General features: G+C 45.4%; 3 protein-coding genes and 1 long non-coding RNA gene across 7 annotated transcripts; 3 read left to right on the top strand and 1 right to left on the bottom strand.

Moving 5' to 3' along the window:
- The first annotated feature begins 9,578 nt into the window (after positions 1-9,578).
- Positions 9,579-14,146, top strand: LOC125398314 (alpha-1,3-mannosyl-glycoprotein 4-beta-N-acetylglucosaminyltransferase-like protein MGAT4E). Of its 2 annotated transcripts, XM_048431111.3 has the most exons (4): positions 9,579-9,860; positions 11,220-11,339; positions 12,064-12,220; positions 12,947-14,146. In XM_048431111.3, the coding sequence occupies exons 2-4, from the start codon at positions 11,232-11,234 to the stop codon at positions 14,074-14,076; spliced, it is 1,395 nt and encodes a 464-aa protein (XP_048287068.3). In that variant the 5' UTR covers positions 9,579-9,860; positions 11,220-11,231; the 3' UTR covers positions 14,077-14,146. The 2 variants fall into 2 exon arrangements, with proteins under 2 accessions (XP_048287068.3, XP_048287069.3); XM_048431112.3 differs by lacking the exons at positions 9,579-9,860; positions 11,220-11,339 and having other exon boundaries at positions 12,108-12,220; positions 12,952-14,146.
- Positions 14,147-22,520: 8,374 nt separating this feature from the next.
- Cyb5r1 (cytochrome b5 reductase 1) lies at positions 22,521-28,853 on the top strand. Its single transcript, XM_048430807.3, has 9 exons — positions 22,521-22,675; positions 22,937-23,086; positions 23,231-23,303; positions 23,758-23,864; positions 24,273-24,402; positions 25,078-25,161; positions 26,888-26,973; positions 27,620-27,719; positions 28,050-28,853. The coding sequence occupies exons 1-9, from the start codon at positions 22,661-22,663 to the stop codon at positions 28,220-28,222; spliced, it is 918 nt and encodes a 305-aa protein (XP_048286764.2). The 5' UTR covers positions 22,521-22,660; the 3' UTR covers positions 28,223-28,853.
- Positions 28,854-31,429: 2,576 nt separating this feature from the next.
- Adipor1 (adiponectin receptor 1) lies at positions 31,430-52,521 on the top strand. Of its 3 annotated transcripts, none has more exons than XM_048430809.3 (8): positions 31,430-31,586; positions 38,826-39,060; positions 41,926-42,042; positions 42,783-42,954; positions 45,022-45,208; positions 47,321-47,508; positions 51,201-51,394; positions 51,688-52,521. In XM_048430809.3, exons 2-8 carry the CDS (start codon positions 38,920-38,922, stop codon positions 51,814-51,816), a joined length of 1,128 nt encoding a protein of 375 aa, XP_048286766.1. In that variant the 5' UTR covers positions 31,430-31,586; positions 38,826-38,919; the 3' UTR covers positions 51,817-52,521. The 3 variants fall into 3 exon arrangements, with proteins under 3 accessions (XP_048286766.1, XP_048286767.1, XP_048286765.1); XM_048430810.3 differs by lacking the exon at positions 31,430-31,586 and adding an exon at positions 31,722-31,860; XM_048430808.3 differs by lacking the exon at positions 31,430-31,586 and adding an exon at positions 31,848-31,988.
- Positions 32,533-33,738, bottom strand: LOC146894983 (uncharacterized). Its single transcript, XR_015001422.1, has 2 exons — positions 33,566-33,738; positions 32,533-32,728 (listed from the first exon to the last, which is right to left on the bottom strand). It is a non-coding gene; the product is annotated as an uncharacterized LOC146894983 (long non-coding RNA).
- Positions 52,522-53,635: the final 1,114 nt, after the last annotated feature.

The following is a 53,635-nucleotide window of genomic DNA, read 5'->3' as shown; positions in this document are numbered from 1 at the left end:
GAATTCAAGACCAGCCTGGTCTACAGAGTGAGTTCTAGGACAGCCAGGGCTACACAGAGAAATCCTGTCTCACAAAAACAAAACAGTCCTTTTGACTCAGGCATCCAACTGGCTAGATCCGTCAAGAAAGCGTCCTCTAAGACACTTCAAAGAGGATTCCATTTTAATCTAATTAAATAGTACTGCACACAGAAGTTCATTAAGAGCAAATCACTGGCTTCTTAACAAAATTATGAAACAGACTACCACCAGGAATCGTGTATTAATGCTTGGATCAATTAGAAATGATAATTGAAACAAAATAATTGGTTATTATTATAATATACTCTATCTAAAATTCTAACAGAAAGCAAGGGTATAATAGACTAAAGTTGTTTCAAATAATTTTCCCTGTATACATTATTCATGCCTGTAGTTGAGTTCAAAATGCAGCTGGTCAGTACTGAGCCTTCTCTTCTCACATTACCGGTTAAAAATTAATGACGCTTTCATGTGTGTAGATCTCTTCTCATGTGACTCTCCTGAAGACTCACATCCAGCAGTCTGGAGGGAATCAAAGATGCAAGAGACTCAGGTCTTATTAGTATACCTTCACTGCTTTAAAACAAAATTTTAGCTGAAATGTTCCAATGTTCTCTCATTTTAATACTTCGGAATGAAAGAATTTCTAACTCCCCTCAAATTTTCTTAAACAAGGTTCCTCAGGCTCTTTTAACCACTTTAGAGAAACAAAGGCTCCCTGGGTCTTCTATTCCTCCTTTCACTAAAACGCAACAACTGGTGCTGGGGAAATGGCTTGCCATGAGAGATGCTTGGCAGGAACTTTACCAACTGAGCCACCTCTGCAACCCCCCATGTAAAAAGCAGCGGTGGTTGTGGTTATGGTGGTGGCTATGGGGGCTCATTGGAGAGGCGGAGACAGAGGTTTCCTGGCCAACCCCCATCACACACACACACACACACACACACACACACACACACACATATTTGAGCAACAAACCTTGATTATTAGTATTAATTGTCAGACTCAAATTTACAGGTTCTTTCTAGAAAGATAAACTGTAAAGTTACTCAAGAAGCTATTTAAAGGAAGTTGTTTAAACTAGCTTTTAGGGGAAGAGTGGGTCTTTCTCAACCAGACAGGAAACGTAAGGACAATATGTGAATAGATAAAGTATTAATATGTACTATATTCCTAGATTATGTCCACAATACTCCTGGCATTACATTGTACTTTATTTTGTGTTAATAGTAAATAGTGATGTGGGTACCTTTAAGGCCCTTTCTTCCTTCCTTCTTTCCTTCTGTCCTTCCTTCCTTCCTTTCTTTTTTTCTTTCTTTCTTATTTTCTTTTTTCAGTTTTTTGAGGCAGGGTTTCTCTGTAGCTTTGGAGCCTGTCCTGGAACTAGCTCTTGTAGACCAGGCTGGCCTCAAATTCACAGAGATCCGCCTGCTTCTGCCTCCCAAGTGCTGGAATTAAAGGCGTGTGCCACCACTACCCGGCCCTACAACTGTTCTTGAAGACATCCACCAAAGTGCAACTTCTATTGGAGGCACATCAGTAACATGAAAATGTAAAGAAATACAGATTGTTTTCTCCAATGTCCTACTTTTCAGAAGGAAGAATATATTGAGGAGTGGTGGCACACGTCTTCAATCCTAGCACTCAACAGGCAGAGGCAAGGGATCTCTGTGAGTTCTAGGAACCTGTTCTACATAGCAAGTTCCAGGCTAGAACTTAACAAGACCCTTCTCAAAAATAAAAATAAGTTTAAACAGAGTGTCGATCATGAAGTTAGACTTGCTTGCGTCACAAATCTGCAGGTGTAGTACACACCTGTAAGCCCAGCATTTCTGAGGCAGAAGGTCATGAACTTAAGGCTAGCCTGGATGGGACCTTGTCTCAAAAAGCCAAGGGCTGGAGCTGGGACTCAGTGACAGAACACTTGCTTAACATATGACCCTGGGTTTGATCTTCAGGGCTGAAAAAAAAAAGCCTCTGCCACTTGTTATACATGTAAGTTTATCCCTACACAGTGCGGGTAATATCACCTGCTTGACAGAATTATAAAATGATTACATTAACTCACAAAGAAGCATTTAAAATAGCATACAGCAAGGGCCCAATAAACATCAGCTATTGCTATTATGGTAGTGGTAATGACAGTTGAGTTGTGGCTGCTGTTATTTAACGACACCTAATGGGCTGAGATGTCTCCGTGGGTGCTTTCCATCCTGCCTGATGACTCTTTGCCTCGGCTTCATGAAGACCGACCACAAAGCGGAGTCACAGTTGAGACAGTCCGTTCCAGCAGATTAAAATGCTAACAGACTAGCTGGTGTTTGTTGGGTCCTAGCCTGCAAGTGGCAAGATTAAGTTTCAAACAGAAGACTATGTCCCAAGCCCATATCTAAAACCAGTATGCTATGTCACCTTGACAATGAACATTAATAACCTAAAAATTCAATTTACCATGCAGATATAGAGCCAGATGGTGGCATCACTGAGAGAATCCATAAGACAGAAAGCAAATGGCAAGGTCACTTAAAACACATTCCCATTATATGTCAAATGGACAAAGTCTAAGAAGAACTCAGTTCTGAGTAAGAGTTCGGTGACTTCAGCGAAAGTTTATTAATTAAGTCTAGCTAAAAGTGCTTGTGCCTAGCTTTGTAAGCCTTATTTAAACTTTATAGTTTTTAGAAATAGTTCATATTGTTAAGTTTAGATGCTGAAGTGTTTTCCAGTTTAAAAAAAGAAAAGAGTAGCTGAATGAAGGGGCCTTAGGGCTATTTTCTGGGTTTGAACTGTAGCACAAATAATAAAAACCCAGAGACAGATACTGGGATTCAACCTAAAGATCAGAAAAGCAAAGCAGTCAAGTCACTAGAGAGTTCTTGCCTCTACTAGGATTCAGACAAACAAAGGGACGATCCTGTCCTCAGTGTGACTCATGCAGACCGCATTGCTCCCCACGAAAGCTCAAACTGCAGACTGAGACCCCGAGCTCCTGTCTCCTCCCATCTTACATTCCTCTCTAGTGCTGGGATTAAAGGCCTGCACCACCACCACCCGACCTCTATGGCTAACTAGTGTGGCTGCTGGGATTAAAGGTGTGAGTCACCACTGCTAGCCCGTATGGCTGACTAGTGTGGCTAGTTTTACACTCTGATGTTGAGGCAAGCATTATTTATTAAAACACAAATAATTTACCATGATATTGAACCATTGTCCTTCCTAATAACGTGATTTATCATAATTAAATTTCATCATTTCACCCTCTAAATATGTAAAATGGGCAGAATCATGGTACCTAGTTCATAGATTTGTAAACGTTAAATGAGAAAGTATACAGGAAGCTCTTAGCTTAGTTTATTATAGAGTATGTACTCAATGCATGTCAACTACAATTATAAACAGAGACACAGTATTTGAATTAACACTCTCACAATAGACTCCTTGGTGAAGTTTTATAACAGACAAATGATCTACCCCACACCAAAGATTCTAGGCACCTAGAAATTTAAAATCTCATCTCTGGGGGATGAAGAGATAGTCAGATACTTAAGAACAGATTCAGTTCCCAGCACCCACATGGTAATCACAACTATCCATAATTCCAGTTTCAGGGTGTCTGACAGCCTCTAAGACCACCACCAGGCACCGAGAATGCACATGGTGAACAGACACACAAGAAGGCAAAACATTTACACACTTAAAGTAAAGCATTTTGTAAGTGGAAGTTTCTGTCCTGCCCAGCCCTGCAACTGTTCAGTCCCAAATAAACACACAGAACCTTATATCAATTATAAACTGGTTGACCTATAGCTCTTACAACTTAAATTATCCCATAATTCTTATCTATGTTTAGCCATGTGGCTTAGGACCTTTTCTCAATAAGGCATTCTCATCTTGCTTCCTCTGTGTCTTGCTGGTGACTGCATCTCTGCCTTTCCTCTCCCAGAATTCTCCTAATCTGGTTGCTCTGCTTATACTTCCTGCCTAGCTACTGGCCAATCCGTGTTTTATTAATCAGTGTTTTATTAACCAGTGACAAATCTTTACAGGGTACAAGAGCATTGTCCCACAGCCTCATTCCTTTCATTTAAAATCTCATCTCCAGGTCAGCAAAACAAGGAAAATCTGACCCCTAACTGCATAAAGTTTTATTGGAACACATCTGTTTGATCTATGTTTACTTTCTCCCTTTGTAATTAACTCAGAGAGACAGTGTCAGAACTGCTGGTTACTTCTCTAGTTCTCATGTGGGTCATCTTGTATTCTCCCAAGTCATTGAACCTTCATCCCAAGGAGTTTCTCTCAAGGAGCCATAGATCTTTATTGGATCCACAGTGTTCCTTTCACTTGACCTCTAATGTAATCAGCACACATCCCTGTCCGTGGCTTTCCCTGTGACTGCTCAGGGTGACCCTAATTCTAAGACTTTGCTGAGTCTACTTCCCCTGCTGTCTTTCCACTCTTCTTAAAACCACACCTACGAATGTGCAGAAGCTGACAGACAGACCAGAACTCCGCTGCAGCTGTAACCACACTTTCCTCAATGAATCATCTGTGGCTACTTTCACTCTACAAGAGCACTAAGAACCTCAAGCCCTAGAAGTCTAAAATATACCGTTTATCCCCTTACAGAGGTGTTTGGGCAGTCTGCACCACATGGGGGCAGTAGAGCCTCATTAGAGGATCGAAGCGTTAGGCCTTCGTGAAATCTGACTGCAAAACTAAGCATACCAATTACAGAACTCAGAGATCTGCTTGCCGCTGCCTCTCTTGTGCTGAAATTAAAAGTGAGCACCACCACAGACAGCTAAGTAGACATTATTATTGTCTTTATTTTACACCTATTCTACTCTGTATTCCATGTGTGTCTGTCTATGAATATTTAAATCTAAAATTTATTTGTGGTATAGCAATTTCCTCTGAATTAAAGATTGATTCATCTTGGAAAGCAGCCCAGTAAGACTCAAGAAGTTCTAAAGGGAGGGACTTAAACCCCAAGAAATTAACAACTCAGAACTCTTTGGATGTCCCTGAAACTGATCAAATGTTCTAGGTCCTTCCCTTCCCAAGGCTTTATAAACAGTAAGGACTGAGAGACTGCTGAGAGACATCAGCCAGGCAGCCAGGAAGACCGTGACCAGCCCAGCTGCGTGGAAAAGGCGCAGATAAACGGAGCTGCTGAAAGAGCTCTCTGGGCTGTCAAGGTGCTGGTAAATTGTGCAATGAGCTTTTGTGGTTTCCAGCTGTCCTGGGATGTCACCCCTGCTGCGGTGGTCTTTCAGTGCTGCCGCTGCTTTCAAGTCATCCCTGCTCCTACAATTAGCCCCAACCCCAATAAAAACCGATAGAGTCATGCTCATAGCCTTTGGTGGTATCCTTATTTTGGTCTGCCATTGAGGGGAACAGACATTTCTTCACATCTCCCCAAGAATAAAGTCACATAATATTGGAACTTCATCCACTAAAAAAAAAAAAATCTGAAAATATAAGTTTTCTTTCTTTCTTTCTTTCTTTTTTTAAATTTGTTTGCTTGCTTTTTAGACAGAGTATCCCTCTACATATCCCTGACTGTGCTGGAACTTGCTATCTAGACATGGTTGGCCTAGAACTCACAGAGACCAGCTTGCCTCTACCTCCTGAGTGCTAGGATTAGAGGTGTGCACTTGATCTGGCAGCAAACCCTGGTGTCATTCACCACACTGAGTTTGCAGACAAACAGAATACAAGAGTTACAGATCATGGAGGCTTGCACCAAGAGTTCAAAGCCTGGGAGATCAGCTCATGTGTAGCATGGTCAGGATTTCTGCAGGGAGCTGCGAAAAGGATTTTTTTTTCTTTCTTTTTAAGATTTGTTTACTTTCATAGGTACAAGTATTTTGCCTATATGTATGTTTACTATGTGAATGCAGTACCTGAGAAAACCAGAAGGGGCATTAGATCTCCTGAAACTGGAATTACAGATGGTTGTAAGCCACCATTAAGGTCCTGGGAATTGAACTGGATCCTCTGGAAGAGCAACTAGTGCTCATAACCACTGAGTCATCATCTCTCCAGCCCCTAAAAGGGAGATTTTTGAAGCTAAGACGGTAAAGTGTAAGCTTCAATGGTATCTCCAGGATGTTGGAAATGCCAGGTATGTGGGACATAAGCTGAAGAGAGTCCCCGGTCACCAGGCTGTGAACACAGCAAGACCTACGGGATCTCATGCTTGTTCTGATGGGTTTCCTTGCTTTGGTCCCAGTCTTCCTTTCTTCAATGCCCCTTTAGAATAGGACTATTTCCTCTGTACCACTGGAGTTATATAACTTATTTCTTGTTTTTGTTTTGTTTTGTTTTTTATTTGTTTGTTTGTTTTTTGGTTTGTTGAGACAAGGTTTCTCTGTGTAGCCCCAGCTGTCCTGAAACTCACTCTGTCAACCAGCCTGAACTCAAACTCAGAGATCCGCCTGCCTCTACCTCTCAAGAGCTGGGTTAAAAGCATGTATCCCACAGTGTCTAGCTGCTTTGTGATACAAAGAAATGTTGTACTTACAATTTTGAATAATGTTGGAACTGTTTAAGACTTCAGAGACTCTTGGAGATAAACTAAAGTTTTTTTTATTCCATTTTAAGATAGCCATGAGCATTTCGGGGACAAATGCAGAATGTTTTGATTTGGAATATGAAATGTCCCTACAGGTTCATGTATTCAAGGTTTAGTTGTCAGAGAATGGGCTTTGAGGGGGAGGTGACTGAATCCTGAGGATCTGACTGGTCTAGACAGTAGCATAGCCACTTGTTGGATTAATAAATATGTTATTGCTAGGAAGTGGTGAAAAATAAGAGGGACCTCCCTGGTGGAATTAGGTCACTGCGAGATTGTCCTGGGGATCCGGCTTTGCTCTGGCCGCTTCCTGTAGTCCCTCTCTCTGCTTGCTGTCAGCTGTGCTGTGTGTACCCACTATCACACTCACGCACAGCATGAGGCTCTGCCTCCTCATAGGCCCAGAGTGACAGGGATGACTGCCGCAACCAGACTCTCTGATTGCACAGCCCCCCAATTTTACTTCCTTTAAGTTCTTCATGTCAGGTATGTGGTAACAGCAAATACATCGTGCGACACATCATTGGATGAATATCATATTTGTTTATAAATTTATCAGTTGGTAGATATTTGAATTGTTTCTATTTTGGACTATTTTGTTATCAGTAGTTTTCTGAGACTAGTCTCACATAGCCCAGGCTAACCTCAAATTTACTATGTACCTTAGTGTGGTCTTGAACTCCTGATCCTCCTGCCTCCACTTCCCAAATATAGGGATTACAGATCTGCATTACCATAGCGGGCTGGGCATTGAGCTATTTTGCACAATGCTTCTGGAACATTCATGGGAAAATTTGGGGTGAGCCTATGCTTCAGTTCTCTTGGGCACATACCAAAAGTAAAATTGATGTGATAATGCTAGCATTTGCTTATGTTTGTTTTTGAAATGGTCTCCTATGAGTCCTGACTGATAGCCAGCTCACAGATACATCCTGCCTCAGCTTCCCAAGTGCTGGAATTGAAGGTGTGTGCCGCCTGGCCTTTGGTTTACATTTTCCCCCCAGATAACCGAAGATGCTCAGCTCTGGATGATGTAGCCCACCATGTGAAGTCCAAGACGCTTCCAACAGCTGTTTCTCCATATATTGTTCTACCACAGAAATACATTCTGTTTAATGTATTGAACAATATGTGGGCTGGAAAGATGACTCAGTGGTTAAGAGCATTTTCTACTCTTTTATTACAAAGACCCTGATTTTGTTTCTAGCACCCACATCAAGTGGTCCACAACCACCTGCAGCTTCAGTTCCGGAGGATTCAACACCCTTTGTCTAGTCTCCACAGGTACCAGGCACACTCATGATGCACACACACATAAAGTAAAGGCAAACAATTCTTTAAAAGAAAACAGTCTGTGTACGGCCAGCAAGATGCCTTAGTGAGTACACGCCCTTGCTGCCAACCCTATGGCACGGGTTCTCTCCCTGGAATCCACAGGCTTGTCCTCTGATCTGCAAACGCAGCTTGGCTGTTGGAGCACAGGATTGTAGCGTGGCCATTGCAGTGGTGCCTGGAAGCCTCTGGGAGCCGTTTACTAGGCCCCTCTGAATGCGCCCTAAGATCTTTGTGACTTAGGTAATCCCTAGGCATATAAAGAGACTCCTGGCTTCCACCAATCAAAACGCTAGAACGCTGTCAGAAAGCACTTGAGACTAGGGCTGAGACGGCCCTGCTTTGCTGTAACCTTCCTACCTGATGTTTCCACTCACATATTTTGGGGTTTTTTATTTTGTTTTGTTTTTTAAGGCAGGGTTTCTTTGTGTAGTTTTGACTGTCCTAGAACTCAATTTGTAGACCAGGCTGGCCTTGAACTCACAGAGCTCAACCTGTCTCTGCCTCCCAAGTGCTTGGATTAAAGGTGTGCACTACCACCACCTAGGTCCACCTATCAAAGTATTGAAGTTCAATGTTGTGGGATATTTTTACACTCTGTGAAGGTGCAGATACATGCAGCAAACCCAGTTCAAAGGGGTCACTGGCAAAGATTCAGACTCTTTGGGATATAGGCTTGGATCATATCACCAGACATGATACCAAAACCTGCTGAGGTTATAGAAAAAGGAACTTAAAATGGGAATCAAGTGGTAGCCCAGGTACCAGCTATAGCAATGAGGACATACCTGATCCTCATACTTTCCTGTAGACAGAAGGACAATGGGGACAAAAAAAAGAAGGGGGAGAAGGAGGAACACCTTTGTTACTTTTCTATTGCTGTCATAAGACACGATGACCAAAGCACCTTATACAAGAAAGGGGTTATTTGGGGCTTAGCATTTCAGAGGGTCAGAGTCCATGCCCATCATGGTGGGGAGCACATCAGTAGGTATCCAGGCATGGGACTAGAGCTGGGACTCAGCTCTCACATCTTGAGACATAACCACGAGGTAGAGAGACAAGGAGAGTGGCACCAGGCTTTTGAAACCTCAAAGCCCACCTCCAGTGACCCACCTCCTCCATCAAGGCCACACCTTTTTCCTTCCCAAAGAGTTCCACCAACTGGGGACCAAGTATTCAAACATGAACCTGCGAGGGTTAATCTCATTCAGACCTTCACGGGGGTGGGGGGTCAGTCCCAACAGTGAAAAAGAACAGATAAGAAGAAATAAAAGGAAACTTCAGAGGGCCACTGAACGCTTCTAAGTCCAAAGGACGCTTCTAAGTCCAAAGGAGAGCTAGATATTTGGGAACAGTTGTGTGGTAATCCACCAGCTAGCACAGCCAGCAATTGAGAACATGAGTGATACTGACCGGCCCATGGGGCCCTCTGATAAGAAAGGAATAACTCAGAATCTACACTTGTTGACTCAAACTAGCAAGTAACATTCCAATTTCAAGTTGCAAGACTGAAAAGCTGGTTTTAAAACTATGTCCCTACCTCACCTGATGGCACCTGATGTAAGGCCAGATTGACACACAGCACCCATTCAGGCTGAACAATGGTTGTCAGGTGGGGTTTCCTGGCAGGGGTGACTAGCTCCAGCGACCTCAGGGAAGCTGAGCTTTATTTTTCTTCTTGGTTTCGGAGAAAATCCTGATCCAGCTAACCCTCAAGCAGCATTTCCTGCTGGCAGAAAGACTTCAATGGTTATCGCGCCCAAACTTGGCGGAGATGTGGTCCTGGGTGGGAATTTCTGGTTTCTTCCAGGTTTGTATGGATCCCTGCAGTCCACTATGGAGTAGATACACCAAGTCCTACTGACTTCACGCAAAACCTTGTCTGTCTGCTTGACATAATCCTGGAAAGGATCAGGTCCAAAAGTAAGTATGGAATTGAGAGATGAGATCTAATGTATTTGTCACTAATCCCTACTGGAAGATGTTGGTTTGAATTTGATACTTGGGCGGGAATATAATTAACACTTAACCCTAAATTTCCTCTTCATTTAAATTTTGTTTTGTTTTTGTTTTCTTCCGAGACAGGATTTCTCTGTGTAGCTCTGGCTGTCCTGGAACTCACACTGTTAGACCAGGCTAGGCTTGAACTCAGAGATCCACCTGCCTCTGCCTCCCAAGTTCTGGGATTAATGGTGTGCGCCACCACCACCCCATCCATTTAGAAAATTATTATGGGGGCTAGACTCAGTGGTCATGAGCTATGAACAGCTTTGGCTGTTTTTCCAAAGAACGCAGGTTCCCAGCACCCACACAGTCACTCACATCCATCTGTAACTCCAGTTCCAGGGGATTCAACACCCTCTTCTGGCCCCTGCATGCACCAAATACACATATGGTACACAGACATACTTACAGGTGAAACCACCTATATACATTTTTTTTTTAAAAAAAAAGTGTATTACTATCACAACCTGCCAGTGACCATTGCCAAGGAATTGAAGTAGAATTTGAAACTGAATAAACCAGAGGACTCTAGGCTAGTGCCTTTACCAGGATTCTGTGAAACTTTTATCCCGGCAAGCTCACAGAGAAACAGCGATAAACATACTAAGTGGTTCTCATCACCGTCGGCAGATGTGCTTAGGATACAGACGGTCTCATGGTGAAATGGGGCTGCGTACACAACGCCTAGAACACACTAAGCTGCACTGCTGAGCAGGAGAGAGGAAACACCTTGCGCAGGGCATTCCTCCCAAGGGAGTAAACAAAGTTATGGGAACAGAGTTCACACGGTAGGATAGTGTCAGGAAGCCAAGTATTTACTTGATTTAAGTGTATGTACACATATGTAGGCATATTCACATGATAGCATCCATGTGGAGGTCAGAGGACAATTTCCAGGAGTCGGTCCTCTCTTTCCATCATGTAGATCCCAGGGTAGAACTCAGATCATCAGGCTTAATAGTAAGCGCCCTTAGCTATGGAGCCATCTCTGCAGCCTCCACTTCCCCTTCCTGGCAACATGCCCTCTGCAGTTCACCTAGGAGCATAGAGAAGGCAGGAGCTCCACAGAATGAAGCCTTTGTTTGTTGATTTTCTTGAAATGACTAAAAGCAGGGGCAAGAGAAAATTTGGACGAAAAAGGTTAAGACAATAAGCAGGCATTGGGAAAGCTCAGTCCAGGAAGGGTGGGCTCAGGACATGACTTGCCAGGCGGCAGGGCATCCCTGTTCTCTGAATAGGAGGCCCTCGGGATCTACTCTGTTCACCTTCCTCCCGCAGCCTCTCCGCACCATGCAAGGTTGCCTGTGGAGATGCATCGGAGTCCTGGCATCCTTAGTCATGCTGGGGTTCTTCAGTCGGGAGAATAAAGCAGCTCGTGTGGTGTCCAACACATCACTGGTGAGTACCAAGTCTAGAAGCTTCTCCCTTCACAGGAGAGAGTTAAAGCCTCTAGGCTCATCATGGGCACGCTAAAGGGGAGCATCTGAGGCATCCAGACAGTGCCAGAGAGGAGGTTGCCTTGGAATTGGACTCGAGACAAATAGGGTTGGGGGAGGGCAGGAAGAAGATCAGGCATTCCAGACATAAGGTGAAGCACAGCCACCGTAGAAGGTGGAGGTACTGACCAGCACCCATGGAGGAGGAGGTGGCAACAGACCCGCCACGGCAGATGCTAGTCTTCCCCTTTCTCCTATGAGAAATGGGAAGTGATGTCCCGCAGTGTAGGCCTCAGTGCACACACATGGCAGCTAAGGTTTTGGGCAGCAGAGCTGTGTGAGGTGAGACTAAGCAAGTAAAGGGCTTTCAGGCTGGGGCAGCGTGGGGTGGACGTTAAAGACGGCCAGGCTCTGTCTTTCAGAACCCAGCAGAGGCCTGAGCCAAGTTAGACCAATTAGACCATGTTTGCCCACAATGACACATGGGCAGTGGCTTGGCGGGCAGGTTCTCATTCTATAGGATTCCAAGGCCACATGGCTGTGGTTGAAAAGTTCTGTGGGGGGCTCATGACTAGGTGGGGATGGCAGAAAGCTGTAATGGATCCTGGGAGAGGCCGTGTGCCAGTTGTCTCCAGAGGATCCTAAGACTCGCCCTTGGGACTGATAATATACCATCTTGTATTCAGAATGAAAAGAAAAAAATAATACAGCAGATCGCTCAGGAACAGATCAGCTCTGAAGCCAAGAGACATCTGAAATACTTCGCCAAGATGCAGGAAAATTCCCAAGTACTCCAGCATGCCAACTACACACTTCTGGCTGGAACCTCTCCCCAGGGAAAGCGTGAGTCTGTGGGAAGAGCCATTAGACTTGGAGACGGCCAGGCAAAGTCTTTCATCCAGAAAAGGAGAGTGGGGTCTGAAGGACCGAGCTAGCAGTTAGTGGGAAGCAAGTACTCTGAGTGAGGACAGGCTAGGACAGGTTTCCACTTAGGTTCATTTGCCTCCCCCCGATCCTCCTTGAATGCCCAGTAGGACCTCTCTGTGAGGGAGCCTGTGGTGACATTTATTCATGCCAGGCTTCCAGGAAAGGGACTATGGATGGAAGAGGAACCAGGGGAACTTGGGACGTTGGTGGAGGAAGTGGGTAGTCAAAAAAGAAGGGAGTGTGAACTTATGGTCCACTGAACTGCACAGCCCAGTGAACTAGACTGGCCAGCTATGCGGATTCAAAGGGGCCTGAGGATGCTCTAGTCCAGGACTGGGTAAACCATAGTAGTTGAGATAACTCTGAAGGTCAAGGTCAGGCCAAGATCATTTGCTTACATGGCAATAGCTACATAGTTTCATACCAAAGAAAGCCTTATCCTCTGTGAAGCTTCTCCCAAGAGCCTTTCAAAGTATTGAACAAGCAAGTGAGACTTTATAGCGTTGAGCAGGTATTCACCTCCCACAGACCTATACTCCCGGGAGAAGAAGATGTGAGCTTGGCTTAGGTGAGGGGTTGGGAAGAAAGTCCTGGAAACCACCTACCTTGCTGAAGTACTGAGGGTATCCCTGTGTTTCTCAGGGCAGCTGACGGTGGGGATCTCCTCAGTGCAGCGAACCCATGGGAGTTACCTCTTGGACACCCTGAAGTCTGTTTTCCAAGCTTCCTCGGAACAGGACCTGAAATACATGCTGGTATTGGTCCTCCTGACAGACACTGACCCCACATGGCTCAACCAAACAGTTGCCAACATTTCAGGTCTCTTCATGCCACACATTGAATCCGGGAGCCTGGCGGTGATCCACGGTCTTCTTGGTGACTCCCTAGCAAAGAGCAGAAATCACACCTCACCCTGTGGAGAACTTTTTGCTAGGCAGAAAACAAGTTCTGTCCTCCTCATGAATTTTGCCAGCAACCTCTCTGACTACTTCCTGTTGCTAGGAGATAACGTGAGGTGTGCCCCCAGGTTTGTGTCTAACATCTACTGGGCAGTGTCGGCCTGGAAAGAGCTCCCTTGGGTGATCCTGGACTTCTCAGGCATGAAGATCTCTGGGAAGGTCTTCCACACCAGAGACCTCCCCCGCCTGACCTCCTTCCTGCTCCTCTTCCCCAAGGACATTTCCACTCACTTGCTTCTCTCTGAATTCAGTCTTCTCTTGTCTCAAAATGTTCCAATTCGCTTCAGTTCCTCCATCTTCTACCACATGGGCAGTTACTCTGAGTTTGAAGACACGTGCTTTCCTGAGGAGCAGGACAAGGACTTGGGGGAACCAGACAACCCTGCCGCTACTGTCTTCACAGACATGCTCTGGCTTTGGAATGCCAGCCCACAATATGCCTACATTCTCAACGATGACTGCTTATGGGTCGTGAACCCTCTGGAAGGCAACTACTTGCTGGTGGTTCTGGATAAGCCACAAAAAGTCATCCGGGTAGCAGTACTGACAGGCTCTGCTCATAGTAAGTTGAACTACTTACAACAGGGACAGATACTGCTGGGCTATAGCCTCATGGACTACCCCAAACACTGCGCTCACTATACCTTGGTAGGACCTGTGGTGAGAGGGCAGTTGGACCAGATGGTATTTTATGAGGAAGATGCTGTGAAGGAGATTAGCTGTATAAAACTTCTGGTGACAGCATCTCATGACTTCACCATCAAGATCCTACAGATCAGGGTCTGGACAGAGGTCGAGGAAGAGGAGACTTAGAGACTACTGTGAGATTTCTGCAAGTACTGGCTCTAGAAAGAGAGAAATAAATGCATCAATTGACCAAGAATTTCTCCTCCTCGTGAATACAGTGATAATGCAATTTATTCTCTAAAGTGGGATCCTATGCTGGTTGGTTCTTATAAACTTGACACAAACCTAGACACATCTGAGAGAAAGTGCTTCTATAATGCTGGGCCGTGGGCAAACCTGTGGGGCATTTTCTGAATTAGTGTTTGATGTCAGCTCCTCAAGAACATCACAGCAGGTCACTCTCTGGCCTCCTGCGCACGTACACACACACACACACACACACACACACACACACACACACAAGCTCTACTGGGAAGTCAGATGTCATGGCCCATACCTAGAATCACAGCAATTAGGGTGTGGAGGCTCAAAAATTCTCAGTTACCTCAATACTAGCAAGGGCTATTACATGAAACCCTCTCTTTAAAAAAAGGGGGGGGGAGCTAGATGTTGTGGCACAGGCCTTTAATCCCAGCATGGAGAGACAGAGGCAGGAAGATCTCTGTGAGTTCAAGGTCAGCCTGATCTACAGAGCTAGTTTCAAGATAACCAGAGTTACATAGAGAGACTATTTCAAAAAAAGAAAGGAAGGAAGGAAGGAACAAACAAGCAAACAAACAAAGAAGGGGGGAAAGATAACATAGATGTTGATTCTCTAATGGAGAAAAGATGGATTTCAATAAAAATACAAATGAGAGTGTTTTTACATTGTCTACTTTTCCATTTAAAGTATTTTTTCATACAGAATATTCTGATCATGGTTTTCTTCCCCTCATCTCCTTCTAGATCTTTCCACTTCTCTATGAAACCCCAGCAGTCCAACTCCATGCCTTCTTCCTCTCTCTCGTTAGAAAACAAGGAGCCAAAGAAACAAACAACCAGAATAAAACAGACAAAAAGGAAAAGTGCAAGAAACACATGGACATGCAGATACACACACAAAACCCATAAAAACACAAAAGCAGAGACCATAATCTAGAAGCAAAACACAAGTATGGTGAACAATGACCAAACAGCAGGGTAGTAGTGGCACAAGCCTTTAATCCCAACACTAGGGAAGCAGAGGTGGGCAAATCTCTGTTGCAGAATATTTATATGCTGTGAAGATGTATCTTTGCCAAGATACATCTAATTGGTTTAATGAAGATCTGAATGACAGGCAAGAATAGTCAGGATTTCCAGGGAGAGAGGGACAGAGAGACACCAGCAAGATGGGGAGCAAGTGCTGCACTGAGGAAAAGAAAAAGCCACGTGGCAGAATGTAGATTAATATAAACAAGCTAATTAAGTTATAAGAACTAGTTGGGGATAAGCCTAAACTAAAGGCCAAGTTTTCATAATTAATAATAAGTCTCTGTGGGCTGCTGGTCCAACTGGTCCAAGAAAGCTTGCAACAGATCTGTGAGTTCAAGGCCAGCCTAGTCTACAGAGCGAGTTCCAGGACAGCCAGAGAAACACAGAAAAACCCGTCTCAAAAAAAAAAAAAAAACTAACCAAAGAAACAAAAAGATCAAACAAAGCCATTATGAAACAAAACATCTCCAAAAGTGCCCTTAAGTTTGTCTTATGTTGGCCATCTGTGCTGGGCATGGGGCCTCCATTTGGTGTGGTTTGTATATCCAGTGAGACTGCATTGAAGAGAACTAATTTTTTTCCTTTTTGAGTAGTTGTCAAATGGAGACGGCTTCTGGGCTAGGGAAGGAAATGCCTACCCACTTCCCCTCTCAGCGCAAGGGCCCGGTCTGTCTTAGACCTGTGCAGGTCCTGTGCGTGCTGCCAGAGCCTCTGAGTTCATGTGTGTGTCAGTCCTGCTGTCCGAAGGCTGCTTCCCTGGTGCCCTCCATGCCCTCTGGCAGTCTTGGCGATCTTCCCACCACTTTGTCTACTGGTTTTCACACTTTTCCAAAAGCTAGAGAAATGATGACTCCATGCAGCCAATTGCTTTTCACTGCAATACTTATTCTCCTTTGCAGTAGAAAAAGAATGTTGGGCCAAATTCGGTGGCACACGCCTTTAATCCCAGCACTCAGGAGACAGAGGCAGATTGATTTCTGAGTTCGAGGCTACCCTGGTCTACAGTGTGAGTCCCAGAACAGCCAGGATTACTCAGAGAAACCCTGTGTAGTCCATGAAAAGAAAAAGAAGAAGAGGAAGAGGAAGAGGGAGAGGGAGAGGGAGAGGAAGAGGAAGGAAAGAAGGAAGAAAGGAAGGAAGGAGGGAGGGAGGGAGGGAGAGAGGAGGAAGGAAGGAAGGAAAGAAGGAGATGTTGGGCCAGCAGGGTGGGTAAAGCTTGCTACCAAGCCTGTTGACCTGAGTTCAATTCCTGGAACCCTCACGGTGAGAGAAGAGAACTAATTCCTGCAAGTTGTCCTTTGCCACACACACACACACACACACACACACACACACGCACGCACATGCACAAACACTTGCATATTCTCTGTTTTTCTCCTTTTCAAAACAAATGCACAAACAAAAACAGAATGTCATGAGAGACCATGTGCACATCTTTAAAAAAGAACATAATTCAGTCACGCTTGGTAGCACACACCTTATACTTCAAGCACTTCGGAGGCAGAGGCACAAGGATCTGTGTAAGCTCAAAGCTGGTCTGGTCTACATCGTGAGTTGCAGAGTTCCAGGCTAGCCAGTGTTACATAGTTCCTGTCTCAAAATTAAATAATAAACAACACACTTACATTACTTTTTTTTTTTGAGACGTGTCTGACTGTGTACCCCAGGAAGGCTATGGAAACTCAACTGACCTTGAGCTCACAGAGATCCACCTGCCTCTGTCTCCCATAACAGCCCTCCAGTGATAATATTAAAGTCATGTACCACCTTACTGGATTATTACTTTTGTCTACATGTATGTCTGTGAACTACATGCAGGCACAGTGCCCACAGGGCCAGAAAAAGGCATCCATCCCCTGGAACTGAAGTCACAGGTGATTATGAGCCACTAGGAATTAACTCAGGTACTCTGGAAGGGCATCCATCTTTCACACCCTCTGGGGTTTTTTAAATTTTACTTTTTTTTTTAATTTAGATTTTGTGGGTGGAGAGAGGGAGGTTCAAGACAGGGATTCTCTGTATAGCTCTGGTTGTTCTGGAACTCTCTGTACCAGGCTGACTTTGAACTCACAGAGATCCTCCAGCCTCTACCTCCTAGTGCAGGAATTAAAAGTGTGCACTACCACCATCCTACCCCAGCTTTTTATTTAGATTTTAAAAAGTCCTTTTTAATCATGTGTCTGTACGTATGTGTCTGTGTATTGGTGTCAGTAAGTTCACACGAGCGCATGCCCTGAAGAGGCCAGAGGCATCAGATCCCCCTGGCGCTGTGTTATAGGCATTAATGAGTCAGCTGACAAGGGTGCTAGGAACCAGATCTTCAACTTGGATCCTCTACAAGAGCAAGTCACACTCTTAACCACTGAGCCATCCCCAGTCCCCCCCCCCCTTTTTTTTTAACACAGGCTAAAAACAGCCCTAGAAGTTAATGTCTTCCTCCAGGGCACAGGGCAAGTTTGTTTATAAAGACAGTGACTCCCTGTGCAGAGATTTAGAGGCTGCCTCTCCTGTGATGTGAAAGCTCTGAGACTTCTCCTTCCTCCCTGGAGAAGATGTGTTTGTCCCCTAAGCAGAATAATAAGGGTAATGTCTCCCCATGCGTCGAGTTTGACAGTGGTCCTTCTCCGTACAAAATCAGACCTTTCCCTAGGTTAGCACGTCTCAGCCATGGTGCAGACCCTCCATGTGAACAGTATCCGAGCAAACCTCAGTGAATCATCCCTCACTAGGTTCCCCCTGGAACTGGAGGGCAAGGGGAATTGTGGCCACATGAAGCCTATAGTGTCTGCATCACCAGGAGAGTCTGGCATGTCTCTGGGAAAGCTATCTTCCTGGTGTTCAGGGCGTTCATGACTTCTTCACTTAACTGCAGCGGTGGTTACATTTTTTTCTTTTTTAAAGATTTATTTATTTATAATATATATAGCACTCCTCCTGCATGTACACCTACATGACAGAAGAGGGCACCAGATCTCATTTTAGATGGTTGTGAGCCACCATATAGTTGCTGGGAATTGAACTCAGGACCTCTGGAAGAGAAGCCAGTGCTCTTAACCGCTGAACCATCTCTCCAGTTCCCTGATTACATTTGATTACATTTTTTTGTGTGTGTTTTTCCTAGAGCCCTTTCTTAATTTATTATTCATACTGTTCAAGGTACTTAGTAAACAGAGACTGTTTCCCCCAAGGGCCTGTGAATGGAAGAGAGCAGAAACATTAGATAGATATATGAGTGTGTTCCAGAGGAGCTGTGGAGGTTTTCTCTCAGTGGAGTGTCACAGTATGCTAAAGTGATAGAAGGAAGCCAGCCAGAGCACTGCAGGAAGAAGCAGGCAGATTTCTGTGAGTTCAAGGCCAGCCTGGTCTATATAGTGAGTTCCAGGACAGCCAGGACTACATAGTGACATCCACTCTAAAAAAGTGAATTAATTTAATACATTAATTACAGTTAAAGTAGATGCAGGAGGAAAGAGGTGGAGATGACACTAAGTAAGATACAGCTACAGCGATCCACAGAAAAGATGGTGGTGCTTCAGCCAAAGCAACAGCAGGTGGTGAGACTTAGTTAGATGTTGAACATGTTTAAGATTGACCAAAATTAGTGAAGATTGGTTGAGGGTTTGAGAAAAGGAGCAAGCAGCAAAATGGATTGTTCTGTAATTTTTAATTGACAGAGAAAATAAAGTCATATACAATGTAATATATATTTATATACATATATGCCCGAATAGCTCTCACTAACATGTACTTCACCTTACAAGGTTTCTATTTTTGTTTGATAAACAAAGAATTGAGACTGTAAAATAAAATAGCACAAGGGAGTTTTGGAGGTAAAAATTATCCTATATCTTGATTGGGGCGTTTACACAAATCTCTACATGTTCTAAAATTCATAGAACAATACACCAGAAGCCTATTTCAATGTATAACAGTTTGTAATTATTGTATTGTAACAGTAGCATTATGATTCTTCTTAAGGCCTTATCTTTTCAAGGTATATGCTAAAAATATTTAAGAGCAAATTACATGAAACATGAGGTGTTATTGAATATTAGTTTAGGATTTGTTACATTTGTGTTTATGCTGTGGAATATTTGTTTAATGATGCAAAGATGTGTTTCATTTTTTATGTTTGCTATATTTGTTTACCTCTGTGAAGCTGTGTTACTTTGCCTATCTAAAACACCTGATTGATCTGATAAAGAAATGAATGGCCAATAGCTAGGCAGGAGAAAGGATAGGCGGGGCTGGCAGGCAGCGACAATAAAAAAGAGAGGAGCTAAGAGCAAGAAAAAGAGAAGAGGATGCCAGGGGGCAGCCCCCTAACCACACAGCCAGTCATGGAGCAAGAAGGAAAGAAAGATATATAGAATAAATAAAGATATATTGACTAAAGAAAGGTTAAAAAAAGCCCAGAGGCTTTTAAAAAGAGAAACAGGATAATTTAAGTTAGAAAAACTGACTAGGAACAAGCGAAGCTAAGGCCAGGCATTCATAAGCAAGAATAAGTCTTCATGCTGGGTGATGGGGTCCCAAAGAGTGAAGGAAAAAAAAACAAATACAGTAAGATTTGCTTCAAAATAATACTGGAAGGGATGAGCAAATTGAATTGCCCAGTGAGCGAAGAGCCTGGCGTGCAGGCATGAGAACTTGTGTTTTTCACCAGTGCCCACAAGAAAAGATAGATGTGGTTGGTAGTGTGTAACTCTAATCCCAGGTCTAAGCAATAGAGATGAGAGGGTCCTGGGGTTTACAGGCCAGACGGTGGGTACAGGCGATCAAAGAGCTCCAGGTTCAGTGACTGACCTTGTCTCAAAAGATATGGTAGCAGTTGGGTATAATGGTGAACACTCTAATCCCAGCACTTGAAAATCAGAGGTGCATGGATTTCTATGTAGACCAGGCTGGTCTCGAATTCACAGAGATCCACCTGCCTCTGTTTCCCTACTACTAGGATTGAAGGCGTGCGCCACCATTGCCCAGCCTCCAGTTATTTATTTGTTTTTGGGTTTTTCAGGGAGAAGGGGTTCATGAGGTGCTGAGTCAAATCCTTGTTTAAGCCAATAAGGTGATGTTGGGGGTGGACTTGAAGTAAAGCTTTAGTTCCCCCTTCCATACAAAACAAGGTCTCTTTTTTTAAGGCTCCTTGAGAGGAGGTAGAAAAGGGGAGTGGTGTTCCACCGACAGAGTAATGAGCCTGGTTAATATGTGACCTGTGGACTGGCCTGTGAAGCATACAGGGCTGTTAATATGTGACACTGTGAGGCTGCTACTACTGAAAGGCCTGGAGGCTGGGCATGGTCTTATCAGCCCCTTGTGGCCCCAGCCTCCTTACCTGAAACGCCTGTTCCCCTGCCTGTGCAACATGACGGTTGAGAGCACACAGTACCCAGGAGAAGCCATCTCACCTGATCCGGTGGTTCCCAGAAATGCACTCTAGTTGTGTGCCCCTTTGGCTGTCAGGATGCTCTCCTCTTGTTCTGTACCTCTCCCTCCCTGCCACATCCCACCCAGGAAAAGGAGGAGGACCTGGAACCGAACCAGGCAGTCAAAAGGTCAGCGGTGGTGATCTCTGAGCATTAGCAAGTCAGAAGCTCCAGAACATAATCCCATGGGTCTCCCAGAACAAAAAAGAAAGAAAGGGCTGGTTATGGTGGTACATGCCAATAGGATACGCTAAAGAGGCAGAAGCAGGAGGATCACAGAATCGAGGCCCAGTGGTTCACAATCATCTGCAATACCAGTCAGTTTTCCTGACTTATTTGGGCACAAGGCACACACACACATACATAATACATGCATACAGGCAAAATATTCACACACACACAAGATAAAAGGAGGAATTATTTTTAAAAATTAGAAAGTACGGCTCCATCTTCTCCCCCTTTCAAATTCCTACACTGGTGGGCACTTTACCAGACCCCGGCACACTTTCCTTTAGTTGGTGTTTCTGAACGGTGTTTAAACAATGTTTCAGAGCAGACATTCTAGCTGCACTGAAAATTCTGAGTGACGTTTTCAGCCAGCCCAGAGAAAAAAAGCCAAAACCTTTCTTGGGTCACTCAGAGTTGACTGAAAACCAAGGCTTCATTGTCCCTCATGTCCCGAAGGTATTCATTTCTGATGTCGCTAGTGTCACATATGGACCGTTTCGTTCATCCATCACTGTAGCTCAAATAGCAAGTGCCACTTTGGGAAATATGTCTGAGAAAGCATGATCATGGTAAATGTGCAGTCCCAGCAGCTTCTGGCGTCTCTTTCTAATTTCTGTTCCATGCTTATACTGTCAATAGAGCTGAGTCCCAAGCCCTAAGGGAGTCTTGGGGCCGTCTTCTGAGGTATAGTATAGTATGGTATAGTATGGTATAGTATAGTATAGTATAGTATAGTATATAGTATAGTATAATATAGTATTGTAGTAGAGTAAATGAGCTGCTATCCATTTAGCATTTTGTCCTCTGACAAACATTACATTAAAAACAAGCACATCTCAGTTGGCCTCAGAATAGTCTATGAGCCAATTACCCAAAGATCATTAAGTATATTCATTTATTGATGAAGAAATACAGAGAAATGGAGTAAGTTGTCCAAGGTCACAGGGCCGCTGAGAGCTAAAGTCGTCATTCTTGTGTAGTCTGAGGACCCATACTTGGTGGGGAGCTTGACTTGAACCAAAAGGAAGCCCTTGATTTTTAAAAGATATTGATTTATTATTTATTTTTGTTTTGCATATGAGTGTTTGCCTCTATGTATGTATGTTTGAATGTATATACAAACCCGGTATATATACTGTGCATATAATGCCTGAGGATGTCAGAGGAAGGCACCAGAACCTCTAGAATTAGAGTGACAGATGGTTGTTTCAACATGGGTGCTGGAAACGCAGGCAGGGTCCTCCACAAGAGTGGTGAGCTCTTAACTACGAAGCCCTCTCCAGCCCCTCCTGACTGATACTGATGAACTGATATTGTGAGCAAAATCAGTTGTTTTGTTTGAAGGACTAGGAAATGAAGTTGCCTGGTCACTCTTCCTGAAACAGACATCAGCCAGTCAATACAATTGTCTGGCAAGGCAACCTGTTGGGGAAAAAAAAAAACCCAACAACAAGAATTGTCATCTGATGACTTCCTGTTCTACTTTAAGCCTGTCTCTGGCTCAACACTCCACTTTCCATGAGGCTTTCAAACCGACAAGAAGATATTTATCACGCGAATCAGCCTGGCTCCATGTTAGACGGAATTGTCATCCCTTCCCTTTGGGATACTTGTAAGTGGCGGAGACCCGAAAGCTAGAAGGAAGTGGGCTGAAACTGCCTAGGAGCTGCCCGCATCCTTGGACCATCCAGTCCATAGGGAAGAGGCTAGCCACGCGGGCCCTCCTCCCTAGACCACGCCCTGGAGAGCTCCGCCCCCGGACCCGCCCCGCGGCGCATTGTGGGATCTGTCAGCCCCACTGGAGCGGGACGCGGCGCTAGGTCATGGGGATCCAGCCGGTAAGACTCTCTCGTTCGGTGCCCTGGGCCCGGGGTCCCCGCCCCAGCTGATTCTGGGCAGTTGGTACCGCGGGACTGGACTGTGCCAGCTCTGGATGCCGGGGTTTCGCTGCACCAGCTGTGGGCTGGGGACGCTACTCCGCTCACTCCTGCGGCTTTGGCATTCTCTCTCACTGGAGCTCGGGATCACCTCCCCTGGTCCCCCACCCACCTCCTGGTTCTTCTTCAACGTGGCGATCACACTTCCTCCTCTGCCCGTAGAACCCGGTCCTGCTAGCCTCTCTGGGGGTGGGGCTGCTTACTCTGTTTGGACTGGCTGTGGGTGCCTATCTGGTTCGAAGATCCCGCCGGCCGCAGGTCACTCTCCAGAACCCGGATGAGAAGTACTTGCTGCGATTGCTAGACAAGACGGTAAGTTGTGAAGAAGGGGGTTAGGAAAGAGAGGGAACCGAAGTTCTCCTGTTTTGAGGGATAGCATCCACTGCAGTTAGATTGCTCCAAGGGACTTGGCAGACCAGACCTGCTTGATGAAACATCTTCTCGTTCATCCTCTAGACTGTGGGCCACAACACCAGGAGGTTCCGCTTTGCCCTGCCTACCGCCCACCACATTCTGGGACTGCCTGTGGGTAAGGAAAAGGGAGTAGGCTTCTCTCCTTGGCATCCTACGACGACGGCGAGTCACTACTTTGCTATTTTCCCTGTACACACCGTACCTCCTTCCTCACTTGGCTTTGAGTCCATTAGTTTATTAGGGGCCACTCCTTTAGGGTGTTGGCATCTGTGCCCTTGTCATCTTTAACCTCCAGTAGTCCTTCCTATTTCCTGTGGGACTTGTCATAAGCTCCCTCTCACCCCAGCAAAAACTTCGCACCAGCTGCTAACGTCCTGACTGTAGCTGAGGGAGTTTCTCAGGTGGGAGGAGGCAAGAACGACTGCGGAGGGACTCTCCCTGAGGCACGTTCCTTGGACCCACACCGAGAAGCAAACTATTCTTTTCTCTCAAATCTGAGTGTTTTGAAAAGGTGACAGGGACGTAGCACCAGCCACTGCAGCTTATGTAACCCTCCCCATTGTTCCCAGGCAAGCATGTCTACCTCTCGGCCCGAATTGATGGCAGCCTGGTCATCAGGCCTTACACTCCTGTCACCAGTGATGAAGACCAAGGCTATGTGGATCTTGTCATCAAGGTAAGCGTAGAGAAAGGAAATCTCGGGGCTGGGGAGATGGCCTGGTCTTTAGGTAAAGCATTTGCCACACGAGCCTGAGTTTGAATTTCCCAGCACCCATGCAAAGCTGGACACAGTAGCCCATGCCTCTGAAATCCCAGCATGCCTCTACTGGGAAATAGGGTGTGGATACCTGAGAATTCCCATAAACTCAGAGTTTGGGGGCCAAGTAGCCTTCCAAGAACAAGAAATATAAGATCCTGTCTCAAACAAGATGGAAGACACAGGCCAACATTTGAGGTTGTTCTCTGACCTCTCTGGATTTGCTGTGGCAGGCGTACACACACGCGTGCACGCACGCATACAGACACGTTACATGCGTACACACACACATGCATACACACATTTTCTTCCTCTCTGCTTCATCAGGTTTATCTGAAAGGTGTGCACCCCAAATTTCCTGAAGGAGGGAAGATGTCTCAGTACCTGGATAGCCTGAAGATTGGGGATGTGGTGGAGTTCCGGGGGCCAAGTGGGTTGCTCAGTTATGCTGGAAAAGGTGAGTATCTGTCTTTTCCCTCCTACTGTCTCGCTCCTGTCCCTTCAGTCCCTCGGCACAGTGTGCATGCGTGCACGTGTGTACCTAGATAAGGTCTCCTAAAGCACCTCTGCTACAGAAAGGCAGGTTTCACCTTGCTCACCAGCTGTGGTGGAGATTATCAAAGTACACCTGTGCTCCTCCTTCCCTCCCTCAAAGATTCTTCCCTCTGGCTAAGAACCAAAGAGAAAGCATTTAGTGCTTCCCAAGGGAACCGCTGGGTGCTGTGCTGTACCCCTGGTGAAGGCTCTGGACCACTAGGGAAACGAAATTCACCCTGGCCCCATGCCCGCCCGCCTCACCAGGGAGCAGTTCTTTTCCAGAGGGTCTTCGCCTCACACCCCTTCTCTTGCCCTCACGTGGCTCTGAATCTTCCAGGCTGTGGGGGTACCACTGGGTTTTTTTGGAGTGTGGCTTCTGTGCTCCCACTATGTGAACTGACTAGTAGGCAGACAGCCCAGCCCCTTTGTTCTTCCCACATAATTGTCAGGGCAGACTTAACTCAAACCTCGGCCCACGTCCCAGGATCAGATTCCGTAGCAGCTGATAAAACAGCCTAGGGCATGTTTTCAATTCTGCATTTGTTTATTTAGTTCTTGTTTTGAACTGACTCTAACACTACACTTGACTTCTCAGGGAATTTTCACATGCAGCCCAACAAAAAATCTCCACCTGAACTGCGAGTGGCCAAGAAATTAGGAATGATTGCTGGAGGGACAGGTCAGTATCCCTTGGGGGACAGTTTTGCTTAGCGTTGTTGGGTTTGCTTTGCAGATTTCGATATGATCTCAGGCTTTGTAATAGAGGACAAGCTATTAATCAAGGGACCGTCATCATTCACCCCCATCACTGCCTAATCAAGGGACCGTCATCATTCACACACCCCCATCACTGCCTAGACTTCCCCAGTAGCTGAAATCATAAGCAAGGAGAAACAAACAAACAAAAATTCACAGAATGAGATCAATAAATCAGAAGCGTTCTCCACAAACTGAGTGGATTTAATGACTTTGAGAGAAACAGGTAAGTAAGAATAGGGGAGGAAAAGACCAGGCCCGGTGCTTCAAGTCTGTAGCTCTAGATACTTGGATTTGAATCAAGAGGCTCACAAAGTTGAGAGTCAGCCTAGGCTACATCCCTAAATACAGAGTTCTAGCCAAGCCTGGACAGTTTAGTGAGCACAGTGGTAGAAAACACTTGCCTCACATGCTCACTGCCCTAGATTCAAGCCTCTATATCTCCAAAGAAAAGCAAGAGTACTGTAGTACCACTCTTAGATACCTGCTGTCTGTAAGTAGGTAACTATGAGCCTTTCTCGTCTACAAATGAGGAAATAGAGATTCCTAGAGCTTAGGTTTCCACAGGTTTTTTTTTTTTAATTTATCTATTCATTCATTATGTATACAGTGTTCTGCCTGCATGTGTGCCTGCAGGCCAGAAGAGGGCACCAGATCTCATTACAGATGGCTGTGAGCCACCATGTGATTGCTGGGAATTGAACTCAGAACCTCTGGAAGAGCAGCCAGTGCTCTTAACCTCTGAGCCATCTCTCCAGCTCTCCACAGGGTTTTTGTTTTGTTTTTGTTTTTGTTTGGTTGGTTGGTTTTAGTTTTTAGAGTCAGGGTTTTACTGTGTAGCCCTGGCTGTCCTGGAACTCCTTCTGTGAACCAGGCTGGCCTCTGCCTCTGAAATGCTGGGATTAAAGATATGCACCACTACTACCTGGCTACCACAGGTTTAGTTAGTAATGGTCACAGACAGGATTCAAATCTGACTTTGCCTGATTCCAGAGAACTTATTCTTACCCTCTATAAGCAGTGTTCCATAACTCTTATCAGTGAAACAGAAGGGACCGTAGTGACCTATGATTTTTTTTTTCTGAGGTGGGATGTTATGTTATGTTATGTTATGTTATGTAGCTCCAGTTGGCCCAGAACCCACTCTGTCCTCACAGAGACAAGACAGAGTGCTGGGAACTAAAGACACGGGCTACCATATATTTCAGGCCTAATCTATAGTGCTTGTACTCCTACCTCCAAGAGACTTTCAGGGCAAGTGTCTTAGTTTTAGAGCTAGTATCTTGGATTGACTCCTTAAAAGGATTCGAGACAGAGTTTATCTGTGTAGCCCTGGCTGTCCTGGAACTCATTCTGTAGACCAGACTGGCCTCAGACTCACAGAGATCCGCTTCCCAAGTGCTGGGATTAAATGTGTGTGCCGCCACCACCCAGTTTACACTGTGTTCTTAGGTGAATGTTAAGCTCCAGAAGCGTAGGTCCTGGTGAGTGTGCAGGTGGAGGTCCGAGGATTAGATGCAGCAGGAAAGCACGGAGAGTGTAAATGACAAGCTTTGAGATGGCAGTTGGTTAGCGTAGAAGTCGGGACAAAGCAGAGAGAACACGTCTCTCCAGCCGACACATCTCACCATGGGATTATCCTCATGCAGGAATTACCCCAATGCTGCAGCTGATCCGGGCCATCTTGAAAGTCCCTGAAGATCCAACCCAGTGCTTTCTGCTTTTTGCCAACCAGGTTGGTTTGCTTTTCTCAGTCCCAGCACTCTAAAGTTGGCTGTGTGGATAGATGGGGCTGAGAGAGGGAACTGGCTCGGTGCCTATTCTAGTCTCTGTCCAGAAGCCCTTCTGCGAATATAGGGGTCTCCATCACAATAAGAAAGAAAGAGGGGGACTAGAAGGATCAGGATGCAGATTGAGTTTACAGTCCCCACATGGCAGCTTACAACTTTCTCTATCTCCAGCTCTACCGGATCTGACACTCTCTCCTGGGCTCCAGGGGCTATGGGTGCCAATGCAATGCACTTATATACATGCAGGCAAAACACTCATAAAATAAAAGACTGAAAAAAGAAAGAGAAAAGGACAGGGACCTAGTATTAAGCCAGTTTCATCTCTGGCCCCCAGGGAAACAAGAGAAGATGGAGGTGTCTCACGCTGAGCATAGGAACTTGGACCTTCTTGGTCAAATATCCCTTTGTAATGTGTAAATGAAGGTCACTTCCTGATCCTTAGCACCTAAAAGTACTGCCAAGCCTTGACTCTTCCTAGAACTCAAGCATGCCTTTAGTATTCCCTTTCCTTCTTGGATGGAAGGTTGTCATAGCAAAGTACCTATCTGATTTGGGCCCAAGGTTTCAAAGACTTCCCCATTTGCATTTCAGACTGAAAAGGACATAATCCTGCGGGAAGACCTAGAGGAACTGCAGGCCCAGTATCCTAACCGCTTTAAGCTCTGGTTCACTCTGGACCATCCTCCTGAAGGTATCTTGTCATTTCTGAATATCTAGCTAGTCCCTCATTGTCTAAATCAAGCCACATCCCTGCCCCTCTGTGAGTTCTGGCTTTAGTAAAACAGACCATCCCGGCACGGCCAGAATCCTAAATCTGTGTGCACAGACAAAATGATCTCCTGATCCCTTTCCTTCGGGCTCCTGTTTCTCGGGTGGGTGGCAGGGTTGTGGCTATAGTTGCTGCTATAAACTGAGACCTTCTCAGGAGCCCCTCTGGGTCTTCTCAGTGGTCTGTCCTGGAAGCGTCAGTCTATTGCTGACTTGGATCGGAAGTATCTGCTCTCCTCTCCCTCTACTCCAGGTTGGCCCTACAGCAAGGGCTTTGTGACGGCTGACATGATCCAGGAGCACCTGCCCGCTCCCTCGGACGACGTACTGCTGCTGCTCTGTGGGCCACCGCCAATGGTACAGCTGGCCTGCCTCCCGAACTTGGATAAGCTAGGCTATTCCCAAAAGATGCGATTCACCTACTGAGCATATTGAAGCCTCCCTGACCCCATGTGTGCAGTGGTCCCTAGTCAGTTCTTGACCGCCATGAGACCTAGTGCCTTTGCTAAGAGCATCAGCCTTCCGCGTCTCATCCTGGAACCTGGATGCTTGCAGAAACGACACTCCTCTAGCTACGGTAGAGGCAGGTCAGGCTGAGTCACTTCCAGGAAGCCTCCCTTACCCTAATCTCCATGTGATAAACGGTCCAGACGAAGCTCACAAGGAGCAGTCTCTTCTGTAGGGCCAGGAAGAAGGGAGCGTGCACATTTGTCGTAAGGCTGGCTAGTTCCTGAGAGCATCATGGCTCACCTTCTTAGTGTCTGTGATGAAAGGAACGGGAAATGGACATTTGCTCAATATTCAGCACTTCACCTACTATTTATGCGAGTCCAGGTTGAGTGGGTTTATAGGCATAGTCCTACGGAAACTGAAGGAATGGAACCACTTCCCAAAATTCTAACCCTCAGAAAAAGGGGTCTGATTATATATTTGCATGTGTATCTCTCAGTCCCTGCCTGGGCTAGAACGAAATGGTTACCCACAACTTAAGATTGCTGCTTGTACAAGGAATCTCTGGCTGTTCAAATAAATGGAGCTGAGGCCCTGATCTCAAGGAGTCATTGTGTCTGGGCTCTTTGTCTGCCAGTGCCTGAGGACCGTGGAAGGGAAGAGCTCCCAGCACAGACTCTCCTGGGTGTTTTACAGAGCTTCTGAGGAGTTGTGCCGTGTGTGGAAATGTGAGCTGCCACCAGACCCAAGGCTTATTCCTGCAGCTGTTCTGCAAAGCCAGAGTCCAAGTCCTCCCTGGAGGCTTTAGAGACGGAGGGAAGAAAATACAGTTAGAGGGGACTTTTAGAGTATGGATAGCCTTCCCAGAGGTCCTTTAATTTGGTCAGTCTTCCCCTCTTTCTGTGGGCCTGCCTTCACGCTATTTATCCTTCAGAGTGCCCAGCATACAAAACAAAGTATTGTCTTTCCATTTGGAAGGGACATCTGCCCCTTTAAAAAGTAACCTGACATCACCAGCTCTGAACAGATTTGGTGACTGGACAGAATTGGCCTCTCCCAGGCCCATCAGTCCTAAATAGTCTTCTATGCTTGAGATTTCAAGATTCAATCTCCTCACTTCTCCCAGGATAGGACTAAGGCAGCACTGTGGCTTCGTTGTTAGTCTCATTGGGAGAAAACAATGGTTTGGATTCAGTAGGAAGGTCAATTTTGTTTTTTTGGGGGGGGAGGTTTTATTGTGTATGTATGGGTGTTTGCCTGCATGCATGTCTATACACCACATGCATGCAGTACCCAAGAATGCTAGCAGACAGAAAGATCCCATGGAACTGGAGTTACAGACATTTGAGAACTGTTGAGTGCTGGAAATTGAACCCAGGTAGTCTGGGAGAGCAGTCAGTGATCTTAACTGTTGAGCCATCTCTCCAGTCTCGCAACATTGCTTTTTCTGCATGGATCTGGGTGTCTGTCTCTGAGGCTCCTGGTAGAAGATTTATGAGACCCTCAGAATTCACACACACACACACACACACACACACACACACTTGTTCACACACCTTAGTGGCAAGAGAACAGATTTCTTCGGTAAATCCTATTGGTGTTCTTCCATCTAGTATATCTTGATTAGACAGTATGTATGCATCACTGCTCTGTGAGCTACCTCACCTTCGGAAAGGAAATTCTTGCTAGGATGGTCACCTTAGTGAAGCAGCCCAGCAAAGAGCTTCCTGCGTGGAAGCTTACTAGTCCTTGTTTTGTGCAGAAATGACTGCAAACATTTATTAAGGACCCATTATGTGAGCACTCAAAGTATCCTGAGGTTACAACCATGACCAAGAATAGCTAATGGTAGATTTTCTCCCCCAAACTTCTCCAAGTCTAAGCAGACAAGTGACAAGTCATCTCAGTACAGGGTGATCAACACTACTGCAGAAGTATAGGGGCCACAGAGAAAGGAGTCGAGAAAGAGCCAGAGGAGGAAGAAGTCACATCTTGTAACAGACATGTACCAGGTGCCATGCTAAGAATTCCGCCTTCATTGCTCAATATAATCCTTATGCTAATCCTGTGAGTTAAGATTAAGGATTTGCTAAAGGAAATACAGCCGGACAGTAGATGGCAGAGCCTGAAACTGAATTTGGGATTATCTGCAGCCAAAGCCAGACCTAGAACTGAGCGTTGTAAACTGCTTGGATCTTTTGGAAGATGGTGAGGGAAGGGCCGTGCATTGAAGGATCCGGTACAAAAGCTGGAGGAGTGAAAGAGAAAGCTGGCTAGGAAAGGAAACGGGGTGTACGTGAACCCCGAGTCCATGCTTTTAACCAGAACAAAATCGACTTCACTCTCCTGCGACATCCACCCAGCACCCATACCTTTGCCAGCATCTAGAACCGTACTAGAGGTGCAGCATTCTTTGGAGTGTAAGAAAATGAACAGTCCCTAAATTCTATGTTGTTTACTTGTGGCAGAGAAACACACCCTATCTTGTTTCCCAGGTGTGCCCTCTAGGTCACATGGGAACATGGGTTGGAGCTGAAAATTGTCAAGCCAGGCTTGTTTGAAACAACTTCTCCCTTTCTGAGAAATAACAGGAACCAAAACTCAAACCCAGCTGCATGCCATACTTATGGTAGTTATTCCATAAATAACATACAGAAGGAAGAGAAGGAGGGATTAAGAAAATGGATATAAAAATGAAGAGTTTCGGGGCTGTGTATGATGGCGCACGTTTGTAATCCCAGTATTTGAGAGACTGAGACAGGAGGATTGCCACGAGTACGAGCCCAACCTGGGTGGCAGAATTAAATCTTTTCTTAAAAGAAAAATAAAGTGTTTCGGTGCTAGAGATGTAGTTCAATGGTACAGGTCTTGCTCGGAGATTCGATTCCCAACACCGAGGGAAGAAAAAAAAAAGTGTTCCGAGCTGAAAAGCCAGGAAGTAGGGTGGGAAATTCAGCATTCCTTCCCAGGGTCCGCTCTAATTCTCCCGGCTCCCTTTTCCGTCACGCGCCCAGTGTGTGGTCGGAGAAGAAGCTTTTGCGGTTGGCCAATGTGAGGCCAAGCTGTGACAGCCAGGGCGAGCTATTGGTTAGAACAGGGGCGAGGCGGGGCGTGCGCGGGAGCGCGCGGGTGATTGGCACGCGCAGGAATGCCTGGATCGGAGGGGAGAGGTAGCGCCGGGAAGGTGACGCGGCTGCGGAGGTGACGCCGTGAGGTCGCGCGGCCCTTCCGGCGCGGGCAGGGCGCTGAGGATCGGGCGCCCCTCGGCCGCAGGCCACCTCCAGCGCCGCGGGATGTAGCGCCCGGGCCCGCGGCCCCCAGCAGAGCAGCCAGCCAGGCCGTAAGTGTCCCGCGGGTGGGCGGGGCGCGGGCCCTGCAGGCTCTGGAGGACTGCCCGGGAGTGGCCCGCCCCTGGATCGCCGCTCACCGCCCGGCCCTCCGTCAAGTCCGCGGTAAACATTTCCGGCCCCTCCCACTGCGCGCCGCCTCCGTTCGGGGGGGCTGCTCGCCGCGGTCTGAGCCCAGCAGTCCCGGAGTGCTGCCTTCGCAGCCGCGCGGGAGACGGCCGCGTTCCAGCCCTGCTGGCGACCCCCGGAGTTGAGCCTGCGAGTTGGGTACGGGAGCACCGGCCCCGGGTGGTCGGGAACCCTAAGGCCCCACCGCCATCCGCAGGTCAAACGTGACGGGGAACCCTCCTGGATAGGGTTGGAGGGGAGGTTGATGGACAGTCGACAGGCCTAAGGTAATACTCAGCTAGAATGTAAACAGATGCTGAAAGTGTTGCGAAAGAACCAGATTTCATCTCCGAAATCTAGGATTGATAGATGGGTTTTTGTTTGAGAATTTGGGTCTTCTAGCACTTGCTTTTAAGAAAATAATAATAATAATAATTTTTTTTTAAGAAAATAAAGTGGCTGTCCCTCTGTTTCTGGTGCTACGTGGGTGAAGAAACTGGACGAATTTCCGTTTACATAGTTTCGGATGTCAGCGGAGCACTAAGAGGCCATGGGATCAGATACATTAATCAGATTATTTCCCTCGAGTATTTAGCAGACGGGCCAAAGAACCCAGCAATTGCAGTGCTGTGGTAAATCAAACGAAGATAGGAATGGGTGATTCTTTCCCTAACCAAAGTAAGGTTGGGATGTGTTTACTGCCTTTGCCTTCTCATAGTGCTAGGGAGACGGCGATGGTGCATCCGCTGTTCCTGGGGGTTACAGCAGCACTTTGCTGCAGGCACTCAGATAGGATGGCGCTGAATAGATTGCAATGTCAGGGTTCCCGGCTTGTAGCCACTACATTTCTTTATTCTAGAAGTAGTTTCTGTGTTCTATTTAGTGATGGGTCCTTGAGAAAGCGGTCTTAAAATGCTGGTATTATCTGTGAAGCATTGGACTTTGGTGTGGACCTTCACAAAGCTGCTCCTACTTGCAAAGTCGAGTCTCAGGTTGTGTTCACAGTAGCCCAGAAATAACACGATTCCTGAGGAAGAAGTAAATAAGTGACTACCACCTGCATGTCAGAAAGAATCCTAGGAAGCAGCCTTGAGTTAATAGGCCCTCACTGCCCGTGGACATAGTATGCCACCTTCAATAGGATGGTAGGCTAACTTCTGTCTCTTCGGGGTGACTCGTTTTGTTTTTCTAAGCCTCCCGGATGGAAAAATGGATTATTCACTGCTCTGGGTGTCATGCTTCTCCACGTCCTCGTTTAGATTACTGTGCCTTCCTGGATGCCCTGCTACTATCTGTACCTATCAAATCTTAAATACTTCTACAAAGCTTTCTTCATCATTTCAACTAAAGTGATGCTTCTCAGTTTCTCCAGCACTTGTTAGCTTTAGAGTGATGCTATTAGAAAATTATTTGATTAACACCCCCCTTTTTTAGGGGTGGTTCGAGACAGGGTTTGTCTGTGTAAACTCTCTTTGTAGACCAGGCTGGCCTCAGCCTCTAACTCACAGGAGATCCACCTGCCTCTGCCTCCTGGATACTGGGATCAAAGGCATGTGCTACTATGCCCTGCTAATTTTGTTTTAAATTTTAAAAATATGTGTACAACTGTCTAGCTTGCATGTATGTGTGTGCACCATGTGCGTGCCTGGTGCCCACAGAAGGTGAATCGGATCCCTCAGAACTGAGCCAGCATGCGAATGCTGGATATTAAGCCAGGGTCCTCTGGAAAGCAACAAGTGCTGTAACCACCAAGCCAACTCTCACTTGACTTCCAACACGGTAACTCCTCCTCAGAGGCGGTCAGCAACCATTCCAAGTTTGTTACTCTGCTTCGCCTATTCTCAGACTACAGGATCGAACTTACCCTTTGCAGTAGCCAGTGAGTAGTTCTCTGCTTCTGCAAGAAGGAGTGTAAAGCTGGGCTGGAACTCTCTGGCACAGCCCTGCTGCACTATCCGCCCATCTACTTGTCACTCCCAGGAGCTGTGTCATCTTCATATCTAGGAGCTTTATTAAGTAACATGATGTTTTTCTTGTCTGGTGCTGGTTCTCATCAAACTTGTTACATTTTGTCCTTAATGTCCCTTTGTCCCCAATCTGCTCATCAGATTACCATGCTGAACTTGGTCCCATTTTTGCTGCTCAGAAATGTTGGGGGTGTGACTAATGTTTATGAAGTTTGCAGCAGTCTTGAATTGCAAAGATCTTGAGATACTCTCTAGCCAAACCAGTTCCAGGTGATGAGTGGTAGCAAGTACCAACCAGTTTCCTTGTGCTTCAGTGGGTTTTTAGGGGTGCACTGTTTAAAGTGAATTTGGGGTTGCACAGGTTAGAGTGTGTGCTATCTTGTGCAACTGTATTGACCAAATACTTGTAATGTTCTTGGTTTTAAAACAGCAGCTGGCACAGCATGGGTACATACCTGTAAGTAATCCCGGCATTTGGGAGGCTGAGGCAGGAGGAGGGTTGCCAGCGTTTCTAGACCTAGACTGTAGGTTATATAGGATGTCCCAAGCCAGGATTGCCTAGCAAAACCCTGTCTCAAAAGAGTTGGGGTGGTAACATGAAAATCCCCTAACTGGTCCTCCTGCTCCTCCCTCTTCTTTTGGTGGAGCTGACTTTAGGAAAGTTTACCTGTCTCTGAGATTTAAAAGACCTGTTTTCTTCCGTTGGGGTAGCTTTAACTGGCAGAGCTACAGAGGAAGTTAGATTGTGACTTGCTTCCCCTTCAGATTCTGAGTCAGTGACAGTTGGCATCAAATGAAGAGCTAAGGCCCCATTACTGTGGTTGGTAATGCCAAGCATTGACCTTTGCCTTGACTCATTTCTCCCCAGTAGAGCTATGATACTAACCCCCCTAACAAAGGCCACTTAGAGGAGAAATGGGTCTCTGGCTGGACTGCTAGGCTGATCTTTCCTTAGAACGGTGAGAATCAAGCTGATAGACTCCAACTCACCTTCATACTCTCTAAGAGTCTAGAACCTTAGGTCAAATCTCCTGGACTCTCTGGGCCTTTGGCTGCAGGGAAAGTGTGTGTCATAGCTTGGAAAACTTGGAAGTTGCTTCAGAGAATTATCGTCAAGTCTCTAAGGGAAACTCTCCAGCTAATTGGCCAGTGATTAAAACTCAACTTTTTCTCCCAAGTTTGGTGCAGGATTATCCTGTTTGTAGGAGCACAAATGCCTTTCCTCCACAGCTTTACTCTATAATAGCTTACGTTCATCCAGTTGGGAAGCTGAGTGGTAAAGTTTATTAGCTTGAGTTGAAGAAATCCCAACAAAAATGCACTCTTGAGTTTGGCTCAATTATAATTTGCTGTGTTGGGTGTGGCCCATTTGAGAGGAAAGGTGTTTCCTCTGAAATGCAAAAGGACATAGAGTGCGGGCAGAAAGTTGAACTGCATCTTGGCTCTCCTAGGTCTCCTGGAATCAGTCTTAGCACCTCAGGGGTTTGTGTTGAATTTAAATTAACAGACTAAGACGCTTCTAATTCCCTGTTGTTGGTGACTGGTCCACCGTACAGCAATGTTATTTTCAGGGCCTAGTGTTACTGCTCTTTTCCCTTGCCAGACCTCAGAGCCCTCTCTTCCTTTGCTGTCTCTGTGTTGCTACAGTTTAGAAGACCAAACTGGACAATGAACTTTTCTCACTATGCTGACATGATCTCCGTTGACCTCCATTGTATGTACATGAATGTGTGATGGTATATTTTGTATGATGAGTTGTGGCTGAGGGCTTCATTGTGAGCTCACTGGGATGGCTGTCAGGTTTCAAGACTCTTGGTCTAAGAAGATGGGAGGGGCCAGGGGCTAGTGAGAGAGGAGCTGGACAGGATCAGTAGAATCAAGTGATTTGAAACGAAAAGATAATAACATTTTGTCCAAAGGATTTAAAGTCACAAAGGATTTTTATAGTCAGTTAAAGAAACTAGTAAAATCACCAAGTTGGATTCTGTTTCTGATCTTTGGACTCTTACTGTACAACTTAAAGTTGGTATTATCCTTGTGTGTCTTGTGAAAGATTTAAATGGCACTCAACTGAATTAAGTGTGTGACCATTCTGTTTAAAGAGTTCTTTTCTTGCATTGTTCTCGAGCAGTGAGATCATGCCACTTAATGTAGACACGTCACAGATTTATTTAAGCCATCTGATTATACTAAAGACAGTGATATAACTTGTTCAATTTCTATTTTGCACAGGACCTAGTCCTACTAAATAAGTTTGTTAAGTATTCAGTGAATGAGAAGGCTTACTGTGGGGAAGAGGATGAGAGAAAGCCAGCCCACAATAGAGAAAAAAGGCACAAACCTTGACCAGTGGTATGATGGTAACGCATATGTTTGTTGGTTGTATTGTACCCCTTCATTCATTTTGAAATACAGATTCAGACAAAAACTGGATCATTTTAGGACCCCTGTATTATTATTGTGTTCCAGAATGTGGGCGCTTTTGTGTTAGTTTCTTCCCTGGTTGCCTGCTGTAACTGGCAGTTTCGTGTGCCCTGCTTTTCATACTTCTCAAAGATGACCAAAGCTATTTGTTGGTTTGTTTGCTACTCAGTGTTATGAGTTGATCTCTGAGAACTGTTTATTCCGTAGGACTTCCCTTTGAAGAAATATATTTTGAGGTCAGCAGTTAAGATTTCCCAATATTTCTTTTCATGTGAGTTGCTTATCCACTGAGGTTTCCAGGGGCCACCAGTTTCCTGTTCCTCTTGAGCTCAAGTGTTGATTGTGATTGTGTGTATGTTGGCAAATGTCTTGTCACAGTCTTGCACACTTTAAGGGGGAGGAACTGGCTGTGTTGACATAAAGGTGTGCTATATAGTGAGTTATTGTTTGTGTCTTGCTGGAACTGGATTTGACTCTTTCAGCTTTGCGTGTGTGTTAAGCATAGGATGATACATGAGTTCGGAGGATGCCTTCACCTGAGGGCAGATTAAAATATTAGTCAGACATCTCCAGAACCAATAGGAAGCACACAGGCAGGTAGGTAGGTGCAGACATTTGATAGGGGGAATTAACCCACATGAGTGTGGAGGTTAACTCCAAATAGACCATCTGCAAGCTAGAGAACCAGGGAATGCAGTGGTGTAATTACCAAATGAAGGCTGAATGCTGGAGGCTCTGGGTGCTTGTCCCAGAGTCCAAAGGCCAGCCTAGAGTTCTGAATGTCTACAAGAAGCTTCCATCACTTAAAGGAGAACACTTTATATTTATTTGTTTATTTATTTATCTAAGAGAGTGTAACTGTGTAACTCTGGCTGGCCTGGAACTCTATGTAAACAGGCTGGTCTTGAATTCACCCAGATCCTCCTGCCTCTGCCTCTGCCTCTGCCTCCCGAGTGCAGAATTAAAGGCACCACACCCCTTCAAAAGGTCACTTTTCTCCTGTTTTGTTCTGCGTGGGGCAGCCAGTTGGATGATGTTCACTTTCATGGGTGAGAGCAGATCTTCCTTTCTTGGGTCACTAAATCCAATGACAGTGTCTTTCTGAAACCCAGCACTCCAAAGAATGCTTTGCCAACTATCTGGATGCTTCTTAATCTAGTCGTTGATACCTAAGAATTACCACACCCTACACATACCTAATTATAATCTCTGGGAGGGAGCTGAGATTACTCTGGGGTAAAAACTAATACAGATGCCAGGGATGTTTGTTTATATAGTGAGCTGCCATGGGTGAAGCGATGTGTCTTTGGGGAATAGTCATGTTTATGTCTCAACATGAAAGAGTCAGGCTCTTAAGTTTAAATTCCTCTCTCATCATACAACCCACTCTGTTTTTTCTGCATTGTCCTGTATTATTATTCTGGCTAGGGCTGTTGCTATGAGTAACAAAGGCCCTTGTCTCTGGAAGAAGGAAGGCTTGGTAATTTACAACATAGTAGGAATCTTTGGAAACATTCCTTTCCATTTTTATATCATTTATATCTCCCTGAAGCCTAATTTGAAAACACTACAAGTCCAGTGCAGAAAATCCTAGAATGTTTGAGAGTTTTCTGAGAAGACTGACTTCTGATTTCCTTAAATGATCTTGAATGCCTGTATCTAGTTTATAAAAAAGTCACTTGAATGGGGCTTAAGTTTATGGGCTCTGGTGATCGGGACACGCTCTTGCAGAGCTGGTGATTAGGTATGTGTGTGGCAGAGGGTGAATTTGGGGTGTCTCCTCGTCTTCGGCTTCCTGCTTCCAGGTAAGTCATTGTTTGCTGTTAGAGAAGTGGGCTGAAAGCTTGTTATTAGAGCCTTGAACCCGACTGCAATCTTAAAATCATTGGTAGATTTTGCAGAAGAATCAACCAGTGAGCATATCCTGAGTATAGCCACGCAACACACACTTGTGCAGCTGTATGTAGATAAAGGCCAAAGGAGTTAACTTGGCATTTAATCCTTTACCAAGCCTGTGTGAGCTTTTAATAATTGTAGCCAGATGTGTATTTCACATAAAAAAGAAAAAAAGGTAGGCATGGTGGCAAACACCTTTAATCCCAGCACTCCAGAGGCGAGGGTCGGTGGATCTCTGTGTTTGAAACTGGCCTGGTTTACATATCAAGTTCCAGGTTAACTGGAGCTACAGAGTGAGGCTGATCTCAAGCCCCCCGCCCCCAAAAGAAGAAAATAGATTTATTGAGTACATTGCAATGAAACAACTAATTAGACAGTAACGGGTATAGTCTACGGCAGATCTCTATTTTCGTTGTTGGTTTCACATCTAGGCTTTTCCTGGGGAGAAAGAGTTTGCGCAGTTGTGAGCATTTCTGTTCTCATTAAATGGGCGCCATTCCTGTGGGAGAGCCTTTGCAGGGTGGGTACCTGTTTTGTGATGGTGACAGTTTGGTAAAGTAACAATAAAACCTGTGAAGGGAAAGAAAACTAGGTGTTACATTTTTTAATATGTATATAATGAGATTATAAATGTATATGAGATTTTATATATGCATAGATCTGAGATTACCGTTTCTGGTGAAGCATAATATTACTAAAGCATACGGTAGATTTCATTTAAACAATGAGCTAGTCTTTACCATTCGTGTAGGAACGCTGATTAGCTATGTCATATTCAGTGTAGAATTACAGAAATGAATTCCATGCTGTCAACACCCCTCATGTTTGTGTTTGCAGTGTCTACCATCACAGGAAGATCTCTGCCCCCTGGGGCTGAGAGACCCAAACCTTTCCTCAAGCTGAAGCTGCAGGGTATTGAGGTACCAGCCAGATGTCTTCCCACAAAGGGCCTGCAGTGGCACAGGGCAATGGGGCTCCTTCCAGTAACAGAGAAACTGACACGGTGGAACTGGCTGAACTGGGACCCCTGCTGGAGGAGAAGGGCAAGCGGGCAACCACCAGCCCAGCAAAGGTAGGCTGTCTTCCAGAGTTGTCGCCTTGCCCAGCGCCCTCCTGAGCCTCGTCAACCTATCGTTTAAGTTCTCACCTTACTTCCACAATAACCACAGCACCCTGGGAATAGCTCTGTGCAAGCCTTGTTGTGCTCACTTATAGATATTTATTTTTATCACTGTGAACTTTGGGGAGTTAATTTCCTCAAAGAGCACCCAGTACCTTTGTAAACCCAATGTCCAGCAGAACTGAAATAAAATAATCACTAAGTGAGCATGAGTCGAGCTTGACTAGTGGAAGTTTTTCGGGTAGAAGGATCCTGGAAGTAACCAATCCAGAGCTGATGGGGAGGCTCCTCTTTCACACCCCTGTCCTCTTCCTAGTCCTGGAACTCGCTCTATAGACCAAACTGGCCTCGATCCTCCTGCCTCTGCTGTCCAAGTGCTGGGATTAAAGGCGTGCACCACCACTGCTAGATTGTTCCTAATTCTTAGTGTGTCTCCCTTCACATGAACATTCCTGCACCATGAAGGAGGAAAGGAGAGTGAGAGGAATGGCTCTTCTCCTTCCTCTGTAAATGAGTAAGGAACTGGGCGGTGGTGGTGCCCGCCTTTAATCCCAGCACTTGGGGGAGGGGAGCAGAGGCAAATGGATCTCTGTGGGTTAGAGGCCAGCCTGGTCTACAAAGTGAGTTCCAGGACAGCCAGGACTACGTAGAGAAACCCTGTCTCAAAAAACCAAACCAAAAAGAAAAAAAAAAAAAGAAAAGAATAAGGGGAAGAACTTTATGGCCCTCCAGGCAGACCTTAGTCATGTTCTTCATGGGAGGACTGGAACGTGTCTTTTTAGGGGGATCGCCACCCTTTAACCTAGGGGCTTCCCTAGGAGAAGAGGAAAATGGATGTTGGGTGAGCAGGCTATAATCTGCACAGTAGTATCTAAGAGGGATTAGGGTCTTCACACAGGGAAAGTGTGAGGACATCCCAGAGATGAGCAGCCAGACCCCATCTATGTCTCCCTCTCCCTTTCTCACTCTGTTGTTGTTGTTTTTGAGACAGGGTTTCTCTGTGTCCCTGGTTGTCCTGGAACTTGTTCTGTAGGCCAGTCTGGCCTCAAACTCAGAGATCTGCCTGCGTCTGCCTCCTGAGTTCTGGTGGGCTTTTTTTTTTTTTTTTTTAAAGGCAGGTACTATCCTGGGAGCCAGGTATGGTAACATATGTTGATAATTTCAAAATTTGGTAGACTGAGGCAGATGGATTGCAAATTGAGCCTAGCCTGGGCTATATAGACCTTTTCTCAAAAATAGCCTCAGCAACAGGAATTGCTGTGCTTACGCGGGTGTATGGCTCATCCCTTTAATCCTTTAATCCCAGCACTTAGAAAGCAGAGATGGACAATCTTTGTGAGCTCCAGGACAGCCTGGTCTACATATTGAGTTCCAGGACAGCTGGGGCTACATAGACCCTGCCTTAAATAAGTAAGTAAGTAAAGTTTGCTGTGTTGGGTATGCTTGGCTGGCCGGCCTAGGAATGAGTGGACCAGATCGGAGGCCCCATATTCCTGGGAGTTGCTTTGGGTTCAAAATGGTTGACACTTTGACTTTTTAAGAAAATATATATTTTATGAGGGTGTGTGCATGCAAGAATTTGGAGGTTTGAAGAGGGTATCAGATCCTCTAGAACTGGAGTTACAGGGCTTGTGAGCTGCCGTGCCAGGAACTGTACTCTAGTCCTCTGGAAGAACAAACAAGTTTTCTTAACCACTGAGCCATTTCCCCTTTTTAGTTTATTGCTTTTGTTGTTTTATGTAGCTCTTACTGGCCTGGAGCATACTGATTTACCTTGTAGACTAGTCTGGTCTCCGAACCACAGTGATCCCCCTCCCGGTGCTGGGATTCAAAGTATATGCCGTCACAGTTGGCCACAGTTGTCATGAGAGCAGTCCCAGAGTAAGTGATTGGAGAGCAACAAATAAGATTGTCAACGTAATCACTAAGACTTCTTTTTTGTTTTGTTTTGAAAGTCAATGGACTGGTGCTGAACATGATTGTGTACACTTTCAATCCCAGCTCTTAGGAGGCAAAGGCAGGTGGTTCTTCCTGGGTTGAGGGGCCAACTTGGTCTATACAATGAGTTCCAAGCCAGCCAGGACTACATAGTGAAAGAAATCCTATCAGAGAGAGAGAAGGAGGAGGAGGGAGGGAGGGAGGGAGGGAGGGAGAGAGAGAGAGAGAGAGAGAGAGAGAGAGAGAGAGAGAGATAGATAATTATTAGTAGATTGGAAGATGAAACTATTTGGTAAATTAGGGAAAGTTGTGGACCACTTGTCCACTTGTCCTCCGAGAGAATGGGGGCTGGCAAGATGGCTCAGTGAGTAAGGGTGCTTGTGGCTAAGCCTGATGAACTGAGTTTGAATGTTTGACCCCCAGGATGTAAATGACAGAAGGAAAGAATCAACTCCCTCAGTTGTCTTGAGTTCTGTATGCCTTGACATGTGCACATATACACATACTAAAATAAAAAAATATATATATTTTAAGAGAACAGATATATCTAAGGCAACATGTACCTGAAATAATATTTAAGTAATGAGATTAAATTAAGATAAATAAAAATCTAGGGCTGCCGTACTAAGCCTGTGTCCTTCCAAGGCCAGTCTCTGCCAGTCTTCCTCCTCTGTGCCAGATAGAGCTTACACTCTATATTGACAAAGTAAGCGTCTCAGGCAGTGGTATTGTGAACTCTCAAGTGTCATGTTTGGGAGAGGAGCCGTTGGCTTTACGGTGAGGCTGGGTGTGATGCCGCGAGTTTGAGCTGCTCTGGGCCTCCTCAGAAATTGTCCAGGTTCGGAGACGATGTCTAGATTGTGTGTGTGTCATCCTTAGGCTGAAGAAGAACAGACATGCCCAGTGCCTCAGGAAGAGGAGGAGGAGGTGCGGGTACTGACGCTTCCTCTGCAAGCCCACCATGCCATGGAGAAGATGGAGGAGTTCGTATATAAGGTGCAGCCTAGAGCTGGGAAGGGAAGCGGGGAGCAGGCTTTTCTGGGATGTTTCTGACTGTTGAGCTTATCTGGGCTGAAGGACATTTGCTTGATGACCTTAGTTTAGTTCTACAAGTTGTCCTCTGATCTTCACATGTACACTCTTGAACATGTATGCCCTCATACATGCATACATACAAATTAAATACATTATTAAAAGAAAGAAGAAAGAATTTCTGATTTGGCAGATCTCTGTGGGTTCAAGGCCAGCCTGGTCTACAAGAGCTAGTTCCAGGACAGGCTCCAAAGCTACAGAGAAACCTGGTCTCAAAAAAACAAAAAACAAACAAACAAAAGAATTCCTGCTTTACAGGATGTAGTATTAGCCTGTAAGAACTTGGGATATAAACGGGGACAGAGAAGCAGGAGTCAAAGGGACTACTCTCTGGGAGAACATCAGAGGAAGGATTTGTGTTTATGAAAACCTTGTCTATAGTTTCTTTGTTTTCTCCCATTATAATTTTGAAAATTCAAGAGGCCTAAAAGAGGTTCACCATAAACTGGTGAAAATCTAAATCAGTACCTGCTAGTACTGTTTTGTCCATCTTCGGGATCTCCAAGTCCAGGCTTCTTTTCTTGTGACGTGGGACCATCGGAGGCCCGAGTGACAGCCTCCTAGACGTGTTCTTCTGCAGTGTGGTATTCTCAGAAAACCCGGCCTTCCCTGTGGCCCATCTAAAGGTGCCATGTGTGTTACAGGTTTGGGAGGGGCGCTGGAGAGTCATCCCGTATGACGTGCTTCCCGACTGGCTGAAAGACAATGACTACCTGTTACATGGCCACAGACCACCTATGCCCTCCTTTCGGGCTTGCTTCAAGAGCATCTTCCGCATCCACACAGAAACTGGCAATATCTGGACCCATCTGCTTGGTGAGTGATATAGATGAGGAAAAAATCCGATTTTTATTGACAAGTGCTATGCCACTGAGCAACATTCTCAGCAAGAACTCTAGTCTTAGATTGGTGGTGGTGCACACCGTAGTGGTTTGAAAGAAAATGGCCCCACAGACTCCCAGGAAGTGGCACTGTTAGGTGGTGTGGCCTTGTTGGAGTAGGTGTGGTTTTGTTGGAGGAAGTGTGTCCCTAGGGGTGGGCTTAGAGGTCATAGATGCTCAAGCAAGGCCTTTGTCACATCCTCTTCCTGCTGCCTGCCTATCCAGATGTAGAACTTTGAGGTCCTTCTCCAGCACCATGTCTGCCTGTGTGCTGCCATGCTTATTACCATGGTGATAATAGGCTAAACTTTTGAACTGTAAACCACCCAATTAAATGTTTGCTTTATAAGAGTTGCTGTGATCATGTTGTATCTTCATAGCAATAGAAACCATAACCAAGACACGGAGGCTCACCATGTGACTCTGGTCAGCCTAAAACCCCTATGTAAACCAAACTGGACTCAAACTCAAAGTGCTAGAATTAAAAATGTGTGTCTTAGTTGGGGTTTCTATTGCTATGAGGAGACAGCATGACTTCAGCAACTCTTATAAAGGGAAACGTTTAATTGGAACTGGCTTACAGTACAGAGGTTTAATCCATTGTCTCATAGTGGGAAGCATAACAGCATGTAGGCAGACATGATGCTAGAGAAGGAGCCAAAAGTTCTACATCTGGGTAGACAGGCAGCAGGAAGACATTGTGAGCATGACTAGGCCTGGCTTGAGCATCTGAGATTCCACCAACAAAACAAGGCCAAACTGCCTAAGAGTGTCATTCCCTGTGAGCCAGTTGTACCATTTTCTTCCAAACCACTACACCCTGTCTCAAAAGCAAAGAAACAACAACAAAAAAAAAAGAATTCCAGTATTACTTGCCAAGGAATTCTGTAGTGTTTGTCCATGAGGAGAGAATAAAGTTTCTCTGAATAATTGATATCAGTAGCCTTGCCTTTAAATTACCATTGACTTTAATTGACATTTGATTGCTGATCTTTACAACAGGGTAGAAGGTCCAAAACAGGAGAAAATGATACTGTATGTTCTATTTGGATTCCTGGTAGAATGTTCTTGTGGTGGGAACTCCTATTTTCTAACTTGCCACTGTAAAAACAAAATGCCAACATTTCACAGAATGGTATTTTCGTGACTTGAGAATTCTATCATGCAGGGCCTGCTCGTTGGGGTTTCTGTCCTGCCCGATACCCCACAGCCAGCAAGCCCCAAAGAAAATCACACAGAGACTACATTAGGTTATAAACTGATTGGCCCATTAGCTCAGTCTTCTTATTATCTCTTGTAGCTTATATTAACCCATTATTCTCATCTATGTTAGCTATGTAGTTCAGTGACTTTTCCAGCAGGGCAGGTTACATCTTGCTTCTCAGTGATCTGTGCAGGAATGGGAGGAATGGACTTCCTCCTTCCTAGCCTCCTCCTGTTCTCATCCTCCCGCCTCTTCTTCCTGTCTGGTTGACCCACCTATACTTCCTGCCTGGCCAATCAGCATTTATTTAAAACATGATTGACAGAATACAGGAAAGTCTCCTGCACCAGAGAATGTATGCTAGCTAATAGTATGCCTGGCCTCAAAAAGTTTGATTCCTACCACCAAATACCTTGGGCATGTTGGTACATGCCGGTAATCCCAGTACTTGGAGGTAGAGACAGGAAGATGAGAAAGAGCATCCTTAGCTACATAAGGAGTTGGAGGTCAGCCATGGTTACACAAGACCCTGTCTCAAAGATAAAATGTCTTGCCAGGTGATGGTGGCCCACATCTTTAATCCCAGCACTCGGGAGACAAAGGCAGGTGGATCTCTGAGTTTGAGGATATCTAGGGTTACACAGAGAATCCTTGTCTCAAAAAACCAAAAATAGGAAAATAAAAATGAGCTGTCTTTGTCTGGGCTTGTTTCTCCTGTTTACTGATGGACACATCAGCTGTCACGGTGCTGCGTTCCACTTTCCCTCAGGGTTTTGTTTTCCTTTTTCCCTTGCGCAGGTTTCGTGCTGTTTCTCTTTTTGGGAATCTTGACCATGCTCAGACCAAATATGTACTTCATGGCTCCCCTGCAGGAGAAGGTGGTGTTCGGGATGTTCTTCCTCGGCGCCGTGCTCTGCCTCAGCTTCTCCTGGCTCTTCCACACCGTCTATTGTCACTCAGAGAAAGTCTCGCGGACTTTTTCTAAGTAAGTCGAAAGAGCAGTAGTGAAAACCATGTGCATTATTGTCACATCTGTCCCCGTGCTGAGCAGGTACTTGGAGCCTCTGTAACTAACTCTTAATGAATCCCTGATGTGCCCAAGGAAGTTGTTGTTATGACAAGATGATGAAGTTTTTCCTGTAAAAACTTGATGATAAACTCCCCACAATCTCCCCAGCAGACGGAAACCAATCCTGGGATATGTTTTCTACTCAAACAGTACTGTGTTTTGTGAAACTTGAGGTTGGTGGATTGCTCTCGAGACCGTGTACATAACACTAGCTTATCTTTGGCTCAGCCTGTGGTGTGTGGCAGGCAGTCTGTGCTTCATACTACTAGTCCCCTGCCCCCGCTCCCCCCCACCCCCAAAAAGCTTATCTTTGCTGGCCAGGCATTGCTTGACACATCAGATCTACTGCCTGTCAGACGCAGTCACTGTCCCCAACTTAGCATGGGGTTCTGTTTACTTGAGTAGTGGTTGTTGTTCATGCTTTCTTAGTGATTATTTTGTTTCTCTGAGTAACACCAGGTCAGTGCCAAGCAAGGGATTGTTCTCAGCTACTCAGTGAGCTGAGACAGAAGGACCATGTGAGCACAGAAATTTGAGACAAGCATGAACAATATAACTCCTAAAGGAAAAAAAATGGGTCTGGTAGCTGACATTTTTCATGTCAGCCCTGGAGGCTAAGGCAGGAAAATGCTGGGAGTTTCAGGCCAGCTCAGGCTATGTAGTGAATTTCAGGGTCAGCCAGGGATAGAGAGCAAGACTCACTCCAAAGGAGAGTTGGTCAGATGACTCAGTGGATAAACACACTTGCCACCATGACCCAAGTTCAATCCTGGGACCCACATCTAGAAAGTAAGAACCAATTCTGACCTCCATACTCAGACATACACACAAATAAGTAATTTAAAGGGAAAAGTCAGTAAAAAACAGGACAGGCAAAAGTATTTTACATCAGCTGAACGAGGTGGCGCACGCCTTTGACCCCAACACTTGGAAGGCAGAGGCAGGTGGATCTCTGTGAGTACGAGGCCAGCCTGGTCTACAGAGTGAGTTCCAGGCCAGTCAGAGCTACTCAGAGAAATCCTGCCTCAAAAAATAAAACATAAAAGTATCTTATGCTGGGGGCTGGAGAGATGGCTCAGTGATTAAGAGCATTGCCTGCTCTTCCAAAGGTCGTGAGTTCAATTCCCAGCAACCACATGGTGGCTCACAACCATCTGTAATGAGGTCTGGTGCCCTCTTTGTGACCTTCAGGCATACACACAGATAGAATTATGTATGCATAATAAATAAATAAATAAGTATCTTATGCCGAGCATGGTGGCACATAGCTGTAATCAGCACTCAGGATGCAGAGGCAAGAGAATGAATGAATGGGAGGCCAGCGTAGGCTACCTAACAACAAAAATACCCTAATGCTCCTTATCTAAGGGTCAGATTGGGAAAATAACCCAGAGTTCTTCCTGAGTGCCATGCTGGAAACCAGCTGGGCTATGGCAGAATTTCTAAAAGTGTCTTATGTGGCCTTAAATTCTCTGTGTAGCTTGAACTCCCATCCTCTTTCCTCACTTTCCAAGTGCTAGGATTGCAGGTGTGCTCTACATGCCTGGTTTTCTTAGAGAATTTTTTACTGGAAAGTAAAATGTGCTTAACCTTGTAGAATCGGGAACTGCAGAGTGAGTTCCAGGACATTCAGTACTATACAAAGAAACCTGGTCTCGAAAAACAAAACAAAATGTAAATTTTATTAAGAATTTCATACTTGTGTATTTTGATTCTATCTATTCCCCCCTCTAGCTTCCTTCCAGATTTGCCCTGCCGTCCGCTCCCAACTTCGTGCCTCCTTCCTTCCTTCCTCCCTCCCTTCCTCCCTCCCTCCCTCCTTCCCTCCCTTCTCCCCTCCCTCCCTCCCTCCCTCCCTCTGTTTTTATCAAATGACCTGTTGAGTCCAGTTTATCTCGCACTGTAGGACTGAGGAGAAGGTTGACTGGAGGGTCAGTTTGGGTGCAGGAAAACAGTTATCTATGTAATGAGCCACAGGATTCTTCATCTCCCCCATTCATGTGCTTGATTTTTGTTGCTTATTTTTAGACTGGACTATTCAGGGATTGCTCTGCTGATCATGGGGAGCTTTGTCCCCTGGCTCTATTACTCCTTCTACTGCTCCCCACAGCCACGGCTCATCTACCTCTCCATCGTCTGTGTCCTGGGCATTTCTGCCATCATTGTGGCACAGTGGGATCGGTTTGCCACTCCTAAGCACCGGCAGACAAGAGCAGGTAAGTACAGCTGGACTTGGTGCTGCATGCCTCTGGTCCAGCATTTCTCAACCTTCCTAATGCTGCAGCCCTTTAATACAGTTCTCATGTGTGGTGACCCCCAGCCATGGCACACGCCTTTAATTCCAGGACTCAAAAGGCAGGTGAATTTCTATGAGTTCAAGGCCAGCCTGGTCTACAGAGCGAGTTCCAGGATAGGCTCCAAAGCTACAGAGAAACCCTGTCTCGAGAAAAAAACAAAAAAAAGGATGATTTTTGTTACTACTTCACAACTAATTTTGCTACTGTTGTGAAACATAATATAAATACCTGTGTTTTCCAATGGTCTTAGGTGACCTATGAGAAAGGAATGCTGAACATGCCCCAAGGGGGTCTCGACCCACAGGTTGAAAAACATTACACTAATCCCAATTACTCAAGAGGTTGATGTGGCTGGCTCAGAAGTAGATAAAAGGGCTAGAGGGGATACTTCCAAGGAAGAGCATTTGCTTCTTGCCTAGTATCTACAAGGTCTAAAATTCAATCCCTAGTACCAGAGAGAGAGGAGGAAAGAAAGAAAGGGGCTCAGCAAGTAGGAAGAACGGTTGTAAAGCTCAGAGATATTGAACCATGGGTTGAATTAGCCTAAATTGTAATTCATGAAATCCTCCCTGACTGATTTATGTTTAAAACTTGATAAATGGCATGAATTTTCAAAGTTCAGTTTTCCTTTGATATTTTAGTGCTAATAAGATGGGTCCTCCTACAACTCGTCAGTTAGCTTTAAGCGTATCTATGTTTTGATGCTCTAAAAATATATCAAACATGAGTCTGGCATGGTGTCTCATGCTCTGATTCTCAGCACTTGAGAGGTAGAGGCAGGTGAATCTCTGAGTTTAAGACCAACCTGATGTACAAAGCAAGCCAGGACAGCCAGGGCTATACAGAGAAACCCTGTCTTGGGGGGGGGGGGGATGTGTATCTATGTAGCAAGCACAGTCATTTTAGTGACTGAATTCTAAGCACTCAGACAAGGGAATGAAAATTGACATACCCAAGCAAGTGTGGCGATTCATGCCCATAATCCCAGTATGTGGGAGGGTGAAACAGGAGGATTGCATATGTTCCTAGGCAGTGTAGGCTGTATACAGATCAAGATTCTGTCTTAAAATAAGCAAGAAAAAAATTGCCGAACAGTAGTAGCACACGTCTTTAATCCCAGCACTCAGGAGACAGAGGCAGGCAGATCGCTGTGAGTTCGAGGCCAGCCTGGTCTACAAGAGCTAGTTCCAGGACAGGCTCCAAGCTACAGAGAAACCCTGTCTCGAAAAACAAAAACAAAAACAGGCTAGTTTCAGGACAGGCACCTAAGCTACAGAGAAACCCTGTCTCAAAAAACAAACAAACATTGCCGGGCGGTGGTGGCGCACGCCTTTAATTCCAGCACTTGAGAGGCAGGCTGATCTCTGTGAGTTCGAGGTCAGCCTGGTCTACAAGAGCTAGTTCCAGGACAGGCACCAAAAACTACAGAGAAACCCTGTCTCGAAAATCAAAAAACAAAAACAAAAAACAAAAAAAATTAAAAAAATTTATATACCCTGGGGCATTTTACCAACAATAGTGAATAAAATACCTTGAGCATAAAGATTAGAAGCAACAATAATATAATAGCAGCAAGCATTTAGACATCTTCCTTATGTGACTCATCTAGAGTCTTTCCGTTTTTATTACTTGGAGCCATACTACAAGTTACTATTAGTTTTCAGAACTCTTAACTTTTTTCTCTAGTTTATTTTACATGTAGGGCTCTTCTGTCCACATGTATGTCTATGCACCACTTGCGTGCCTGGTGTCGGTAGAAGTCAGAAGAGGATATTGGATCCCCACCATGTGGGTTCTGGGACATCCTCATCCTCTCAAAGAGCTGCCAGTGCTCTTAACTGCTGAGCCATCTCTCTACCACAACCCCTTTTCTCTCTCTCTCTCTCTCTTCCTCTCTCTCTCTCTCTCTCTCTCTCTCTCTCTCTCTCTCTCTCTCCAGTTTTTCAAGACAGGGTTTCTCTGTAAACCTGGCTGTCCTCGAACTCACAGAGATCTGCCTGTCTTTGCCCCCCCCCAAGTCCTGGGATTAAAAGCGTGCACCACCACTGCCCAGCATATGCTGTTTTTTTCATCTTCAGCTACAAGAAATATTAATTGAGCACCAACTATTTGTTTAAACAAGGGCATCTACAAAATAGAGAAGACAGTCCTCACCCTGGTTCTGTATAGGATGAGGACAGTGCTCATTCTTCATTGTTACTTGTGTGTCCTTGTAGCTCCAGGTAGCTGCTCATCTGGAACACACTTCTCTCTACTCAGATGACCTGGTTACTTCGGTCTTTTTATGATTTTTGAAAAATGTTAATTGTAGCTGGGCAGTGGTGATGCATACTTTTAATCCCAGTACTTGGTAGACAGAGGCAGGCAAATCTGAGTTTGAGGCCAGCCTGGTCTACAGAGCACATTCCAGGCCAGTCGGGGCTACACAGAGAAACCCGGTCTCTAAAAACAAAGATAAAACAAATTTTAAAAATGTAAATTTTATTAAGAATTTTATGCTTGTATACAGTGTATTTTGATTCAATGTATTCTTCCCTCCAGCTTCCTTTCAGACCTTCTCCATCCTGTCCCCCGTTCAACTTCACGTCCTCTTTTTCCTTTCTTTTTGTTTTTTCAAATGGCCTGTTGAGTCCAGTTAGTTCTGCCCATATGTGCATGAGTATGTGGCCATCCACTGAAGCCTAGACAACTTTTCAGTGGCTGCTACACCCCTCAAAGAAAACTGACTGCCTTTACCAGTGTCCGTCAACTGTCCCAGCTTCTCCATGGTGGGACTTGTGAAATTCTCTCTCTCCTATCCATGCTGAAATTTGACTGGCTTGATCCTGTGCAGGTGTTTTAATGATCCCTTTAAAAAGAAAGATTTATTTATTTATGATTATGAGTCTCTGTTAGTGTGTACTTGTGCCCATGCCCGTGGAAGCCAGAAGAGAATGTCAAATCTCCTGCAGCTGGAGTTCTAGGCAGTTGTGAGTCGCCCACCCTGGGTGCTAGGAACTAAACTGGGAAGTCTCTGGAAGAGCAGCAAACACTATTACACACTGAGCCATCTCTTCATCCCTTCTATGATTTAATGGAAAACCTACTCTTCTGGCTTTGGAGCCTCTGAGTCCTAGCCATCTATGATTCGTACTAAGTCAGCCATCGGATGATTTTTGACAGAACCTTTGTGTGTGAGTGTGTGTCTATGTTTTCAAATTTTGTTTTGAGAAAAGATCTCACTGCGTAGCCCTGGCTGGCCCAAAACCCAATATGTAGACCAGGCTGGCCTGGAACTAAAAGAGATCTTACCTTCCTCTGCCTCCAACGTTCTGGAATTAAAGGAGTTCACCACCAGCTAACTCCACCGCACCTTATTTATCTTATTTGTATATGTGTGTGAATCTCTCTGCCGTGTGTGTGCAGGTGTCCACGGAGGCCAAAAGAGGGCACAGGATCCCCTCAGCCTACAAGAACTGTCTGCTGACTGCGAGTCCTCTTTGCCAGCATTCCCTAAACTTGTAATATTCATCAGAAAATAGTTATTCTTCATAAATGCATAAATTCCAGAATTGAAGCAGTGCCTTCCATGTGGTGATTTCCTGTTTGACAGTCATGTCTGTTCTGTTCAGGCGTGTTCCTGGGACTTGGCTTGAGTGGTGTTGTACCCACCATGCACTTTACAATCGCTGAGGGCTTTGTCAAGGCCACCACAGTGGGCCAGATGGGCTGGTTCTTCCTCATGGCTGTGATGTACATCACCGGAGCTGGCCTGTATGCTGCTCGTATTCCTGAGCGCTTCTTTCCTGGAAAATTTGACATATGGGTAAGAAATGACTCTTAGCAGGGCCTGTGATAGTGAGTGACTGACCCAAGGCCAAAGCTCTGAGTAAAAGATGCTAAGAGATTTGGGCCGTGAAGTATTTGACTGTGCGTTGTGTCTGAAGGAAGAGGATAACCTGAGTCAACCCTGATGTCTCTCAGATAGTTTTTTTTTTGTAATGTTCTATAGCAAGCGTCACTTCTGTGATGTCAGACAGTTTTTAAGGGGAGACCCGAAGAGACAGGTGCTCCTCCCACTCCTCACAGTCCTCAAGGTGGCTCTGTTTCTTTCCGCAGTTCCAGTCTCATCAGATTTTCCACGTCCTGGTGGTGGCAGCGGCTTTCGTCCACTTCTATGGGGTCTCCAACCTTCAGGAATTCCGTTATGGCCTGGAAGGAGGCTGTACCGATGACTCCCTTCTCTGAGCCTTCCCACCGAGGTGGAGGAGGAACTTCCCAAGTGCTTTTAAAAATAACTTCTTTGCTGAAGTAAGAGGGAGAGTCTGCATTGTCTGTTTCTAGAAGAAACCTTAGAGAAGTGAGTACCAGTCAGCTTCAGCTCACTGTCACAGCCACCGGGCAATAAACCTCCCCTTCTCATCCCCTGGCTGGGAGCCACCTCCTCAGCAGCCACCTCAGCAAGGACTGCTAGTCCTTCAAAGACAGGACTATGGAGCTCATGTTGAGATTTCACTCATTCCTCCAGCCATTTTGGGGAAAAAAAAATATGAACTGGGATTCTTCAGAAATTATGTTTTGCTTTTTCTTGAAGAAAATATCCCTCCTTACTCCCATCCTTACTTTGTAACCTGGCTGGTAACAGGCCATCCGTTTTTGTAGCACACTTTTCAAAAACAATTATAACCTGGTCCCGTCTTTCTAGGGTCTAGCTCTGCTTATATGGCAGACAAACAAAGCCACCGCCTTGATGTAGCCCGGCTAATCATGGAAGTATGTCCAGGCTTCAAATAACTTGAGTTTAAAACCTTTTTTTTTTCTTGGCAGAGTAATGTAAAATTAAAATGGGGAAGATATTTAATATTTAATACTAAGCTTTAAAAAGAAACCTGCTATCATTGCTATGTACCTTGACTCAAAGACTATTATGATAATAAAAGAAAGTACAGACAACGCTTGGCATTCAAAGAGTTCACATGTATTGTCTCAACTGCTTGCTCACAACTCCAGAGAATTGAAGCTTGAGATGACTCCAGCTTCTACTGAGACACAAATCTGAATCATCCTGACAGTCAGACTCTGTGGTCAGTGAATAAGCACAATTCAGTTCCAGCTTCTGATCTCTAGTACAGTGTAGCACCACCCAGGCATCCGGTTAGGAACACTGCTGGGCCTACTGGAGGTGTCCCGCAGATGGTAGAGTGTTCGCTTAGCATGACACTAGTATCCGTGAAAGTCTGTCTCGAAAAATAGAGATCATTGTGCTATAGTAGTATTAATTAGTCTAAGAGTCTCAAAAGTGTTGAGATATACCCTAGAGCTTGTGTGCTAGAGAATAGTCAGTTCATTGTTTGACATATAAAACTAGGGAAGGGTGGCGTGCTCTTGTAATCCCAGAACTGGGGAGAAAGATCACTGTCCTCCCCTCAGCCAACCTAACCTACTTAGCTAGTTCCAGGCTAGAGAACCTGTCTTTAAAAAAAAAAAAAAGGGGGGGGGCGTGGTTGAAGAATAACTCCTGAGGTGGTCATTTGGCCTGCATGTCACACATACCCCACCCACAAAAGCCCACTGTATTTGATGTGATTGTCTCACCAAAGGGTAGTCTATGGTCTCTAATACCTTTGTGAATTCTACTGAATCTGATTAAGAGGCTCTGTTCATTGTGTGGTGTAAGCTAGTGGTAATTCTCAGCAAATAAAAGCAGCCAACAGAGCCGTGAGTTACAGTGTGTTCACGTCTAAGTTGGTATAACTGAGGATAGGTCATCTTTTGAAATAAACAATTTAGCCAGGCGTGGTAATTAAAGGTAATATCTTTAATCCCAGCACACCAGAGGTGGGAGGATCTTTGTGAGTTCCAGGACAGCTAAGATTATATAACTCCTGTCTACAAAACAAAACAAAACAACAAAAAATAGGAAAGAAACAATTCACGTAGACCAAGAAACAAAATCTTTCTTAGTCTCAAGTGGTAATCCAGGAGATAGAAATTAAAACCAAAAGGACAAGGGGGACATGGTGATATATGCCTTTCATTCCCAACCAGGAGGCAGAAAAAGGTGGGC

The sequence above is a fragment of the Myodes glareolus genome, chromosome 5 (assembly GCF_982192425.1).
Source record: "Myodes glareolus chromosome 5, mMyoGla1.1, whole genome shotgun sequence".
NCBI lineage: Eukaryota > Metazoa > Chordata > Mammalia > Rodentia > Cricetidae > Myodes > Myodes glareolus.
The sequence above is the reverse complement of the archived record's forward strand: the minus strand, read 5'-3'. Positions and strand labels throughout refer to the sequence as shown.

Coding starts and splice junctions, on each gene's coding strand:
- LOC125398314 (XM_048431111.3), top strand. CDS start 11,232: ATGCAAGGTTGCCTGTGGAGATGCATCGGAGTCCTGGCATCCTTAGTC. Junction 11,340..12,063: donor TGGTGTCCAACACATCACTG/GTGAGTACCAAG, acceptor TCTTGTATTCAG/AATGAAAAGAAAAAAATAAT. Junction 12,221..12,946: donor AACCTCTCCCCAGGGAAAGC/GTGAGTCTGTGG, acceptor TGTGTTTCTCAG/GGCAGCTGACGGTGGGGATC.
- Cyb5r1 (XM_048430807.3), top strand. Junction 23,304..23,757: donor CATTCTGGGACTGCCTGTGG/GTAAGGAAAAGG, acceptor CATTGTTCCCAG/GCAAGCATGTCTACCTCTCG. Junction 23,865..24,272: donor ATGTGGATCTTGTCATCAAG/GTAAGCGTAGAG, acceptor CTGCTTCATCAG/GTTTATCTGAAAGGTGTGCA.
- Adipor1 (XM_048430809.3), top strand. CDS start 38,920: ATGTCTTCCCACAAAGGGCCTGCAGTGGCACAGGGCAATGGGGCTCCT. Junction 39,061..41,925: donor CAACCACCAGCCCAGCAAAG/GTAGGCTGTCTT, acceptor TGTCATCCTTAG/GCTGAAGAAGAACAGACATG. Junction 45,209..47,320: donor GTCTCGCGGACTTTTTCTAA/GTAAGTCGAAAG, acceptor GCTTATTTTTAG/ACTGGACTATTCAGGGATTG.